The 71,182-nt window shown below is 35.6% G+C and overlaps 1 long non-coding RNA gene across 1 annotated transcript; it reads left to right on the top strand.

The window, feature by feature from the left end:
- The first annotated feature begins 11,160 nt into the window (after nt 1–11,160).
- Nucleotides 11,161–42,690, top strand: LOC139075626 (uncharacterized). The gene is made up of 4 exons (XR_011526232.1): nt 11,161–15,936; nt 16,201–16,288; nt 17,084–17,325; nt 41,852–42,690. It is a non-coding gene; the product is annotated as an uncharacterized lncRNA (long non-coding RNA).
- Nucleotides 42,691–71,182: the final 28,492 nt, after the last annotated feature.

The following is a 71,182-nucleotide window of genomic DNA, read 5'->3' as shown; positions in this document are numbered from 1 at the left end:
CTGAATTAATTGGTATTCAAATCATCTTAATTCTCTGAAATTATTTGTTTTATGGTTAGTTGTTTTATTTCTCTTACATCTTTTGACAAATAACATGCTTTTTTACTTGATAGCTCTCTTACTACAATAAGATCTCTCTCTTTCCTTAAGCATTTGACTATGCATTTATCATAATAGTTGACTCTTCATTGAGTTATCCAGGCCTCTTTATGCTGCACATTTTCAACCTTTCTATTTCCCTCTCCTCCTCCTGAGAAAATTTACCTTACATGTAAAAGGAATGCTCCCTTTTGTTTTGCAGAATGGCAATCCAAATTTCACCCTAACAGAAATTTTCTTGCCCCTTACCACATGATTTATGTAATAAAGAAAATAGGAAGTGTTTCAAAGATAAGTGCTAAACGGAAAAGTGAAAAAAATGTAAATAAATGCTAATCCTATTTGTATAAAATTATCAATGCCTTTTCTTCTTTATCCTGTGCACTGCACTCTTTTTCTGACTTTGTGCTATTTATATCCCATTCCTCACCTTCAGTCAATTTAAAGTTGCACAGACTTATTCATCAGACAGACAAATTAAAACATCTCACTCCTGCAAGTCCCTAGCTTCTTTCTGCTCATTATGTTAAAATCTGCTTTCCCCATATCTCTGAGCTTTTCCTTTAGACAACCAAGTCCTAGTCCCACTACTCTAACTTATGGTTGTAGATATAGAGATACAGATAGAGATGTATTTAAAGAAGCCTCAATTCACAGGCTAATGCTGATGAGTCACCTTCCAAAGGCCAACTGGTCACCTAAGAAGATCCCTAAGTGTGGCATTCATTTGATGCATCCCAGTGGTCCAATATCTGGTCCTCCATAAAATGTCCAATTATTCTTTCAATAAACATTTATTAAAGACCTTCTATGTGACAGGAAAAGTATTAGACATTGAAGATAAAAAGACAGCAAGTTGAACAACAATTCTGATCCAACAGAGAACATAGTTTTGGGATCCAATTTCCAGCCAAAATGCCATTCAAATGAGAGCGAGAAAAGACATACAATGACCCTACCAAAAATATTATGAAAAGGATGGCACAGGAAGGGGAATAAAGTTTAAAACCAAGCAAAAAATGAGGTTAAAATATGGTATTAGGTTGAAATTATAACTGTTTATATAAAATAAAAGTAAAAATCTGGATATAAAAAGCCCAGATAAATGGAAGTTGCCAAGGAACAAGGGAAATGTAAACAAGTCCTGGTTCCTTTCATATTCCAGGAATAATTTAGGTACTGAATATAAATATCCAATTGTGGATATTGATATAAATGTATGTACCTAAATGTGATCAAGAATAATAGAAATGGCAAATAAATACATATCAAAATGCTTGCATTTATGACTTGTGGTTTTTGGTTCTGCACGTAAGGAGCTTGGATGTTGCCATTCAACCTAAGACAAGTAGAGGAGTAAAAAGCTGCACAGACTGAAAAGTTAACAACTATTTTTGGATCTGTAAGAGAGATGAAATATAGGGTAAACTGTCGCTCCCAAGATTGGAGAAACAGACAGGCAAACACATGGAGCGATGTTTTCCTGGAGCAGAGACTCACAAGTGGAAACCACTGCAAGAATCAGTACCTGGGTAGGAAAATCTGACTAATTGACACATTCCTGGAGGCTCCGTGTGGAAAACTCTTAACAGTTAAAACCTCCAGAGAGACTCAGGCATGGAGGGGGCCCCCAAACTTTTATGAGTTTTATCTCCAGAGGCCCAACCAGGTTCCCAAAGTAAATATTGAAAAGAAAAATCCCTTTGTGCTTCTGGCAGGGGAAAGAGAAAAGGACCTATTTTGAAATACACCAAAGCGCTCTATTCTTCCTAACAAGACTTGTCCTCAGGTGAAACTAATTAATCACATCCTAACCTGCTGGGGTATTATCAGAGCCTAACCCTCCTGGGAGAAGGGAAAAGCCCACCTCCAGTCACCTCCGGCCTTCCATGGGGAAGAAGGGAAATACCCAACTCCAGCCCACTCTAGCCATCCTGTCTCACCAAAGACGGGAGGTGGGGATTGGTAAACACTTGTGAAGTTCACAGTCTAGGGGATTAGGCTCAGGGAAAGACTGAGACCTGTTCACAGGACTACAGAATGCTCCCCCTACCCCACACCTTACCACCACATTAAAAGCCTATTTATAACAGTTCCATTTACTTGGTACATTACGTCTGGCTATCAAGAAAAAACTACAAGGCATGCTCAAAGGCCAAAAGCATAATTTGAAGAGGCAGAGAGTGCATCAGACTAGACATGTCAGGGATGTTGGAATTACCAGACTGGAAATGTAAAACAATTATGATTCTATGCTAAGCACAATAATGCATGAAGTAGACAGCATGCAAGAACAGATGGGCACTGTAGGAAGAGAGATGGAAACACTAAGACATAACCAAAAGGAAATGCTGGATATCAAACACAATGTAACAGAAATGAAGAAGGCCTTTGATGGACTGATTAGTAAACTGGTGGTGGCTAAGGAAAGAATCTCTAAGCTTGAGCATATCCCAATAGAGACCTCCAAAACTGAAAAGTGAAGAGAACAAAGACTAAACAAAACAGAACAGACTATCTAAGAATTGTGAACTGCTAAAGATATAACATACATGTAATGGGAATACCAGGAGGAGAAGAAAATGAGAAAAGAATAGGGGAAACTATTCAACTTCCAAATGAAGCTCTACCAAGAGCTTTCCTGAGGACTTTACTCAAGGTGAGCTTGCTCCCGATGAGGGATATCTTGAAAAATTGCAAGAAATGGACTGCTATCAAATATTGAAGACCTAGAATTGTACATACATGTCTAAATCAAAGTTGACTACACGGGTAAAATAATTATAAGTAAATGTTATATGTTCCATGTGAAATAGAAATAATAAAATTTAAAAAAAGAGAAGATAAGGGTAAGAGAAGGGGGAAAGTAGAATGAACTTATGAAGGCTGCAGAGATAGTGGTATACTGGAGTGGACTCAGAGAGGTTTGCAAGAAATGATTGTGCAATTCCATTAATATCTTCCTGACTTTGCATTTAGTTGGTAGCTTGACATTGACCTTATTGGGAGTATTTTCATCATGGAAATCAGCAAACTGGGGCCTTCCCCCTCCCAATCCCTGCAGAGACCAGTTAAGTGTTTAGCAGCAAATCACTGTGCATGGGTAATAAATAAGTTACAAACAAACAAATAAATAAATAGTATATTTAAAGTTGATAAACCAAATAACCAAAGACCAAAAAAAAATGACTGATAATATAAAATCATTAATATAAAAGTAACCACTAAATAACCACTAGTTAAAACTACAAACCTTCCTAATACTAAATGAAATATCCAACATAACAAAGACAGAAAATTGTAAGAAATATAACAAAATGTACATAGTTATATAACGTAAATCTGAGCCCAAACATAAGAGTCATACCAGTAATTCAAATAGACTTATCAGATATACTAACAGAGAAAATGTTTTCCAATCTGAATACAAAACAAAGCCAAATTCAATGCTATTGATGCCATAGGCAAATAAATAAATGGATTCAAAAAGACTTAAAAAAATGTGGAGGCAGGGGTTAAGTTCTTATGCTCTGCTTTGGCGGCCTAGGGTTTGCCAGTTCAGACCCCAGGTGAGGAACTACGCACAGCTTATCAAGCCATGCTGTGGCAGATATCCCATATATAAAGTAGAGGAAGATGGGCACAGATGTTAGCTCAGGGCCAATCTTTCTTAGCAAAAAAAAGAGGGGGATTGGCAGTGGATGTTAGCTCAGGGTTAATCTTCTTAAAAAAATATGTGGAGGGATGAGGTGAAGAAAGTGTACCAGGAAAATGGAAACATTAAGGAAACAGTGGTTGTAATCTTTATAGAGAGAAGGTGAAATTGAAGACAAAAAAAAAACATGAAATGAGGCAACAAATGACACAATAATGCTTAAGGTTGCACTTCACAATGGATATATATGACTCAATATTTATCTATTTCTATGCAGCAAATCACATAGCAACACCAAGATAAGGTGAAATCCAAAACAGAACTTGAAGAAATCACCTACCTAATCTGATACCGCTCCAACACCCTCAAGGGCATTCAGTGTTGAAGGAAGCAATTTTCTTCTTTTTTAATCTCATTTTCTCTTATTTCACTCCTCACTTCCTTTATGCACTCTTGTCCACCTTGCCAAATGCCAACATTTACATGAATGTCTGAGTTTCAAGTGATGAGGGCAAGGTTAATAAACTTCTATGCTCTCCAGCAAGATAAAGAAGTAGCTAAGATTTACTATGAAACAAAATGTAAGAATTTCCTAAAATGTAAGATTTCCTGAAATTACAATGGAAAAGAAAAAACAAAATATACCTTGTTATTAGTTTTTAAACAATGAACCACGTTTTGCTGATGGAAAGTTAAATATCTTTGAAAGATTATGATGCTAAGTATATCAAAATGCTTATGGCTTCCATTGACATTGGGTCTACCACCTCCAGATTAGAAGCAAGGGTCATATGAGAGAGGTGAATATAAGGCCCCAGAGGTCATTTATCCTAACCTTTTAATGTCTAATGAGACATTAATGAGGCATTTGAATCTTTAGGCTAAAAACAGCTTGGATTATGTTACCACCAAAGTTGGTAGAGAGAAACCAACTAGACATTTCTTAAGGGAATTAACTCTTTTTAAATGACTACACTCAGTCAAGGTCACATTCAGGACATTTTTTTTCATAAATTCCCTAAATTTTCCCACTCTATAAATTTACTCTGCCCCTCTAGTATAGTCATGCATTACTTAACAATGGGTAAGGCATCATTAGGTGATTTCATCGCTGTGTGCACATCACAGAGTGTACTTGCACAACCTAGATGGTATAGCTTACTACACACCTCGGCTCATAGGCTACAAACCTGTACGAGATGCTGTTGTACTGATATGGTAACACAACGGTAAGTATTTGTGTAACACAATGGTAAGTTTTTGTGTATCTAAACATAGAAAATGTACAGTAAAAATAAGGTATAAGAATAACAAATGGTATGCCTGCATAGGGCACTCACCATGAACGGAGCTTGCAGCATTGGAAGTTGCTGTGGGTGAGTCAGTGAGTGAGCAGTGAGTGAATGTGAAGGCCCAGGACGTCCCCGTGCACTGCTGTAGTCTTTCTGAACACCGTGCACTTAGGCTACAATAAATTTGTCAAAAAATATTTTTCTTTCTTCAATGACAAATTAACCTTAGCTTACTGAATCTTTTTTACTTTATAAACTTTTTAATTTTTTTAACTTTTTGACTCTTCTGTAATAACCCCTACCTTCAAACACAAACACATTGTACCGCTGTACAAAAATATTTTTTTCTTTATATCGTTTTTATAAGCTTTTTCCTATTTTTAATTTTTCTTTTTACTTTTTAAACTTTTTGTTAAGAACTAAGATACAAAAACACACATTAGCCCAAACCTATACAGGTTCTGGATCATTAATATCACTGTCTTCCACCTCCACGTCTTGTCCCACTGGGACGTGTTCAGGGTCAATAACACTCATGGAGCTGTCATCTCCTATGGTAACAATTATTCTGGAATTCCTCCTGAAGGACTTGACTGAGGCTCTTCTTGAGGAGGTGTCACTCTTTTCATGAATATGTCCATTGTGGTTTGCTTCTTTTTTTCATCATAGATTTGCTTATAAGCAGATAGTGCACCAAGAACATTCCTCTCTATTAATGAAACCCTTTGAGGGTTGGGGTCCATGTTTCCAAACTTTTTAAGGAGCTTGTTGAGGTCTGCAAAAGCTTCTGCTAAACCCTTCACTGTGAATTTTCTTGGGAGTTCTTCTTTCTCTTCTCCTGCAGCTTCCTTTTCTCTCGCATCTTCTTCAGTGATAAATTCCTGTTCCAGTTCCAACAACTCCTCATTAATCAGTTTCTCAGGAACCATCTCCAGGAGCCCTTCAATGTCGTCCTCAGCCACACCCAGGTTAAAGTTGTTTGCCATCTCAACTACAGCTTTGTCAATTTTTGCAACCTCTTTATCCTTGGCAAATTCTTTGAAGTCATGGATGAACCTTTTGAGTGTCTTCTTCCAGGTGCCATTCATACACTCCTTGGTGACATCACCCCAAGCCCGAGGAATGCTCTTGATGCGGTCATAGATGTTGTGATGTTATGTTGCATCAGTGTCTTCCTCAATTGCAACAATAGCCTGGGCAAAGGTCCTCCTCAAGTAGTAAGCCTTAAAAGCTGCTATAACTCCTTGATCCATTGGTTGGATCAAAGAGGTGGTGTTTGAAGGGAGAAATACTGCTTTGATATTGGGATGAAGATCACCAATAAAAGGAGGATGTCTGGGAGCATTATCAACAATAAGTAAAATCTTGAAATGTTTGTTATTCTCCATAAGATACTTCTTCATTTCACTGGCACAACAATTCAGGAGGGCATCTTGGAAAAGGAGCTGGGTCATCCATGACTTCTTATTGTTCCTGCAGTACACTAACAGTGTGTGCTTAGTGACGTGCTTGAAGGCCCTGGAGTTCTCACTGTGACAGATCCCAGAGGGTTTCAGTTTGTAGCCTGCAACACTGGCCCTGAACAAGACTGTTATCCTGTCCTTAAAAGCCTTGAAACCTGGCGTTGACTTGGCCTCCTTATGGATGAAAGTCCTTTCAGGCATCCACTTCCAGAATAAGGAGGATTCATCCATATTGAATATTTTCCCTGACAGGTAATTTTCCTCCACAATCAGCTTATCTAGAGTTTCCAAAAATTCCCCAGCTGCCTTCACATCAGCACTCGCAGACTCACTGCTCACTTTCACATTATGTAATAAACAACAATTCTTAAATCATTTAAACCACTCAGAGCTAGCAGTAAATTCAACATTGTAGTCAGGTCTTTTCTTTCAACATTGCAAATAAACTTTTTGCCTTGGCTGTCATCATGGTGTTGAGAGGTATATGCTTCTGTGTCTGTTCTTTAGCCTAGGTCATTAGAAATTTCTCCATGTCTGATATAGGGCCTTCTTGAATTTTTGTTATTCTCATTGCCTTCAAGGAAGTATATCCTTTAACAACTTCCGTCACTTTAGAGTACACTCTAAAATAATGATAAAAAGTATAGTATAGTATAGTAAGTATATAATCCAATAACATAGTAGTTTATTATCATTATCAAATATTATGTACTGTACATAATGGTATTTGCTATACTTTTATACTACTGGCAGCACAATAGCTTTGTTTACACCATCACCACAAACACATGAGTAATGAGTTACACTAAAATGCTATTTGGCTACGACATCACTAGGCAATAGAATTTTTCAACTCCATTATAATCTTATGGGACCACGGTTGTATATGCAGTCCATGGCCGACCAAAACATCATTATGTGGCACAAGACTGTACACTATTTACATTTCTCAAAAATAATCAGGGGAAATTTTGAATTTATGAGTTTTGAAATGAAATTTAGCTCCTATATATTCCTAAGAATCTGATTCTGAGTGAATTGTATGTCCCTTTGCAATTTTAAGTCTTTTAGAAAATATCTAGAGAATGCTACGCAGTCACATTTTACTTCTTTTACAGCATTCACACTTTTGCTTCTACAAGCTATGTGTACAAAGAAACTTCCTTAGGAAAGAATTCTACAGGTCTCTTGGCTACATTTTGGTACATAGTAGGAAAAGATTTCCTAAAGAATGTAGGATAGTCAAAGGACTTTCAAAGGAAAATGAACACCTCTGACATATTTTGCAAATGCCAACTATTGGAAAGCAGAGATAGCGGCTTAGAATTCACACCTGTTTGGTGTTCTATGAAAATTTTAAAAAGAAGAAAAGAGAAAAAAAAAAATTCTACATGTGGACAAAAAAAGAATGAAGTTTAGGTATGAAAAGATTTGTCTTTCTACATTTTCATAATTTAATCTCAGATATTCCAAAAATGTAAGACTTTTTTAAAATAAATGTTATTTGTTTTTATGATATTTTATTGACTTGGGGGTGTTTGTGTGGAAACATTCTCCATGTTTTCTGATTAAAATATTTTACCTTGTCAAATTATTATTCCCAAGCAGCAAATACTACTTGCATATCATTTTTATGAAAAATGCCAATTTTCTATGTTAAAGCTAAAACAGCAAAATTTGATTTTAAATATTTAATTCTTTTTAAAACTTGACAGTTAGAGACATTAAGGGGATACTTGTACTTAACTTAAAAAAAATTATTTTTCTGACTTGGAAAGTAACATATGTATATTTCTTAAATGAGCAGACTATTTTGTGTTTATAATTTTATCATCTCCTGAAAACTGAAAGTAAATTTATTCAAGGCAGTGTTTCTGCAATGCCTGATGTAAGTGGATTCAGGGTTATCCAAGAGTTATCCTAATTTAAACCTGTGATGATGCAGAGTTCTGCAGTTCTACCAAGTGTGTTACCATTCCCCAGCACCTAACTCATAATAAGAATTGAATCTAATCTCACAGCTTGGTAAGAAAAATTTGGCTGCTCTAGAGGAACAGATAAATAAATAAACACTTCAATTAGCCTGAATCCCATTGCATCCTTGCTTCCCCATGGAACTGAATTTGACAAGGTATTGTCCATTCTCCATGCAGCAAGTTTCTTTTTTCCCTCCCCAAAGCCCCAGGACATAGTCATATATCCTAGTTGTAGGTCATTCTGGTTCTTCTGTGTGGGATGCCTCCACAGCACGGCTTGAGGAGTGGTGTGTAGGTCTGCACCCAGGATCCAAACTGGATAACCCTCAGCAGACAAAGCAGAACGTGCAAACTTTAACCACTCGGCCACAGGGCCGGCCCCTACCCCCAGTTTCATTTGTAGTGAAAATAGAATGGAGAGAGAATGACTCTGAGGGTCAGGAGATACTTTTTTTGGTCTCACCACCAACTGAAATTTTCTAGCTTTGCTTAGGCCAATGTTGTTTCTGTGGAAAGAATTCCAAGCAACACAATCGCAGTTGTTCTGTATAGTATTAACCAGTTTCATGTTGAACATTGTAAACTACAACCCAACACAAACTTTGAGCTGTATAAACAAATCCCTCGGTTTTCTGACTGCAATTGAAAGAAAAGCAATGATGGAAGGAATCTAAATAATCTTGATGCCACTTATTTGGCATTTCAAATTAATATCTAGTCACATGAAAATTATTTTAAATCTCTGTCTAAATTTTGTGCCAAGGTTTCCAACGATTTCTGAAGATAGCTCTCAGGATTATGCTCTTAAAATGCTAAATTGTTGTTATAATAGAAATTTCATTAAACCTGGGAAAGTTTTGGTGAGGTGGGCCCTGTCTAGAAATATTGTAGATGGGGAAAATGGTGAGATCTCCCCTGATGACTTATTGAGTGCAGTCTAAGTAAATTAATCATTGTTGCTGCCTCTGACATGATAAAGCTGTTTGGCACAAATGAGGGCATATATAAAACTGATGGGCAATTTCTCTGGAATTACAATTGAGATGAGATGAGCCGCCAAGATTTCTTTTATGAAGCAATCTCACAAGTGTTCTCTCGGGCTGAAATTCTTGTCAGAAAGTGTTAAACTCAGGTTCTGCTACTTGTTTAAAACATGCATATCTAGAGTACACTCGCAGCTGAAATCAGCCAAGAAATGTCAGCTTTCTATCCCTAATTATCCAAAACAGAATCAATTCAAATATTATGGAAAAAGCCTTGGAGTGGGAATTAGGAATGTTGAGTTGCTATATCAGCTAGACCTTTAACACTCACTGTGTGATCTTTGCTAGGAGCCCACACCTATCTGGTCTCCACTCTCTCATCTATAAAAGACAGGAGCTTGTTTAGTCAATGGTTTTCCACCTCACAATTTGTTATAAGTTGAATCGTGTGCCCCCAAAATTCATATACTGAAGTCTTAACCCCCATTACCTCAGAATGTGATCTTATTTGCAAACAGGGTCCTTGCAGATGTAATTAGTTAAGTTAGGATGAGATCATACTGGAATACAATGGAGCCTCTTAATTTAATAGAAATTGTTTCAATTTGGAATGGCACAGAAAAATGGGACAACCAGTTAATCAAGAGGTGAGAAGAGACATGTCAGTAAAATGCCAATTTCACTTTGCTAAATTAAGATCATGCTTTATGAAAAGTATGACTTAACTACTCTTTAATTATAGATAGCACAAATTTAAACAGTGTTTTGGGGATCATACTTATTTAACTACTAAATAATCACGTCATATTATGTCAAAAAATATTTTTGACGGGAAAAAAATCCTAGCATATTTAGACAAAGATAGAACTATGCCATGGTATGCTGAATAATGATCTCCAAAGATATTCAGGGTCTAAGTATCCGGAACTTGTGAGTCTTACCCTACTTGGTAATAGGAACTTTGCAGATGTGATTAAGCTAGGGATCTTAAGAAGATTATCATGGATTATCTGGTTAAGCCCTAAATGTAAGCACAAATGTCCTTATAAAAGGGATGAAGATGGAGATTTGACTATAGAAGAGATGTAGGAGAGGTGATGACTGAACAAGAGACTGATGTGATGTGGGAAGAGGTCATGAGTCCAGGAATGCAGGAGTCTCTGAAGCTAGAAAAAGGAAAGAAACAGATTCTCCTCTCACAGCCTCCAGAAGGAACCAGGCCTGCTGGCACCTTGACTTTAGGTCAGCCCAGTGGAACTGACTTCAGACTTCTGACCTCCAAATCTTTAAGAGAATAAATTTGTGTTGTTTTAAGCCACCAAAGGTTACAACAGTAAGAGGAAAGTAATGCATACAGCATTTCTCACATTTTTCTCCCTGGGTTAGGATTGTTTTCCCATCCTGTATAATTCCCTCTTAGTCTAGGGTGATACAGGCAACCTTTAGCCAGTTGACTCCAATTATTTCCAATCCAATGGGTTGCTTAAGAAAGAATGATTCATTAATAGATAGGGTGGCTTTTCCTCTCTGCTATCCTGTGAAGGAGGCGGTTTTCGACCTATTTAACCCCAAGTACTGAGGGTAAATACATACTGTGTATGTCATGAATTACTGGGAGCACCATGAATAAGAAATACGGGTGTCACTGATATACTCAGAACATAGTATTGAGTCAATACATAGTGACAAGATACTACTATTAAAACCCGTCATTTAGGTGGAGTGGTTTTGTGAGCCCTTTCAAATCATATTGCTTATGTTAGGTGTTGTACAAACAGAAGATTTAAAATTCCCTGAGCCATTGGAAATATATTTATTGAAATAATAGCTTTCATTCTCTTTTCAACCTAAAAGTAAAAATTCCATGCATTTTAAGAAATCTCGTTAAATGTTGAATCAATGAAAAACACAGGTTATCCACCCGGTGATTGTCATTAATCAGAGTCAAAGTAGTGAAAGAAATATATTTCAAAAAATTGTGAAGCTTTTTGGTTTAACTCTCTCATTCTTGTTGAAATGGCCATTACAGCAAATAATTCTCCTGAGACAGGGTAAAAGGAGATCAATTTTCTTTGAGGAATTCAAGGTCATGCTATAATACTGGGGAATATTTTTAAACATGGAGAGAACACTTTTATTCTGTTATTATAATGATATGGACACGTTATACTAGTAAAGTAACAAAATAAAAAGAACAAAACAAATGGACAAAAGTCCATGATAAAGAGAACATTTAAGAAACAGGCAGAGGAAAAAAGACACATTACGTAAAAGGAAAAACACATAATGACGGCACACTTCTTGTTGGGAACAAAGCAAGCGAGGAGTCAATTAAAGAATACTTGCAAAGTGATAAAAACTGTGCCAACACAAATTCAAGAAACCTTCTCCAAAGGGTCCATCAATCTTTTGAGAATCTTCTGAAGGCAAAATAAAATTTGTCTCCCACAGACCTGTACTACAAGAAATGTTAAAAGAAGCTCTTTGAATAGAAAGCAAATGATAGCAGATGGAAACTGGTTCTATACAAGGAATGAAGAGTTAGGAAGTTAGGAAATGGTAAATACATGAAAAACAGGAGGTAATTTTCTCTTTCTTCAATTTCCTTAAAAGATAACTATTTAAAGCAAAAATAACAATATAAGATGTGTTTTATAACATGTAGATGTAGAAGGTATGATGATAATAGTACAAAAGATGGAAGAGGGTAGTGAAAGAATGCTGCGAAAATATTCTTCTTTAGAACAATATTGTTTAGAGGATACTGTCATAATTCAGAGATATTTATTGTAAGCATTTCAAAAATCACTAAACCACTATAAGTACACATTAAATTTATACAATGCTAACATGAGAAAGCTGGAATGATTTCCTAAATATTATTCCAAGTCGATCTCAGAAAAAAGAATATTACTAAGGATAAAGAGACTTTTATAACATTGAAACACCTATTAAGCAGAAACAAATAACAATTCTAAATGTATATGCCCTCAATAATAGTTGGTCAAAATTGCTCAAAGTATATGAGCAAAACCAACAGAACAGAAGAAGAAATAAATAAATCTGCAATTATTATTGGAGATTACACCACTCTTCTCTCAATAATTTTAAAAGTAATGAGACACAAATTTAGTAGGAAAATGCAAGCGCTGAACAGCAGTATTAACCAAGTTGACCTAATTGATATTTCTAGATCACAACACTGAACTATAGCAGAATATATATTCCTTTCAGTTGAACATGTAACATTCACCAGGATATTCACCAGTATATCATATACCAGTTCATGAAACAAATCTCAATAAAGTTAGACAAAAATAGAGTTAAATTATAATTTCTAACAAAAAGGTACCTAGAAATTCACCAGATATTTGGAGATAGGAAAAGCGCTTGTAAGAAAGTCCATGTCTCAAAGAAGAAATCACTAGGAATATTAGAAAATATGTTGAACTCAATTATGTGAAAACATAAAATACTAAAATTTGTGAGATGAAACTATAACAGTGCTTAGAGGGAGATTTATAACTGAAGATACTTGTATTAGGAACCATAAAGTTCTAAATCAATGACCATATGAAATCATGGGCCATATGTAGCTAGAGAAGGAGGAACAAATAAAACTTTAGTTAGTAAAAGGTATGACACAGTAGAGTTAAAAGTGGAAATCATTAAAATAGAAAGCAGACAAAAGAGAAAACCAATGAAACTAAAACATGTTTTCTATCAAAGATGGATAATACTAATAAACATCTGTCTAGACCAAGAAAAATAAAATAGAGAAGATCCACATGACCGTATCAAGATTAAAGGGGGAACGTCACTGTAAATTATAAAGATAACAAGAGATTAATTAGAAAATGTTAAAAAGAATTTCACAATAAATTGAAATATTAAAAAATAATCAAAAGAAACAAGGAAAAAATATACAAATAATAAAGAACATTACGAAACAAGGAAACTAACAGCAAGATGATCTACTTAAACAAAAACATATTAGAAATTTCATTAAATAAATATGGTCTAATTCATTGAGATTTAACAACCTATATGAAATAGAAACATTTTTTGAAAGACTTTGGTAATAAATTTATCCAAGAATAAACGCAAATCTCAGTGGCTTATAAGTATATTAAAGATATCAAATTCACAATTAAAAACCTTGGCATCAAGTTAACCTCAAATTCAGACGGCTTTACTAGAAAATGCTATCAAACATTCAAGAAACATATAACACCAATTCTACAAAAAAATCTTTCAGAAGAAAGAGGAGGAGAGAACATTTTCTAACATTTTATTAGGCCAGCATTATCCTGATACCGGAAACAGACAGAGACATCACAAGAAAAGAAAATTATAAACTAACTTCCCCATGAATATAGATTCAAATATCCTCAGCAAAATTCTAGCAAACTGAGTCCAGCCAAGAGGAATTTATCTATGCAGTAAAAGGTCAGTGGACATTAGAAAACTAAATCGATTTAATTTACCACATTAACAGATCAAAGGAGAAAAGCTACATGATAATTTCAATTGATGCAGAGAAAGCATTTTTAAAAATGATAAACCCATTTATCATAAAAATTCTCAGAAAACTAGGAATAAGAGAAAACATCTACCAAGAAAAAACTGCCAACTTCCATGTAATGCTGAAACCCTGAAAGCTTTCCCTCTGTGATGGAGAACCAGGCGATTGGATTGGACATCCATTCGAAAAAAACACAAAACAACTTTGATCTTTATCTCATGTCAGAATCCCCTCGTCCAAAAAAAACCCTCTAAATCATATTTACAAACACTAAGTTAAAACTGCAAAACTTCTATTAGAAAATATAAGATATTATTTTTGCAAAATTGGGTTAGGCAAAGGTTCTCAAATAGTAGGCAAATCATAGAACCAAAAAAACTTTAAATCGAATATCAAAATTTAAATTTCTGCTCTTTAAAAGCCACTATTAAGAAAAGTAAAAGACAAACATTTATAATATTTATTTTAGTCTTAAAAACTGGTATCCAAGAATATACATATTTTATTTTCTACAGCTGCAAAACAAGAAGGCAAACAATCCAATTAAAAATGTTCAAAAAGACAACCAAGGGATATTATGGTAGTTTTTTTACAGCCATACAATTGTCCTACTGACTCCGGTATTGATTACTCCACCGTATGCCTTTGTCAAAAGTCATTGAACTTATAGCAGGCCAGGTACATTTTACTCTATTTAAATTGATCAAAATATTTTAATAGGTGTTTCCAAAAAGAGATATGTAAGTTAATAAGCACGTGAACAGATGTTCAGCATCATTATGATTAGGAAACTACAAGTAAAAACCACTACATACCCACTATAATGGCTAAAATTAAAAAGACTAAAATTAGCCAGCATTGTCAAAAATGTCATGAAGCAACTGGAATTTTCATCGGCTGCTGTTCAAAATATGAAATGGTATAAGCAGTTTAGAAAACAGGAAGTTTCACATAGAATTGCATTTACACTTACCATGTGACTCAGTAATTCAACATATAGGTATTTACTCAAGAGAAATAAAAACCTATATTCATGGAAACTCATATTTAAATAATCATAGCACCCTTATTCATAATGGCCACAAAGTGGAAATGACCCAATATCCATGGACTTATCAAATGGATAAACAAATTGTGGTATATCTATACAACGGTATACAGCTCAGCAATCAAAAGCAACAAGCTACTTATATATATATATATATATATATATATATATATACACACAACGTTTTTATTTGCTAAAATATTATGCTAATGGAAGCCAGATGCAAAGGAGTCTGGCTGACATTACTGTAAAATGTCATTTGTGTGTTAGACTAGAAATGGAAAAACTAATTTACAGTGATACAAAGCTGATCAGTGATAGCTAGGAGGCCAGTGGAGGGTGAGCAGGGTAGGAAGTGGGGCTTGGGGGATGCTGACTGCAAAAGGGCACGGAAGACTCTGGGATGATGAAAATATTCTACATCCTGATTGTGGTAGCAGTTACAGGGTGTCAACTTTTGTCAAAACTCATCAAACTGTACACTTAAATACATTACGCTCTATGTGAATCACACATCTTAATAATACTGGCTAAAATAGCATTTTGGCTTTTTATGCATGCTTTGTATGTTTCATTAGAAATATCTACCTAAATATGCAAAAGATGCAAAAAGCCAAATGCTATTTTAATCAATATTAGCGAAGTATGTAATATACATTTCTATCACAGAAAAAAATATATAGTTTTTTATATTTAATGAAATTGAACATTTACTTCTAAGATTGTTAATTTAATTTTCAGTATTTCCATAATGGAAACTTTGAAAAACTTTACTGTCTTGTATACTAATTTTTTCCTTCTCTCTGCTTCTCTGGCAAAGGGAACTATGAATGATGTTTAACCAAAGCAATTTCTGCAGTGGCTCCAGCAAATAGCCACCTGCACTAAAGTGTGGGTGAGTATGAGCCTTTAAAATCTTTCACTGGATGAAGTATCACAATTATGTTCTATCATAAAGAAGTTCATATTCACTGGATAAAATGGAGTATGGAGAGTTTTTCATGTGTCAAAACTATTGCCTTAGAGGAAAATCAGACACAAAGACCTCTAAAGTCCCCAGGAAACCCTGTGTTTTGGACAGTCTTGTTTTGAGCAATACACATTGAGCCCTTTTAATCTGTTTGCAGTGACATGTTCTTTCTCCACCTTCACCCTATAGAATTGAAGCCCAGTTGAAACCGGATGACAGTCAGCACCTCCTGACAATTGAAAAGCCCTAAGATCAAAGGGGATGGCAACGGAACAGGGTAATGGCAGCCAGGCATTCACTTGTCGAAGAGGGTTTGAAATCCGTTTTTAGATTTCAGCTTGCTGTAGGCATCGGTGCTTGGACAAGCACTGAGACATATTTGTTCAATTGCTTGTTTTGTTTTTAGAAAATATTCTAACATTTTAATAAATACATCATAGATTTAGTGACTAGAGAGCAAAAAAGGAAAATCAGGACTGTGCTTGTCTTGGGGCATTGATTTATGGGTGATTTTATTAGTATTACGAATATAAATTTGGATGCTTACACCTATAGGAGAAAAAAAGCAATCAAACAAATAAGCACAGTCAGCTCAAAGGGCAAAAATTAGGCTAGTCTTGGTTCTTGGAAAATGTGTATACTTTAAACCCATTTAAATCCGTTCACCTCCTATGCTGATTGGAAAATATATGAAATTTTAAAGATAGGCAAAATCTTGTATCAGCGCTACATGCTACTGATGAGAACATCCAAATGCACAAACTTGGGGAAATTTTGGCTACACACAGTGCAGATTCAATTAGATTAAAGAACAGTTTATAGAAAATATTTGTCAAGGAGTGACTTAGACTTCTGAAAAAAGAGAAAGTTGAAGGATATTTTGGACCAGATAAACATTGAAGATTGGAGGAATAAGTGCTAGAGACAGAGAAGTATTGAGATAATGACAGAAAACTTGCCTTCATTTGGCAGAATGAAAGAGAAGTAGTCGTGGGTCACAGGAACGCAGAAAATTGTAAATATCATAGATAGATGAGGATACCATTTCACTTTTTTTCTTTTTTTTTTTAAGGAAGATTAGCCCTGAGCTAACTCCTGCCAATCCTCCTCTTTTTGTTGAGGAAGACTGGCCCTGAGCTAACATCCATGCCCATACTCCTCCACTTTATATGTGGGACGCCTACCAAAGCATGGCTTGCCACACAATGCCATGTCTGCACCCTGGATCCGAACCGGCGAACCCCAGGCTGCCAAAGTGAAAAGTGTGCACTTAACCGCTGCCCCACCAGGCCACCCGGAGGATACCATTTCAAAGTGAGTAGGTGCTGGTAGACTTTGAACCAATACGAAGTCCCTCAGAACAGTAAGTCCCTTGCCAGTGTTGTTGGCGTGGAAGGTTTGGAGTTGTGTTTCCCTGGGGTCAGTTAGTGTCAGTCTTCACAGGCACAATGCTTATCACTTTAAAGGAGACCAAAGAAGTGCCAGACCATAGAACTGCTCCTGCGTGCACAGGCACAGCATCTTTGATATTGACCCCTGACCTGTAACTCATTTTTATGTACAAGACAAGCCCAACGTCTTTAATAGCAAAACAAAGCAGGGCAAGCAATTAAGGGAGCATGATGTCACAATTCCTATCATATTTTACCTAATCACTCCAAGAGAGGGCTCTACTTTTTTCATAATACTGAACTCCCTCCCAGGTAACTAGACTTATCAGGTAGAAAAGTAAAAAAAAAAAAGGAGCAACTAATATCCAGTGTGTTTACACTGACTCAGCAAGATACCCGGAAACACAAAAGTATGCACTAACTTAAAGTCCAGGAAGAAGAATGCTGTATGTTCTCTCAGTCTTTACTTTACCTTCCAGAACTACACTCTCTACGAAACCTTAAATCCTTTCCAAGGTGAAGCTGTCTAAAAGCATCTCTACTGTTGAATGACTAGCAAACACAGACCACCAAGGAAAATATTGACAAATCTGGTCATTAAAACCTGAAATAAAAAGACATCAGAGGAAAAGATTAAAAGACAAATCAGAAAAGGATTTCTATATAGAATTTGAAAAATCTTCTAAATCATAACCAAGATGGCCTTAACCCCCCCCCACCCCTCAGCTTTACTAAACTCTAGACTGCTTTCTTCCTGACTAGGGGCCCCTAACCTCCTTTTTCTTAGAACCTCACCCATAACGACCTCCAGTATTTTTCCACTGCTCATTTCAGGGCTTCAAAACTCTTCCCTATTTCATTTCAGTAGAGTTGAGATCAATTTCTCTCCTCTATTGGAATAGTCTTGAACAAAGACTTTCATATCTGTGGTTTAACTTGCCCAGTGAAAATTTCTCTTTTAAAAACCAATAAGAAAAAGATAAATGTGCAATAGAAAATAATCAAATGACTTCTTCCAGAGAAAGTGTGATTGCTAATAAGCATATGAAATGATGCTTAGTTCAGTAGGGAAATGCAAATTAAAATGACAGTGGCATACAATTTAATAACTATCAGATTAGCAAAATTTAAAAAGTCTGAGGATATAAGTAACGTACACAGCTGATTTTAGGGTAAAAAAGTACAATTACTTTAAGAGTAATTTTACAATATTATATCGGGGTGAAGAAGCCCATATTCTAAAACCCAGCAATTCCACTAGTAGGTATGAACACTAGAGAAATTCTCTCACATATGAAATGTGGACAAGAAGAAATGTGCAAGGATATGTACTGAAGTATTGTTGATAATAACCAAAAAAAGTAAAAAATCTAAACGCTCATTAATAGAACAATGGATTTCATATATTCATAGGTTTGAATATTATACTGTAGTTAAAATCAGCTACATTTATTAATATGGAGAGTTTGCAAAACATGACAAGAATTGAAAAAAATTAAGAAGGATAATTTTATGATAATAAATACATGGATTTTAAAAACCTACCAAGCAATACTAAATAATATTCACATATGGTATAAAACTTTGAAAAACACTTATGAAAATTACAAGCAATGGGTTTATTATGGTAGTTATTTAATATTGGTGAAGGAGAGTGGGAAATAAGAGGTTTCAGTGATCTTTTGTAAATAAATGAAGACGACCTAAATGACCTTGCTGTGGAAAGGAAGTCAGCCGCCATAACTTGCATTTGGCAGAGACTCAAAGGAAGACAGAGGACTGAGAAAGATTTATGTAGGAAAAAAAGAGGTTTCAGGTATGCCCCGAGTGGAAGCTGTTGGCTGGATAACTAAAATTGGAGCATCCTATGTAATTGCTTAGGGGAGGATATTAGGCTTCTTCCAGTTGGTCCTAATTTGGATATGGGGTCAAAAGTTAGGGAAGCTGTCAGTTATTCATCAAGCCCTGCTATTTGGGGCTGCTTGTTACAGAGGTCATTGTTTGGCTTCCTAGTCTGGTTGCTGCAGATAGTGGTTTGGCTTCGTGGGCTGCTTGCTGAAGGTTGTGAGTCAGAGTTCTATTTTTACAGAAGGTCTGGCCATTGTTCATTTGTCTATTCAGTCCATCAATCTGTAAAGTTTTATTTATTAAGGAAGGCTCACACTGTTCATGTAAAACAAAAGGTAATTCAATGGACAAGTACTTAAAGTGGTAAGTATAATTTTATATTAATAAAAAATAAAATTTAAAATTAAAATACTATAGTTATGTATATTTCGGTATTTTTGGCATGTGCTAAAGGTTAACACTTATATGCTTACACATATAAGCACAATTCCTAATCTAAAACTATAGATGTGTTTCAAAATAATGATTCTTAAAACATACAGCGCAAGATATTTTGATACTCATAATGCACACTATTATATGATTAAAAATAAAATTTTATTGATATATTTTCATAACTGAGCATTGTAATTGGGGCTGGATAATGCAAGTAATGTATTATATTTCTCAAATATTATCTTTTTTCTTTTATCTTCAATATTTTAATTTACGGGACAGAAATCTGTGATATTGAATATTGTGAATAGCTCTTAGACAAATGATCATTTTGCCCCTCAACTAGTATAGTACGAGTGTTGGTATATAATAGAAACTTTCGTAAAAAGGGAAACATAGAAAATTCTGGTGTAATAAGTGCTACTTTTAGGAGCCAAAGCTATCTATTTGTAAAACAGTTGTCTCCTTGAAAAACATCATATTATTATCAAGCTCAGAAACAAGCATAACTTCATATCTGGTAGAGTATTACAGCCCCTTTTGATTTCTTACTTTGATTTCATTTTGATGTTGCAAACTTTCCTTAGAGAAGAAATAGCAGGGGTTGTTCTTGAGGAAATCATTTTATTTTCTCTAAGAGCTGACTGCTTTGAGGAGGGGGCATACAGGTTTACCAGTGGTCTGGCTTTTTTCTTAGAATCTTTCTCAGTTGTTTGGTATGATTGAAAAGATAACTGCGGATGATTGCTATTAGTCTTTTGTGAATTTTTTGTGCTTTCCATTTTTAGGGGGCTGGTGTCCTAGTCATCCAAACAGTATTAACAGGGCTTGAAAATTATCTCCTTCCCACTCACTCAGCTTCAAAATCAGGTCAGGTTGTTCTGTAAATGAAAACCCAACTGAAGCTGTTTCTCTTATCCTCTTTTTTGGCTAAATCAGGATTCTAGACTTCAAAGCTAAAAATGTAGTCTTTTTCAGGAGCAATACAATCAGTGCAGACAAAAGTAAAACGTACAGATCAGCCTCTTCAAACTTTGAAACTAAGACGAAAAGACCCATTTTAAATTCCATGGACAGCGGAATGTCATACTAATCATGGAAAGTTGACCCATAGGAACAATTTTCTCTGACGTATTTGTTTTAAGAGCTGTGAGCTTAGTCATGCAGTCATTAAACTGGGATAACATGAATTGTTTTCCTTTAAAAAAGGCTATAGGCAGTTTCTACAGGTCCATTCAATAGTTGCAGCACCTCTCTATGAATATGTTCCCTTTACACATTATAGTTGACCAGTAAAAATGTTCTAAAGTCTATTTTAAAGGACGGTTTATATCCCTGTGTATCATTGCTGAGTGACTGTCTTATAAATCTAAAGACTGAACACGTATCTACTTTATCCCCTGTGTAGAAACAAGAAAAAAGAAAGAGATCTTTTAAATTAATATGTAGAGCATCTTCTTCTAAATCTCAGGGAAATATGAGGAATAATACTTTTAAAAAATACCTGTGTCCTCAAGAATATCAAGTTCTGTATAGAAGACAAATTGATAAACTCATAGTTCAAAGCTATATACTATAACATTGTAAGTGCTATCCTAGAGTTTATGGCACCACAGATAAGAAAATAACCAACTCTCTAGGAGGATTGATTAAGGCATCATGGTGAAAGCAACTTTTAATGTAACTTTGGAATTATGGAAAAAAGCACAATAGACAAAGGAAAAAAAAAAAGAATCTTTAGGTAGAGGGAAGAGAATGGTTCAAAAAGCACGAAAGGACACAGTGTATTTGAAGAAGTTCAGCTTGGCTGGGGCATAGACCTAACACTGGTGATGCATTGTGTTGGCCCTTTCATGACATGATAAAGAATCTGAACATGGGCTTGTAGGCAATGAGCAGCCTATAAACATGACCATATTTCAAATTTATTTTGGTTTATCTTTTGAAAAGATAATTGGCAGTGGTGCCATGAAGTATGAGTGGAGAATGAGCTATGAGAAGGAGAAATAGGTGACAAGAAGATGTTAATGAGGCTACTTCAGTGATGAATAATCTAATTCAAAAGCCTATTACATAGGGAGGAAGTAAAGAATCCAGCTTCCATTTCTGAGGCAGCAATTAAAGACTGATTAGTCTGAATGGGAGAGAAAAAGTTGGAGATTAAGATTCTAGTCTAGATAAGGACAGTGGTACAAATACAGTCATGTACCACATAACAGTGTTTCGGCCAGACCACATATACAAGGATGGTCCCATAAGATTAATACCATATAGCCTAGGTGCGTAGTAGGCTATACCATCTAGAATTGTGTAAGTACACTCTACGAATGTTTGCATAATGACAAAATCGCCTAATGACGCAGATGTATCTCCGTCATTAAGCAACCCATGACTGCAATCAGAATGAGAGATACTATAGGAGAAGCAGATTGAGGAGGCTGGGACAGAGACTGAAAGAAGAAATAAGTTATGTCTTTGTACCCATGATATTTTGAAATTCCTCAGGGATGCTCATTAGAGTTAGACATACAGGTCTAGGTCTTGACCCATAAACCCATAAATTGAGTAGTTGATATTCTGTCAGTTGAGGGATCCACTCAGAACAGTATCAGAATGAGAAGAGAAAAGGTCAAGAATAAAACTCTAAGGAGCTACAGCATTTGAAGGCATGTGGAGGAAGAAGATTCAAAGAGAAATAATGAGAAAAAATCATACAATTAGCAGTGTCACTGGTGATGATAGTGTTCTAAAAGCCAAAAGAGATCACTTCCAAAAGTTCAGTTGCCTCTGTCAAATGACAGCACATGTATCAGTGTTGCCATATAAATACTTTCACTGACGTTTTGTAAATTTTTCATTGTTTTTTATCAAACAACCTGTGAGAATTATGTACAAAATAAAAATACCCTTACTATCATAATACCTTTTTCTTTTATCTTGCACAAATAAAAAATGAAAGTTGCATTTAACATTTTTGTTTCTTTTCGTCTTTAATTTCGCTTTGTGTCAGTTATAGATTGCACTTGACTGAGAGTAACAGAATACCAAAATATCATGGCTTAAAGACTCAAGGATTTAATTTCTCATGTTAAAAGAAACGAATATAGCTCGTTCTGGTCTGCTCCATTAGATTTACGATATCTTCGATCTGGCTCTTTCATCTAATAACCTATTTCACCATCTTATCATGTGGCTTCCATTCTCAAGGTCAAGATGGCTGCTGAAGTTCTGGTTATCACATCTGAAATGCCAGTCTAATGCAAAAGAAAGAAGAGAAGAGTAAAAATGATGCTCCTCTCAGTTAAGTTAGATCCTTAGAAAGAATCATCCCAGAATTCCTTCCCAAGGCTTGTGTTTACTTGACCACATCTTGCTTCTGTGTAGATTGAAAATGTAGCCTTTATTTCTAGCAGCAATGGGTCAAGATAAAACTTGGAGTCTGGTAAAGAAAATGGATACTTGGTAAGTTACTAGATATCTTTGCTGTGAGCTCCTACTTTTGGAAGAGTTTGGCTAGTCTGAAAATACATAAAAAGTATTTACATATAGTCCCTTCCTTTCATCAAGTAACTAATAGTCAAACAGAAAATCATATGTAAAAACAAAATATGGAAGCAGTATTTTTGTGGTTAAGAACGTGTGTAGAAATCGCTATGGGATGTAGTGGAAAAAGAGATCCCTGGCAGAACGCATACTTTTCAGATGCTAAGACTGAGGTGTGACACAAGAGGATGGGAGACTTTTATGGGCAGAGGAAATGATCTGTGACAAAGCACCAAAAATAGCAATGTGAGAATAACACTGGGCCTCAGAAATGAAACAGCAACTTAAAATCCACATGGAAAGCTCAGAAAGATTAACTTATAAAGAGAAGTTTAGTCACTTGAGTACCTAGAGGCTTCTAGGTCCTGAGTATCAGCTACTGAGGAATTTTGCATGAAAGGTATTCCCCAAAACTACAAGACAAATTTTTTGTTCAAGTCCTGAGTGGCACCTATATTTGGCTTGTTAATTTGCTAAAAGTCCTCATGCTTCCCTAAGGAATGAATTGCTATAGGCATTGTACCAAAGAGGAAGAGAAAGTCTGCTGTTTTATAAATCAAGTGTTCAATTTAGATAAGTTTATTGTTTGAAGAGAATTATTAAGTTAATTAAACAAGGCGGCCATTAGATTGAAGTGTCTCTAAAGCCGTGGAGGTCTACATAAGCAAACCAAAATCTAAGACTGGAAATGCTTCAAAGTTACAAAACCAAAATGCTAAGGACAATCAATCACAAGTAGCCAACTAGGCTTTAAACTAAGGTCAATCAAATAATTTTCCTATTTTTCTTCTGCACTTTCTCTATACATTGTCGGTCTTTCCCCCGGCTCCTGTCCTCAGAATGTTCCTAACTACTTCTGGTTTGGTGCTGCCAATTGATTCAAATTGACTTTTGCTCAAATAAACTCTTAAAATTTTTAATATGCCTCAGTTTATCTTTTAACAGGGTGACATACAAAATGCATTTTAGGTGTATATGAAATTTTATCCCAAATCAAGATATCAGGGTTGTATATAGAGAAATTTAGAACACTTGCTTAAAATGATTGATGTTTAATCAGATTTTTTTTCATAAAATGTGCAATGTGTTTTTCTGAATTATTTTATTTACAGACCCTTGTACTCTAATAATTGTCATTATTTTAAGTATTTAATTATTGATTTTCGAATGTTATTTCATGAATTACATATTTCTATCAGATAATAATACTAGCAATTAGATTTACTAAATTGCTTAACCTCACAACAACCCTCTGTAATAGATACTATTATGATTAAAATTTTACAGACACGAAAATGTAAACATTATATGGTCTGACCTTTCCTTTCAGGGAAAAGGGAGAGATAACCTTTTAAATATGATAATTGCTAACTATTCATAAACCCTGCCACTTACCACACAGACCCCAGTGGGATATTCTATAGGAAGACGAAAGTTATTTCTTTCCATGAATTGGTTTTATTTATAAAGCCAATTTCAACCATTCTTTCAAAATCAAAAGAAACAACGAATTACATAATGATGAGGTCAGCGTACTCTTTTCAATCTTGATTCTGGCAATTAAAATGGTGTTTCTCCAACTGGTTTGTGGAGCTCTAACTTCTCTCACCTATCTGCCTTTTTCTCTGAATGTTTTGCTTCTATTGAGCACCCCTCTTTGTTGAGGCACTGGGGTCCCGAAGCCCTGTGCTTATAAAGTGGCACACATTTGATATCATGGGCTATTTTTGTCAATAGAACATGAGTAGCCTTCAAGAAGCTGATGCAAACTCTAGAGAATGAAGATGAACATGATATGCACAACCGAACCAGGCAACTCCTTCAGGCATTGCAAGTGAAGAAGAGAAGGGAAAAACAAAGCCAGAAGATTAAAAACGACGACACTTTTTTTAGCAAAGCATTTGGGAACAGCTCTCAGTCCCAAGGAGGTTCTGGGAGCTGCTGATCCTACTTTCTTCCCTTCCTTTCTGATTCCCCTACAAATCCAGAAGGCTTCAATGCTTCAAAAGGAAATTTTTTCACTTATTGACCCCAGGTGTAACATGGCAGCAGAGTAACGAATAGCCTTTTACCCTCCCACTGTTGGGACCAGTAAAACTTCAAAATAAAAACTGCTTTAAATAGAACATATCAATTTCTAAGATCCAATTTTTCAAGTACCTTGGAATGTAGCTGAAACAGTTTACCTTACGTCAGGGTACGCTAGAGTAGATTTTTCTTACGCTCCATCAATTAAGAACCTGTAAGGCAGTTAGGTTTAGAAAACGATTTAGACTTGGAGCATGAATTTTGGAGTCAGGTGCACAAATACATTTTTGCTCAACCTGTACTGTGTGCTCTTAAATCCTTTCTATTTCTGGTGCTTGACGAAATGCAAACAACACTGCATGATGGTTATGAGGATTAAAATAGCTCATGGATAGGGAACTTTGTTCACACAGTTCTCTATAAATAATACCTATTGTCACTATTTGTAGTGTTATATTAGTGTAGTAACCCTAGATAGATCTTGGAAACTATTTCTTAGGATACTTCAAATAAACAACTATTCTATCTACCCTGCGCCAGATATTGTCTTACCTGCTGGAGTTTCAGAGATGGAAAAGATCCAGCCCCTTTAATTGAAGAGTATTCACTCTAATGGGGTAAACAAACAAATAATCAGTTGTTTTACCATAATTTCTAAGTGCTAAGATCAAAGTATTCAAGTGGACCATGAAATTGTGAAATACCTGGATTGCTTTTTTCCCAAAAAATTCCAGGACATTCAATGGCCACTCCTTCTCTGCCTCGCTTATTGGTTTCTCCTTATTCCCTGAGGTCCTTAGTCATTTTCTTTTCTCATTCCATGTTCTCTTTTTTAGGATCTAGGGTACAATAAATTTCACAGATTTTAAAAAGCATTTATATGCTGATGACTCCCAAAATTAAGATCAAGCTCAAACCTCTCCCCTAAATGCCAAACCAATATAACCTGCTGTTTATTTCACCTACTTATACAGCTTATAGGTGTTCAAACTTAACCATATTTAAGACTAAGTTGCTGTTTTACCTTTTAAAATATGCTCCTTCCACAGTCATTTGCCCTTCAGTAAATGGCAGGTCCATTCTTCCAAGGCCTTCCAGTCCCCATTTAAGAGTTACCAAAACACTATCAGTGGGGAAAATGGCATAATTTATACAAGCAATTCATATATTTATTTCAAATTTTCATTTTTTGCTATTATAAATGGTCTGTAACTTAAGGTGGTCTTACAGTAACAGGATAACAAAACTTCTCTTCCACTTAATCTAATTATTTTAATAGATTAGTCAAATTATTAAGGGACATCTCTTATTATTAAAAAGTCACACATAAATTATAATAGAAGAATTCAGAAGTTGACTTGCTGCTCCTACTCCATGACTCTAGAATCAGAGTATGTGGGAGGGGATATTAAACAACAAGAGGGGGAAGGTGCACCATCAAATTTCTAGAAATCTCTGTGTCTAGTGAAAATTGGGTAGTTGAAAGAACCATGTAAAATTTTTCTTTCCACAACAAATTCCGTGGACAATATCCATACTTTCGACTTTGTTTGGAAGAAGTCTCTGAAAGCAGCTGCTGGAAAGCACCTAAGATAGATTAGTTGTTTCAGAAATAAAAACTGACTTCTCTCAGAAATGAGATAATAGGGGAGCATCTGGAAAACAAGCGCAACTCTAACGGAACAGGGCATTTTCCAAGAGGAGCAAACCCTGGGGAGGCATGTTTAATAGAATTATAAAAACAAAAGCAGGGAAACCAAATCTACCTACTGTGATTTCCCATGGCCTCAGTGGAAGCAAAATTTACCTCTATTGTTCGGTAATTTAAAAAAATGTAGTATACAAGCAATTAATATCTAGTTTTCAAGCTATAAATGTGAGAAGTCCTGAAAAAGGCTCAAATAAAGTAAAAGGGAAGCTGCTAACCCTTTATTTGAGCCAAAACATGGTGCAAAGAAAGCTGTCTTTTAAAAAAATGAGTAGCTTGTAAGGAAAAGAAAAGACAATATGCAAAAATACTGTGAAAAAATGAACGTAAGAAAAAAATGAAGGAAAGTGGAGAGGAAAGGAAGGGAGAAAGAAGAAAAGGAAGTGAGAAGAGAAGACGGAAAAATGTAAAAGACATTCTAGAAGAAGGCGTACCACTGTAAACAAGAACTTTTTCTAGAACAAATTCTTTCATACTTTTCAAGAAACATACTGCATCAAGACAACAGAATAAGACAAAAAGAGCAATTCCGATTTTAGGAAACAAATTAGGATTTTAATAAAACAACTAAAACAATTCATAACTAATGTATAAATTGGAAAAAATACTGAACAGAATAGATACAACTGAACACCAAGTTAGTGATGGTGTAGACTGAGGAAATCTCAAAAAGTGCAAAGAAATAACACAGACAATATAAATTAGAGAAAAAAATATAGACAATATATTGCTAATCGCACAGAAAATAGAAAGAATAGCAACAGAAAAAACACACACAAGTCAGAAAAGTATCAAAATAATAATAGAAGAACAATTTCCTTAAAGGATTAAAAACAATGAAGTTTTAGATTAAAATGGAGCATTTGTTTGCTATTCCTAGGCATGTAACTCAACCACAAAGATAAAGGCAGTTTCATGCAGTAATCAAGACTGAAAATTTCAATTGTTTACAAATGGAAAAAAGCATCTTCAACTCCTTAGCATTATTCATGTTTACAAGATAAAGGAATGGTTATATAAGTAAAATGTAAACAAATTGTAGAAAAATAATATGCAGACATTCTTAGACATACGAAGAGTTGGGGAATTTATCATATAGGAGTCCACCTAGAAGAAATTTGTGTTGAAAAAAGACAGCTTTCCAAGAGAAGAAATCAAAATGAAAATTCAAGATACAAAAAGTCACTGAGTAAAATAAGTGATAAGAATTTTAATTATTAAAATGTAAAATTAAAATTGTGAGAATTCAAATGCATATTATGTACATCAAGTTCAAAATTGTAGTTGAGTACTTGCCAAATCAAACATAAGAATAATATAAAAGTAGAAAAATACATATGTAAACCAGCTTGAAAACAAAGGAGGAAATATTTTGTGGACCAGAAAGGAGTAGACAGTACAGCTTTCATTCCATCAAAAGAGTAAGAAAACGAACACAGACTGAGTCCATTCAGCAAGCCACCAAAGGAAAATGTTTAAAAGTAAGTTAAAAAAACGAGTAAGACGGCAGAAAATTGTCCAAGTATATTGACAATCAAAATAAATGTTAATTAGTTAAACACATACGTTAATAGAGTCTAAATATGGATATTTTAAAATCATCTGTATTCTATTCGAAGCTGTATATCCAAAACAAAAAAAGAGAATGTTTGAAAATATATAGTGAAAAACACATGCAAATTCTAGCAAACATTCCGTGTTTATTAATATTAATATCAGGCTGACTTGAGAGTTGGTATTCAAAAGTGTCATTTCAGTCAGTGGTAATATAATTATTTATTTAATATGTAAAGAAAATTGGATCTCCATCTGGAAATAGTGATATGCATTATACTTATATTCAAGATCCTAATAATTTTAAACTTTTAAAATGATCAGAAGCAATATAGGAAAAATATGTTTTAGATCTTCAAGTATGGAGGAAAATTTACTTAAAACTCAAGTGACAAAACCTGTAAGTAAACTATGATTTAAATTACTGCATTAATATTAAACAGTATTGTGCAAGTTTAAAACATCATACAAGCTGGTAAATGGCAAGCAACAGGTGGAAAAGAAATAATAATTTTACATATATAATACTTAAGGATTAAAATTCAAAACATATAAAGAACACATACAAAAATCAGAGAAAGTTGGGGGGGCCTGGTGACGTAGAGGTTGGATTCATGCACTCCCCTTTGGCAGCCCATGGTTCATGGATTTGGATTCCAGGAGTAGACTTATACATCATTCATCAGGCCATGCTGTGGAGTCATCCCACATACGAAACAGAGGAAGTTTGGCACAGATGTTAGCTCAGGGCCAATCTTTCTCACCAAAAAAACCCACAAAAAAATAAACCAACAAAAATCAGAGAAAGTCAAACAATCCAGGAGGAAAATGGGAAAAGTTTGTGAACAGGAAATTCACTGAAGAAAGAAAGTAAATTGAAAGTACACTTATTAAAATATATATGATATAATTAGAAATCAGAAAAATGCACAATGAAAATACAGATATGCTACGTTATTTTCACTCATAAAACTGGAAGGCTTTTTCTTTTAAAAAAAATTTTTTTAGATTTTTTTCTTTTAAAGATTGGCACCTGAGCTAACAACTGTTGCCAATCTTCTTCTTTTTTTTTCTTCCTGCTTTTTCTCCCGAAGTCCTCCTAGTACATAGCTGTATATTGTAGTTGTGGGTCCTTCGATTTGTGGCACGTGGGACACTGCCTCAGCATGGCCTGATGAGTGGTACCATGTCTGCGCCCAGGATCCGAACCAGTGAAACCCTGGGCCACCGCAGCCGGTGTGCGCGAACTTAACCACTGGGCCACGCGGCCGGCCCATGGAACACTTTTTCTTAATGCTTGAAAATCAATTGTTAAAGTTAGATAACCTCATACTTAGTGAGATATAAATTGACAGAGATATTTTGGAAGGTGCAATATGAACTTTAAAAAATAAGGTACAACATAGATATCTATCTAGCAACCAGATTAAATAAACTAAAAAATAAAATATAACATATTTTGCACATTGAATATAACATAGTTTAAAAAACAATACTAGATCCACATACGTCAACTCAGAAAATATATTCTATAACGAAAAGCATAATTTTATAACTCTGTCAAATACACATGTGTAGAGTATGTTTTCATAGCTTTCTGAATTACAGAAACTTTAATACAGTGGGACCCTTGAGGATTTAGTGAATTGATGTTTCTTGGGGATTTTACCTTTATGGATAATATTTTGAAATTTAAGGAAAAAATTACAAATTACTTATGAAGAGCAAATGTACTTATTTGGAATGCAGAACTAACAGTTATGCTATAGGAAAAAATAATACATCTACAATTAATTAGAACAAGCCACCAGTGCTCACAAATAAATATTGGAATTAGAAGTTTATGGCAGAAAAAGTGGGAGTAAATGTAACAATTCCTCTTACAAATCAGACGCAAAAAAGAAAACGTTTAGATTTCAAGCCTGGTGTTCAGGAAAAAGGCATTCAAAAATATTGTCTAAAACTGTCACAGTATTACAATTTAAAACTGTAACTAGTAAAATGAAGGGGATAAAAAAGCACATGGACTGTTGAAACTTCTGGGACAAATTCCTAGAACAGAAAAGAAAAAAGTAAACACAAGCCACTGCTCAATCACAAAATTTTAATTAATTGATTAATTAAATTCTAGAAAATGACAATTTCAGGAATACACAGATGCTTCAATATTAAGTAAGCTAGTCTATCAATTCAAAATAATATTAGATAAAAAATAGAAAAGTATTAAATAATCATATAGATACCAAAAAGGAATAATAAAATCAAATTTATTCCTGATTTTTAAAATTCCTAGTAAAATAAAAATAGATATATATTTCCAAATATGGTAGCATGTTTTTATAACTATATCTACACCTACACCTATTCCCACATGTACATCTCTATCTCTATTTATTTCTACTCTTCCTTCTCTATAGTCTACTCCCTATATTGCAGCATCTATTGAAGGCATTTTTAAAACTTACATTAGATACTATCACTTTTCTGCTTTAAGCCCACTGATGATTTCCAAATGTATTCACAATAACATCTCATCTCATTGCCAGTCAATAAGGCCCATGTGATCCATTCTCTGTCAAACTTCTCTGACTTCGTCTTCTATCACTTTTTCATAATTCGTGATACTTGAAGCATACTGGGAATGTTTTCATCTCCCACACAGGCCAACCCATCTTTAGCTTCTGTTGAAAATGTGCATTTGCGAAAGTTGTATTTTAACGTCCCTGGGTCTTTCTCAACACTCAGGTCTCTACTCAAATACTACCCTGAAAACTTTAGATGAAATATAGACACATCCCAATTGCTCTGGACCATTTCCTTGTTTTATCTCCTTTGAAGCAACATTCACTATCACTATATTATGTGATCTATTTGCTTTCTTACCTTCTTGCATTAGATTTTAAGCTCTTTGAGGACAGACCTTAACTGCCCCCTCCTCATAACCACATATCCAGCATCCAGAATGGTGACTTGCACAAAACGGGCCCATGGTAAATACCTGGCAACTGAATAAAAATATGGGTCAATTTTATAATAATTTTAAAATTGGAACTACCTTTCTTAAAATTACACAACACAAGTCATAAATGAAGAGATTGATACATTAATCTATAATTTATATGATTAAAAAATACCATGTGAAGATCAGAATACACATGACAAACTAAGAAAAATTATTTATAATATATATGAAAGACCAAGAGCTAAATTTCTCAGTTTTCAAAAGTCCTCACCCACACATAATACAAAAAAGACTTTTTAAAAAACTTAAAAGGAGGGACTGGCCTGGTGGCACAGCAGTTAAGTTCACACATTCTGCTTCGGCGACCCAGGGTTCACTGGTTCGGATCCTGGGTGCACACATGGCACCGCTTGGCAAGCCATGCTGTGGTAGGCGTCCCACATATAAAGTAGAGGAAGATGGGCATGAATGTTAGCTCAGGGCCAGTCTTCCTCAGAGAAAGGAGGAGGATTGGAGCAGATGTTAGCTCACGGCTTATCTTCCTCAAAAGACAAAATAAATAAATAAACTTAAAAGGAAAAGAGAAAGAAAACACAAATATAAAAGCTATAGAAAACTAAATTAAAATGGAAAGAATATTCGTCAACCTCAATCAAAATTTTAAGCTACATATTTAAATGACTATTCTTGTTTTTTTGTTAGATTGGAAAAATTGCAGTTTGGCAATAGTAAAAACTGTCAAGTGCTTGGAAAATAGTTATTTCCATATACTGCTGATAATACTGAAAAGTGGTGCAAGTTTCTGAAGAAATTTTAGTAATAACTATTTACTTCTCAAAAGAATATACGCTGTCTCGGCAATTCTATTTCTGGGAAGGCACTGGAACTTCATGCCTGTAAAGCTTACCGGGATATCCAGCAGACACAGGATACACATAGTCCTCCCTTATCCACGTTTCCACTTTCTTCATTCTCACTTACCCTTGGTCAACTGTGGTATGAAAATATTAAATGGAACATTTCAGAAATAAACAAGTTGTAAGTTTTTTTTTTTTGAGGAAGATTAGCCCTGAGCTAACTGCTGCCAGTCCTCCTCTTTTAGATGAGGAAGACTGGCCTTGAGCTAACATCCATGCCCATCTTCCTCTACTTTATATGTGGGATGCCTACCACAGCATGGCATGCCAAGCGGTGCCATGTCTGCACCCAGGATGCGAACCAGAGAACCCTGGGCCACCGAAATGGAACATGCACCCTTAACTGCTGCGCCACCAGGTGGGCCCCATAAGTGGTAACTTTTAAACTGTGTGTCATACTGAATAGTGTCATGAAATCTTGCACTGTCCCACTCCATCCCACTAGGATGTGAATCATCCCTTTGTCCAACGTATCCATGCTGAATATGTTCCCTGCCTGGTAGCCCATTGGGAAAAAATGTTGTATATCCACAGTTTCAGGCATCCACTGGGGGTCTTGGAACATATCCCCTACTGATAAAGAGGGGCTGTTGTATACATTCAAATATGTATTGCAGAATTGTTTATTATTGCAAAAAAACTATAATGACCTAAATGTCAATCAATAATGTTAAAAGATAAACTGGGGCATATTAAAAATTTTAAGAATTTATTTGAACAAAAATTGATTTGAATCAGGCAGCATCCAATCTAGCAGACAGAAAGGAGCTCTGAGGAGCTGGGCAAGATAAAAGACTTTTATAGCCAGAAGGGAGTGGGAACAAGGAAGTTACATTAGCATACAAGCTGGTTGGTTATTGCAAGCTTACTTCCCTCTAGGGGATGACAGGGGCTTAACAGGCAGATTGCCTAACTAGGGCCAATCAATCGGACAATTCCTGATTGAATGGTTTAAGATTCCATTTCCAGGAAAGCCAAAACTGTAATCGTCTCAGTTTGTTCATGTGGGGCTTAGCAGAAGTGACTCCACTTTAGGCCTGTTGTCTTGTTTTTTAACAATAGTGAATTAGTTACATAAGTTATTTGGAATTAGTTATGCAAATTATTGGTATTTTCATATGTGGAATACCACACAATCATTTCTAAAGATTGTTGGATAAATATGTCCTAATATAATAGTATATATAGCATGATCCTGTTCATATTTAAAAGTTTGTACACATGTGCATGCCCTTGTGTGTGTGTGTGCATAAACAGTTCTAGGTGATAACTTAAGAAAATATAGACAGCAGTTCTGTCAGGAGTGTGAGAGAGGAAGAATCAGAGAAGAGGAAGAGAATTATAGTCTCTCTAAATCTTTCTATTTAGCTTGTTTTTTTTTTTTTTACTTTGAATATCCATTCTTAATAACTGAACTTATCTATTAAACCTTGTGTACATGGTATATTATAAATCATGGAAGTGCAATTGCTGAGCACATAAACCAATTCATTTATGTTTTAAATACATATTAATAAATTGTTATCAAAAAGTTTGTTCCTAATTATCCTCCCAACAGAACTATAAAAAAGTTTTTACTTTCACTATATACCTATCAAATATTGAGATTATCAGTTAACTAAATATATACATGTACACATCATACATTATATTTATACATGTGTGTACATATATTCAATTTGAAGTAATATTGTAATTTTATGTGCTTACTAGACTTTGAAAAACCACAAAAGTATTGGACAACTGCTTTTAAGAAATTCTAATTTATTACTAATGTATAACTTAGCATTTTCCTTAGGTTAAAATGAATAGAATATTAAATTAAATGTGGTTGCCTTTAATAACCAGAAGAGAAATATGTATCATATCCTATTGTGCTTTCAAATTATGTTTTCATATATTGTATACCTTTCACATCATGTAACTATGCATGTTTTCCACATATCTATGAATTGTCTGTCCAGACTTGCATTTAACCCTCTCAGGAATAAAATATATAGTTTATCAGAAGTAAGTTGTCATTTAGCATATAAAGTCAGTGCTAAAACTCTAAATCTAGTATATAATAAAGGCATCTTTTGCAATGGTCTTCAGACTGCATATTATTTTCAATTTATTAAGAAAGATGTTCAATAGCCAAGAATGGATTTATTCCATAAATATATTATTTGAATTGCAGATTTTGAGTGATATTTTTAAATCCTGCTCTTCGATAATATTTGATAATTGAATATTATTTGTTCAGTAATATCTCTCTTTTGTTTTTCTTTTTTTTTAAAAAAAAAGATTGGCACCTGAGCTAACAACTGTTGCCAATCTCCTTTTTTTTTTTTTTCTGCTTTATCTTCCCAAACCCCCCTGTACATAGCTGTATATCTTAGTCGCAGGTCCTTCCAGTTGTGGCATGTGGGACTCCGCCTCAACGTAGCCTGTCAAGCGGTGCCTTGTCCGCGCCCAGGATCCGAACCCTGGGCCGCGGCAGCGGAGCGCGTGAACTTAACCACTCGGCCATGGAGCCGGCCCCTGTTTTTCCTTTGTTTTTCTTTTCCTCAGGAAGCTCCAAATGTGCTTTCATATTTTAATAATAATGACAATGATGACAGTAAAAAAACCATGACATCTATGAAATAAGTCCCCGGAGCCACAAATTAGATTTTTCATTCACTGGAAGGAGGGAGCAACCTGGAATACTGTGTTTTGCATTATACTTTAAAGGTCAAATAATGGATGACAGGAAAAGGATCCCAGTATCTACGCTGTCTGTGGAAACCCTCTTCTATCCATTTTGTGAAGTTCCAAACAGACGTAAACTGGCTAGATTCAGCTATAGGGAACGATGGCAGAGACAGGAGTACAGCAGCAATGACAGAAAACACGAAAACAATTTCTAATCTCAGGGAGAGCAGCTACCCCGACGGAAGTAGAATTTCTGGAAGAAATCAGTTTTAGGAATTCTTCCTGAATGGCATTTGGCCAGAGTGACAATTCCTCCTATGTTCCTAAATATTGAGCCAGGAGAAAACAAAGCCCCTCTTCATTATGAAATTAATATGTTTTCTTGTTTGAAAAGCATCATAGGAGTATAGGTGATGACACGAGCAGCTAGGTGCTCAAAATCATATCACATTAGGCCTCTTTCCCTCCCCCTCCTTTTCAGACATACCTCAAGCCATGGGGCAATTGACACCTTTGAAATCCTCTTAAAGATCTATAAGCAGTGTTACACCTTGGTAACACCAGTGTCACGCGTTATGTGTTACACCTTGATTTCTCTCTACCAAAGTCAGTCAAAAGAAAATCAGCTCACAACCGGAACTGAAGATAATGAAATCCAGAACATAAGTTCCATAAAATCTCATTTACTCTACTGAGAAGTTCTTGGTTTCTAGTCAAACTCCACATCTAGGACAAATAAGTAAGTGGAAGGAAAAAAAAATGGGACTAACACTCAGAATTTGGTGGTGTAGATGCTTATTACAAATCTCAGTGCCTGGAGATTCCGTGTTCACACAGCACATGTCTCTCCCCTCATCTCTTAGCAAATGCATTCTCCAAGCATCCTTTCAGCACCCAGCCAAGCCTTTACAGTCCGCCCAGTACTGAGGTGCCGTTACTTGCTAAAGGATACCTTATAGTTAATTTTTTTTAATTCCATAAACAAAATTTTAATGAGGATTGATTAGCTAAGAGATTTCTGATGTTTCTTTTTGTTTTCTATCATTGATTGTTATGTACTCTCCATTCCCTTCTTTAAGGAAAAAATAAAAATTGATACAAAGAAGCAAATGGAAAAAAGATTCAGAAAATGGAGATAGATATATGGGAAAAGCATTCCAAATTCCCAGGTCCACTTGTGAAACTGGCACTGCTGATAATCCTGAAATAAATTCTCTGGACACAGAAATAATAGATTTCTTGTAAATGAAAGAGTTTTTCTAAGAAAGCTACACATCTAGGAAAGCTGCCAGTGTGGCATTGAGCTCACAAGATGATACTGGACAAGGGCTTGATCTGCGTTCTGAGAGACAAAAGCCAATCCCTCAAGAGGCGAGGCTGTGAAGACAGAAAACTCTGTTTAAGCAAAGAGCTAGCTGATCAGAAGATGGTGGAGTATCACCCTAAAGAACCGCCTTAAAGGGGAACTGATTTGGAAACAAGTTCTATAAGGCAAACAGGGTTTGGGGAGGGGGCTCAGAAGTATCAGGTGCTGGATGACTGCAGACGCTTGGGCACCTCTCTACAGACGAAAGTTTCAAATCTGCTGAATGTGACATTCCTGAGGAATCTAAGAAAACATCAGTTATTTTCTCATCAGGGAGAGAAGGAACAGTTTGGGCAGAGGATTTAAATCTTCTGCTGACAAGTCATTCCCTCTACTGGTTTCTGACTGCTACTGATTAGCTTGCCTATGTGCATTTCTAAGAGTTCCTCCAAAGCATACTGTGAAAATAAGATGGTGGGTGTGGGGGGCTTAGACCTGGAGTCTCACATGCTAACTCAGCCTCAAGAGCAGGACAAGAAAAGGTCTAAAGGGTACCAGAACTCAACATCCTAGGCTGAAGATACCATGGCATTGGGTTGCATCTCCTAGGAAACCAATTCTACCCTCCCACACACCCCCAAAGTGGGTGTAAGTTGCTGCTGAGGACTTCTTCAGAGTTTCCAGACTTATAAAGTAATTACCTCATTCAGATGCCTCACATAGAAACATTGTCTTCACTTGGGAACAAAAGTATTGTTTCCCTTCTAACCTCTTTAAATGAATTTAGTTTAACTATTAATTCCGTGCTTAGATTCCTAAAAAACCCAGCAAGCAACTGCATTTTGGTATGGAATGTACAAATTCACCACTTGCTCTCTTGTTTTGTTAGGGGCATTCTGTTTTCTTAGTTTATTTTTCCTCTCTGTCACTCTCCTACCCACCAATTCTGCCTTTCTGTTGGCCACATATCTCAGTTCCTGTTTTACGTGTGTCCTTTTTGATTAATGTCTATGTTTAGTTCCATTACCTGAATCTGAAGTTTTCTCTCAAAATCTTACCAAGGTAAGACTTGTATTGTTTGCCCTCCATCTCCATCAATTCTTGAGAGAGGCGTGTTGAAATACCAACTATGATGGAAGAGTTGTCTATTTCTCCCTTTAGTCCACCAATTTCTGCTTTAGGTATTTTGAGTTCTGTAATCAAGCATATATACAAATATTATTACACGGTTTTCCTGATGAAATGCCTTTGTTATCATTATAAAATTTCCCTCTTTATTCAATAGCGATTTTTGTCCAGAAGCTGGTTTTATTAGTTATTGCTATAGCCATCCTGACTTTCTTAGGCTTAGGTTTCTCAGGTTTGGATGCTATATTTTTTCCATTCATTTACTTTCAATTTATTTCATTCTTTTTATTTTCTATTTATCTCTTATAGGCAGAAAATAGTTGTTTCTTGCTTTTCTATCAACTTTGATAATCTCTGCCTCTTAACTGAGATGTTTAGTCCATTAGCATCAATATCAATTATTTATGTGGTTGGATTTTTTTGTTGTTGGGGAAGATTAGCCCTGAGCTAACATCTGCTGCCAATCCTCCTCTTTTTGCTGAGGAAGACTGGCCCTGAGCTAACATCCTTGCCCGTCTTCCTCTACTTTATATGCGGGATGCCTACCACAGCATGGCTAGCCAAGCGGTACCATGTCCGCACCCAGGATGCCAACTGGCGAACCCCGGGCTGCCGAAGTGGAATGTGAGAACTTAACCACCGGGCCGGCCTCTATGTGGTTGGATTTAAATCTACTACTTTACTATGGTTGTGTATCATTTAATGATGGAGATATGTCTGAGATATGCATCATTAGGTGATTTCATCATTGTGTGAACATCATAGAGTATACTTACACAAACCTAGATGGTATAGCCTTCTAACATCTAGACTATATGGTACTAATTTTATGGGACAGCCACCGTATATGCAATCTGTCATTGACTGAAATGTCCTTATGGTACTGCACAAAATTGAGATTCTCTGACTGATGCACATAGAAAGCCAATTATTATAGCATCAGCTTTTGATAAAAGAAAAGGAGCTATTGCACAGATTGACCTGCAAAGAGACAAGAGGCAAAAACTCTCTAATCTGTCTCCCTGATCCAGGTCTTGGGACAAAACTTATGGGATAAAGGGCGGGATGATCTGAGGTGTGGAGATAGATGATTAGTGGTAAGGAAGAGTGAGGTAATTGATGACCTGTGCAAATGTAGTCAAGCTTCATGGCTCTTCATAGGACATGTCCACAAAATGGTGGTGTTAACATGATCTGAGGGTGGAGTTTTCAGCCTCCTGACTCAAAAGGGTCACTTATTGGGCATTTGCACAGGCTCAGTTGATGGGTTGGTGGTCTCAACCAGTCTAAACTGGACAAGGGGTCAACTCACAGTTCCTGAAAAACAACTCTTAATTACTCTGTTAGTAAGACGGTGTAGGGGAGGAAAACATTTCCTCTACCCACTGTCCTTCTGGCAGGACAACAAATTAAATTTACTTGAGACAGAATAACAGGAGAAAATTAAACAAAGTTTTATAACATGTATACATGGGAGAGGCACAGGCAAACTGAGCAACTTGCCAAAATGGCAGAAGCTCTCCCCTTAAATACCACCCTCAGCTAAAGACAAAGAAGGATGTTGCAGGTGGGCGGAGTCGTTCATGGGAGGTTACCAAAAAAGCACAGTAAACAAAAGTAAGGTTATCATGCAGATTTGAATCCTTGCTTTCTGCATTGATTAAGAGTTTCTAGAGATAAGCTCATTCCCCTTTGTTCCTGGTACAGAGAGGGAGACACCTTTACAGATGATTTCCTTTACAAATGTAAATGTCTCTTAACAAAGAGTAAGCAAATTCTACTTTTCAGAGTTTCTTTCCTGTCTGCAGTTTTTAAAAGTAACCAGTCCCAAGTAATCCTCATGCCAAAGAGACATGTCTTGGCGTGGCCAATTCCAGTTCCCCACAACAGGATCAGTTGAACTGATCCTAGTGGGCCCCTCATCACACTTACACAGTGCTTCACTATATTTGTTTTATTTTCCTTGTTTTTCAGTTCCTCTGTTTCCCCTTTTCTTATGATATTTGCATGTTTTTAAATTCCATTTTAATTAGTCTGTAAACTTTTTAGCCAAATCTTTTTGCATAATATTTTTTCAATTGCTTTAGGAATTAAAAATACATCCTTAACTTTTCAGTCTAATTAGAGTTAATATTCAATCACTACAAACTTACAGGTCCATTAACCATTCTCTGTAGTCCTTTATGCTATAAGTTTCATATACAGAACATCAGTGTACACAATGAACCTCACAAAAACATGTTGTGAGGGAGGAAAAATAATTTTCCCTCTATCCTTCTAGGTTCGTGGCTGAGAACTGCCTTGTAATAAAAAAATGATTAACAAGAGAAAAACAAACAATTTTAATAAAGCATGTATATCTCCTGTATACATGGGAGATACCCAGGAAAACTGAGTAACTCCTCAAAATGGTCCAAGCTACCATCTTAAATAACATCTCCAGCTAAAGACAAAAGCAGATATTGGAGGTGGGGGAACCAGGGATAGGAGGCTATCACGAAATGCACAGTAAACAAGGATAAGGTTGTTATGCAGATTTGTCATTGCCTTCTCCATTGATAAGGGTTTCTAGAATTTTTAGAGTTTTAGTCACCTTTCTCTTCCTGATACAGAGAGAGAGAGACATCCTTACAAGTGGCGATTTCTCTTATAAATACAAATATCTCTTACAAAAGGGTAACTTCTACTCAATTTTCAGAGCTTTTCCTATGCCTGCTATTTCTTAAAAATAATCAGCCTAAAATAATCCTTTTGCCAAAGAAACGTATTTTGGGGTGGCAAGTCCTGCTCCCCTTCAGTGTCATAATTTGTGCTTTAAGCAATCATATATACTTTAAACAAATTAAGAGAAACATTAGTTTATATTTACCATGATATTTAATTTTCTGGTGCTCTTCATTCATGCTTGAAAATCTGTGTTTCTCTGTAGCATCATTTCTCTTTCAACTGGAAAAAGAACTCTGTTTCTTGGCGTGTAGGTCTGCTGATAGTATATTCTCATACATTAACTTGATCTGAAATTTTTTCTATTTTGCCTAATAATTGGATGATATTTTAATGGATACTGAAATTTGAATTGACGTTTTTTCTAATGCTTTAAAAGTCTTCCAGTGCTTCAAAAATCCATGGCTTTCTGCCTCCATGGTTTCTGATGAGGTGTCCATGGTCATGTGATTTTTGATACCCCTGTACTTTTTGATGAACCCCTGGATATCACTCACCCATAATGACTCTTTTACCTCTTTTTTCCCCTCTTTAATTGTTAATTTAGAACATTCTCATTTGAATGCCACTGCCCTCAGTCTTACTGACAGCTGAATATGCCATCCATCACAAGACTTCAATGATAAACTAAAAAACCTCTGGGAATGCTGGACTCATCAAATGAGACCATAACGAATTATACCCAACGGCATTTCCACTTTCACTTACATGGACAAATGATCTTAAACTAATCAACCTATTGCTTTGTTAGTGTCTCTCTCTGCCCCCTCAAAAAAACCCAATTATTAAAATCTATTGATCAGACCATGGGCAATTTTAAATTTGAAATCAACAACTTTCATAGAACAGTGGGCAAATACTTTCCACCTAGAAAAGCCTAATAGAAGTCCATGTATGTAACCCAGCTAATGTAAGGCCTTGGTTTCAATCTTGCATTGTGAACCACTCTTTTTTCCCTATAGCTCCTTGTGCCCCTACTAGATACTATTTCCCTTGAGGCCATGGCACCTGTCCTGTTTGCCTCATAATAACACCTCATGCCCATTAGGAGTAACATTCCAAGACTTGTCCATACACTAAGATTTTATAAATCACTGTCTGAAAATTCCAACTTAGATGCAAGTTCCACAATGAGGTCACCCTTGGTTATTCAGGCAATCTACCTCTCGGAATTACTGACTTGCTGTTTATGCAAAGAATCAGGACAGTGTTTCCATTGGTAGCATGTGTACAAACAGAAAAGATTGTAAGAAACTTACTACTAACTCTGGGAGAAGTTGTTGATGATACCACCTCTGCCCTACCTAGAAAAATGGTCAGTCTCAATTTATTGGCACAAATAGTGATGGACAATCAGATTGCTCTAGATTTTTCTCTTTTTCTTTTGGCTATTCATCTAGCATCTGTGCCATTGCAGTATTTCTTATTGTATTTGGATAAATGGAACAGACAAGACAGGACAGGCTATGCATCATCTCAAGGCAAAAGCTACTTGGTTCTCTAGGGTTTACCTGCATGGCCTATGGAATTTGTTCTCTTCACCTGGGTTGGGCATTTGGGGCTCCTGATTCTGAGGCATCTTATAAGATTATTAATTTTGTTTATTTTTTTTTTTCATAGTGTTCATGATGCTGTTCTAGTGAATTCTATCCAGAGTCTTAAATATTTCTGCACAGCTGCTTTCTCCTCAGAAGATCACTATGATGATGCAATAAAGGGTCAAGAAGATCTTGCAATAGAGTTGACTATGGATATGGCTGAACCATCTCTGAGCTGTGAAGGTTTGTGTCACTGGACTTTCCTGAACTGGTCAATCTCTCACAAGCCAGAGAATGACCAAATGAGGGATTGAGAGACTGAATATACAAATGGAAAATTTCCAGATCATATATGAAAACAGAACCCTGACCCACAATTCCTGCAGCAACTAGTCCAGGAAGTCAAACCATTCCTCTGCAGCAATTGGCTCATACTGGTTAGGAGTTGGTCAACAACTGACAGCTTCCCTAATCTTTGGCCCTGTCTCTACTTCTGGACCAAGCAGAAAAGCTGAATATGCTGCTCTGACCAATCATACTAGATGCCTTGCTTCCACATAGAATACTTCCAGCTTCCCCATGCCAACAATCTTTACAGCACACCTGAATCCTCCTTTATTTTTCACGCTAAAGATTTCCCACTGCCATGCCTACCTTTCCTCTGCCAGACACAATTGATGGTGGCTGACTTCCTTGTTGTAGCAAGCTCTGAACAAATAGCCTCAGCGTACCCTCATTCGAGGGCTCTTCATTTATTCATGTAATACCTTTATACAAAATTTCAAAATTTAAACTGGGTTAAAATTGTTTCTGACATTGTAAACCTGTGTCTGGAAAAAAATACAAAAAACAAGAATTAAACCTTTGAATGGACTTCTTAGAGAAACTTCTTGTACAAAATTCCTAGTATTTTATCTGTTGGAATTGCATATTTTTCTATAAATATTCCATATTCATATAAAAATCGTGTGCTGGACTCTTCTTACCAGTATCTTGAGGCTATTGTGTAAAAAAACTAACATGAAATTTATTTTCCATGTTAATTTATTTCTCAATTATTAGTCTGTTTTTCTTAAAGCATATATATATAATACATATTTTTTATTACACACTTCAATGTACTAAATGGTCACTTGGTAAAAAAATCACTGTTTTTTTTCACAGATTGCTTTTTCAAATTTGATTTAGTTTTCCTCTCCCTTGCAAGGGTTTACAAAAATTACAAGTAGAAACAAAATTTAAAACTTTACAAAGAAAAAGTTTAGAGGCATAATCTGATATTACTTTCTTGGTTTTGTTTATTCACTTAGTTTTTATTTATTATCCACCATTTTCTAAGAACTCTACTCCTTTCCAAAATAGAAAGGCAAAAAGATGTGGTCCTGAACTTGATACCCTCAAACTCTAGTGGGGGACATATGTATATAATAAAAATCTAGCAGTGTGAAAATTACTCTATATAAAAAGGGAGTACAAACAATTCTAAAGGAGCACGCTGAGGGGAGATATACTCTCTCTCCACATCAAAGATGGCTTCAGAAAATGATTGGTATTTGAGTTCCATCCTTAACAATTTAATAGGAGATTCTAGGTAGAGAAAGGACAGAGAATATGATAGGTGCACAGATTAGGTTGTGTACATTTATGGGGGTAGAAAAAACCCTAGTCCTTTCAGTGAAAAGTGAGTATGTCAGTGCGCTGTATTTAATAACATGATGGGGAGTGTGGAAAACCTGGTCTAGGAAAACATGTTGAGTCCACATTATGAAGGAACTCGCATACTGAGCTAATCCTTTATCTTAAAGGGAATATGGTGTCATCAATGTTTTTGAAGCAGGGGTACAACACAATCATATTTCTATGTTATAATGGTACTGCTAAAATTGGGTAGTGATTAGTGGTGCAGAATCTGAGAGACTTCAGTTTATATCTGCGGTAGGCAGAAGAATGGTCCCCCAAAGATGTATATGTTCTGATCCCTGGAAACTGTGAATATGTTAGGTTACATGGCAAGAGGTAATAAAGGTTGCTAATTGGCTGACCTTAAAATAAGAAGATTATTCTGTATTACCCAGATGGGCCCAATGTAATTACAAAGATCTTTTAAATGTGGAAGAGGGAAGCAGAAGAGTTAGTATCAGAATGAATGCAACGTAAAAAGACTTGACCGGCCATTGCTGGCTTTGAAGATGGAAGGGGCCCACAAACCAAGAGATGAGGGCAGTCTCTACAGGCTGGAAAAGGCAGTAAAATGAAATCTATCTCAGAAGCTCCAGAAAAGCCCAGCCAGTATCTTGATTTTAGCTGGCCCACTGAGACCCATTTTGGACTTCTAACCTCCATCAGATAATACATGTGATATTACTTTAGGTTACTAAGTTTGTGGTAACTTGTTACATGAGCAATAGGAAACTAAAACAGTATATGATCCCATGTACGAGACACATGACCTTTGGTAAAGTCACTCAACTTTCTATTTCCCCAACTGTAACACAAGATAAGAATACTATCCCATCTTCCAGGAAAATTGAAGTAATGTACATAAAGCACTTTACCTATTGTTGGTGTTCACTAAATAGTAGTAAGCAGTAGAAGTACTAATTATTGTGGCATTATCTTCATCTTTGCCATCATTGGAAGTACTGTGAATTAAACAAGTTACACTGGGCAAAAGAAAAATTCTGAATTTTTTCAATAGATCATATGCAACATGAGTAGGTTGTTAACAAAGGTGGTGGTGGGGTTGGTGAGGAGAGGATGAGCTGAGAAGAACTGGAGGAAAGAATCAAAGACTTTTTGGCTGGTTGGAAACGGATGTCAAATGTACAAGGAAGAGCTTTATCTTCTGTCTTGGATGATTGAATATATTTTATGGATAGCAATATGGTTTACTAAGTCATGCCGTGCTCTGACACATGAATGCCTGTATAACTCAGGCTGAGAGCCATATGAGAGGGTGTTTCAAATGCACAGCCTTTTCCCACTTTCTTAAAGTATTAAAGACATTAAGTATCTCTGTGCCAAGCTGCAAGAAAAATTGATCCAATGCCTTGTTGTCCATTCCATCTGCTCTGCAAGATATTCAGTAGCATCTTAAAATCTGCCTAAGAGCCCCCTTAACACCTTTTACTCTGTGGTAGCCTGACTCCCCACATCTTTAATAAAATGCTCTACCGCAGGGTGGTCATGCTGCCTCTGCTAGTTGTAGGTGCCTGAATGTTCTAGCCTAATACTTATCTTCCCCAAATAGCCCTGCTTTTAACCTAGACTTCCAACAGCAGAGTTTCTTGGTTGCTATGGAGTCTGGACATATACCACTTTTTAAACCCTTGAACATAATCCTCTACTTCCCACCAACATTTACTCAAGCAGATATTTCCCTTTATCTCATTTCCTTGTTAATAGGCAAACACTTATTGAGAACATACTTATCTGGTATCCTGCTGAAATTAGTCCTTAGACTTCTGCTAATTTTAATCTTTATAAACGATCTAGAGGAAAGAAATGACTGTGAACTAGCTGAAATTACTAATCAACCAAAAGTACAGGGGAGGAGAGGAGTAGAGGAAGCTACAACCAAACGCAGGTGGGCTTCAACATGCCGTGTAGCTAAGTGGGTGTGTGGTAAATGGAGCATAATAGGAACCTTGTGAAGAGCTCCACGCATTGGGCCTAAATGATTAAGAAATAAGAATGCCATGCAGTCGAAATGCTTGGAGTTTGGGGCATAATTATGGATCAGATAAGGCCCATTAATGTGGCGCACTTAAAAACAGATTTTCATTTCAGTTTATTTTAACTTTTATTTAAAAAATACTGTTGAGAGAGGAAATAGAAGTGAGCTATCACTTTAGAACTGAGATATCAGGATTTGCTATCAGAGACTCGTCTAATAAACTGGGGTGTGTGTGTGTGTGTGTGTGTGTGTGTATTTGTGCATGTTTGGAGTTAACTGTACAATTTAAAAAGTTTTCATACATATATACACTCATGTAACTAACATCTCAACCAATATATATATACAATATTTCCATCAACTAGAAAGTGTTCTTGAGTCCCCCTAAAAGCAATCTCCTTTCACCAGAGGCAACCACAGGTCTTATTTCTATCTCCACAGATTTGTATGGAATGTTCCAGAATTTCATATGTATATGAAATCATACAGTATGCACTCTGTGTTTGGCCACTTCCACTCAGCATTAGGTTTCTAAGATTCACACACACTGTTGGGTTTATTTATACTTCCTATCACAATTTCTTTATTGATTCTCCAACTGATGGGCAACCAATTAGATTGTTTCCGGTTTGGGGCTATTGTTTTAAGAAAAAAGCTTTTATGAACTTTCTTGCATAAATCTTTTTTTTTGGACATATGTTTTAATTTATCTTAGAATTGGGTTATAGAGTAGGTATATATTTAACACTATAAAAAATAGCCCAAAAGGTTGGCAAAGTAGTTGTACTAATTTACATTCCTACCAGCAAAGACTGAGAATCCCAATTAATCCACGTCCTTGCCAACACTTTGTGTTGCAAGTGTTTACATTTTGACTATTCTGCTTGATGTGAAATGATTTCTCATTTTTAAATTTAATGTCTTTGTCTATGAAGACTAAACATGTTAAGTACCTTTTCACCTTCTTTTGGGCCACAAGTCTTCTGCTCGTTATAATTGGGTTGTTGGTGCTTTCATTATTTATTAAATGGGAGGGATATATATACACACATATATATGTGCGGTACTTTGTCAGATATAAATATTACAAATATTTTTCTAGTGTGTAACTTGCATTTTCACATTCTTAACAATATCTTTAGATAGAAGAGGTTTAATGCCCAGTAGATGTTTTTCTTCTTCTAAACAGTACTTTTTGCATTCTAAGAAATCTGCCTACCCCAGGTCACAAAGATATTCTCTTATGCTTTCTTTTAAAAGTTTTTGTGTTAATCTGTGTTTATATCTATGACACATCTGGAATTAAATTTTGTTTGTGATATGATGATGGACTAAGGTTCATTTTTCCCCCTTGTGTTTATCTAATTTTTCCATCCATACCTGTTGAAAAGATTATCCTTCTTTCAACAGGTTTGGCACCTAGGTAGAAAAGAATCAATCAACAGGATACATTTTGGTCTATTTCTGGGGCCTCTGTTCTGTTCCATTCATCACTTTGTCTATCCTTACACCAATAGCCCACTGTATAAGTTTACCTTTATACTGTAAGCCCTCCAACACTAATATTATTTTCAAATTCTTATATACAATTTTCTGTTTACTCTTATTTCTTTGTTTTCTCTTTTCCTTTTTATATAAATTCTGGAAACAACTTGTCAATTTCTATTTTAAAAAAGACTTTGGATTTTTATTGAGATTGTGTTCAATCTATGGATCTATTTATAAAGACTGGCATCTTAATATTTAGTCCTCCAGTCCACAAACACAGCATATCTCCTCTTTTACTTGTCTTCTTTAATTTCTGCTAGTAATGATTAGTGTAGTTTTCAATTTGTGCAGTTTTCCATGTAGAAATTTCACACCTTAACAAATTTATTTCTAAGCATTTTGTGTTTTCTGATACTAGTGTAAATAGAATGTTCTAATTTTACTTCTTAAAATTTTATTACTGGCATATTAGTTTCCTATGGCTATCATATCAAAGTACCATAAACTGGGTGACTTAAAACAAAAATCTATTCTCTCACAGTTCTGGGAGCTAAAAGAGTGAAATCAAGGTGTCAACAGGGCCAGGCTCCCTCTGAACGCTCTAAGGAAAAATCTATCCTTGTCTACTCGAGCTTCTGGGGGCTGCCAGGGTTCCTTGGCTTGAGGCAGCATGACTCCAGTCTCTGCCTCCATCTTCACATGAGCTTCTTCTCTGTCTGTCTCTCTGAGTCCTCTCATTTTCCTATAAAAAACGTAATCATTGGATTTAGAGCCAACAGGAGTCCAGTAGGACCATTTCCTAATTAACTGCAAAAGCTCTGCTTCCAAATAAGGTCACGTTCTGAGGTCCCAGGTGTCGTGAATTTTGGGGGGACATCATTCAATACACTACATTTGGTATGTGTAAATACAATTTATTTTGTTTAATGAGCTAGTGTCTGATGACCTTGCTAAATTCAAGTTGTTTTCTTTTTACAAAGTCATGTCTGGTCATCTGTGAATAAAGACAGCATTTCATCTTTCATTCCAAAGTGTTTCATTTCTTTTTCTTGCCTTGTTGCTCTCAAGAAGACTTCCAGTACAATGTTGAATAGAAGTAGTGAGAATGACCTTCCTCCCCTTTCTCCAATTTTAGGGGCAGAGCATTACAGATGCTCTTTATTATATCGGGTAAGATTCATTCTTTCTTTGCTGGATTTTTTAACGATGAATGGCTGTTGGATTTTTGCCAGATGCTTTCATTTGATACATTTATGAAGATGATCAAATGTGTTTTTTCTTTACTTTGTTAAGTAGGTGAAATACATTGACTGATTTTTGGTTATTAAAGCACCTTGCATTTCTAAGATAAACCTCACCTGCTCTATTATGTTGTATTGTTTATACTTTGATGGATTCAATTTAATAATACTTTATTGAAGATGTTTGTGCTCTTTCCATGAGAAATGTTGGTCAATAATTTTATTTTATTGTCCGCTTTTGGCTACCGGGTTATGCTGGCTTTATGAAACAAGTTGGGATGTGTGTCTTCCTCTTCTATTTTCTCAAAGAGTTTGTGGATGATTGGAATTATTTATTCCTTAATAATAAAAAAATTCACCAATAAGACTATATGAACCTGGAGTTTCCTCTAAAAGAAAGTTTTTGATGATGAGTTCAATTTCTTTAATAGATTTATTCAGATTTTTATTTATTCTTTGTCAGTTTTAATAAGTGCATTTTATAATAAATTGTCCACTTCAACTGGTTGAATTTATCAGCTAAAAGTAGTTCATAATATTTACTTATTACAGTTTTAACCTTTGTAGTATCTTATAGGGATGTCTTTTATTTTATTCATGATATTGGTAATTAATATTGCTAGCATTTTATCAATTTTATTAATCTTTACAAAGAACCAACTTTTGACTTAAGCTTTTGTTTTTCTGTTTCCAGTTTTATTGTTTTCAGCTATTATTTTATTATTTCCTTCTTTCTACCTTTAATTTATTTGATTTGCTCATCTTTTTGTAGCTTAAGATGAAAACTTAGGTCATTAATTTTAGAACGTTCCTATTTTCTAATATTGACATTAAAGCCAAACGCTTCCCTGTAACAACTGCTTTAGTTCATACCCAAATTTTGTATTTTCATTATAATTTAGTTCAAAATGTTCCCTCTTTTTCTTTGAATCATGAGTTAATTAGAAGTTTCTTGTTTCATTTTCTAGTATTTGAAATTTTCCAGATATCTTTCTGTTATTGATTTCTAATTTAATTCTATTGCTGTTGAAGAACATACCTGTAATAATTTGATGTTTTGCCATATATTGAGCTTTATTTCATTTTCCAATACACGGTATACCTTGGTTCATGTGCCCTGTGCTGATAGCAGAGTGGAACTATTTCGTTATCCTTACTGGTTTGTTTGGGTTAACTGTTCTGGAGATGCTGAGATTGAGCTGTTGTGGCAGGCATACAGACGTGCTTCTCAGATCCCTCTTCAAGAAAGGACACAATGTTCAGTTGTGAGAAATGTGGTTCACTGACAGCATACAGATGTTAGCTCTTTTAGGTCTGCTTTAGAACTTTAAAAATCATACTCATCAAGGCAGCCCCAGACAATGGCTGAGCGGGAATGTAATACAATTGCCTACTCTAGTCATTTCTTCTAATGTGAGATTCCTCTAATGGACAATCTTTGCTCTGGAGTTCCTGTTTGCCTGGAAAAACAGATCTGCATCACAGTTGGTATCTCCTCTTGCCAGACACTGTTTCTATTCATTTTATAGGTGATGCTCCCCATAAAGCTTCTGCACTTCTATCTAACTCCATCTCAGTGTCTGATTCCTGGAAAAGCAACATATACAGTTGTTAAAATCTCCCAGTATCTTTGTGTAATTTTCTTTTTCTTTTTGTCAGTTTTCCTTAATGCATTTTGAATGAGTCTTATTAAGTGCATACATGTATGTGCTTATTGTGTCCTAATGAATTGAAAATTGTCCCTCTTTATCTCTGGAAAGACGCATTTTGATCCACTTTGCTTGCTGTTAACATAGACATAGCAGTTGTCTTTTGTGTGATGTGCATGTGCTGTATTTTTTCCTTTCCTTTTATTTTTCAATCTATCTTTGGTTTCATATTAATGTATGTATTTTTTAGACAGGATACAGTTGCCTTTCTCTTATCTAGTCTGATGATCTCTGCCTTTTAATTGGAATGTCTAGCACATTTACATTTTAATTACTTATCGATATATGTGCGTGTTGTTCTATCATTTTGCGATTTATTTCTGGTTCTCACTCTGATTTTTGTTCCTCTCTGCCTCTTTCCTTGTCTTCTTTTGGGATAATTGTATATTAGTTAGTATTCTTTTAGTATTTCATGATAATTCATCAATTTATTTATAGCTATACTCATTCATTACATTATTTCTTAATGGCTGGTCTAGATACTACAATATTATTTCTTAACTCATCACAGGCTTCTTAGAGTTAATATTGTGTCACATTATATAAAATGTAAAAATCTTAAGTCAATATAATTCCATTTATTCTCCTCCAGTTTTTTGTGCTCTTTTGATACACACTTTGCAGCAGAAAGCTAGGTGTCTTTTAAAAATATTTAGAAGATAGTCTTTTATGTTTAGCCACATACTTACCATTCTGAGTCCTTTTTTGTCAGTCCTCAAGATTCTATTTTCCATTCAATGTCATTTTTCTTCTCCCTGAAAATCTTCATATATCATTTCTTACAGTACAGGTCTGCTAGTGCAGTTTTTCTTTTACCTTTCATTTATCTGAAAATGTCTTTATTTGGGCTTCAATTTTGAAAGATATTTTCACTGGATATAAATTCTTCTTTGACAGGTTTTATTCCTCTCATCTCTTTTAAAGATACCATTCCATTGTCTTCCGGCCTCCATTGTTACTGATGAGAAGACAGCCCTCATTTTTACCCTGTTCCTTTATATGTGATGTGTCTTTTTACTCTGGTTGTTTTCAAGATTGATCGATTTATCTATCTATGTATCTATTGACTATCATCTTCTAATCCATAATCTATCTAATGTCTCTACCTCCCTCTCTCTCAGCAATTTGTCTCTGATATGTTGAGCTGTTGTGTTATTCTTATTTATATAGCTTAGGGTTTGCTGGTACCTTGGAATTTTGTTTCTTTTTTTCTTTTTTACCAAATTTGAGAAAGTTTTAGACATTATTTTGTTTCTTCAAATATTTCTTTGGGCTCACTTTTTCTCCTCTTTTTTATGGATTCCAATAATAAGTATTTTTGCTAATTGATATTGTCCCATGAGTTATAGAGGCTCTGGTTACTTTTTCTCTCTTTTGTTGGCAGATTGCATATTTTTTCATCTGCCTTTAAGTTTAGTGACCCTTTGTTTTGTCCATTCTATTAATTTTAATTTTATTTAATTACCATACTTTTCAGTTCTGCCATTTCTATCTGGCTCTCTTCTATAATGTCTTTATCTCTCTCTTTTGACATTCTTTGAGCCCTTTAACATTGAGTCTTTCATTTTTCTTTAACTCCAGGAAATTTATCTTGCATATTTCTTCCTGTGAATTTTTTTTTCTTTTTTTAGTCTTTTCGCTTTCTGGGAATACTGTTATCTTTTTTAGATTTTCAATATTCTTTTATTTCCTTGTTTCCTTCTGGAACAGTTCCTCCATCTAATCTTAGTACTACTGATTCAGGTGTATCTGTGCCTCTATTCCCTTTATCTACTCTGTTTATCACTCCCACTATTAAATTTTCAATCCAATATTTCTACCTGATCCTATTTTTGTTCCAAATTTTCAATATTTTTCTATCTCCTTTAATATAATTATTATGCTTGTTTATTATGCTTATTTTTAATTCTTGATCTATATATTCTGATATTTCCATTTCCAATATACACCCTTCCTTGAAACCATTAGAGAAATTTAGCATCTGGGAAGAGAAAGTCTTCTTAGACTGAATTTTACCAACTCTAGCTGTTTGTGGCAGAGTGAGGGAGACTCAGTCCTAATTATTTACCTAAACTCTGCATGCCAGCAAGATTTTTTAAAAAAATGTTGGCAATTGAGCAAATTTCTGTGGTAAAGTGGAAGAGGGAAAATGTCTTATGGCATGTGGAACCTAAACAGCTTTTCTTCAATTTGTGTGCTCAGTAGATACTGAGCCACTTTCTGCACTGGACTGAAGAATTCATACCCCAGTTCAGAAAAGCTTTCTCTCCCTAGAAGAGCTTCTATTGGTGGTCATGTTGTTTTCCAGAGTCTATGTTTCCTTCTATAATTTCCCTAGGGTTAAGTTTTTGGGAAAAAATAGCCATCCCCTCTAATTCTTATTCCTGGCAAGTATCAGATCTCCATCCTTACATATCTTTACACTAAAACCAGCACATTCCCTGTGTAAGGAGGAAGAAATTTTCCTCTACCCTTCTAGGTTCTTCTGGCTAGTCTAAGAATTAAATTGACAGGAGATAGATTAAAGTGAGAAAATCAAACAAAGTTTAATAACATGTACATGTCGGAGAGATCCAGAAAAACTGAGTAACTTCCCCAAAATGGCTGAAGCCATCACCTTAAAAAGCATCTTCAGCTAAAGACAAAAGAGGATGTTGGGGTAGTGCTTTGAGATTGCAAAGGGGAGGAAGGCAATTCACGTGGAGATGGAAAAGCAAATGTTTGGTAAACAGATGTTTGCCATGCCTTGTAAAGACAATAGGATAGGGAGAGGACTCTGATCTCTAGGCCCTGCCTAGTCTCCTCCACACCGCTGGGACCAGGACAGGCCATCCCAAAATATCCCACAATAGGATATTGATCATTTTGAATTAAAGTTGCTTGAGAAGAAAAAGGGGATTCTGAACCTCCTGTCTCTGTTCCCCTTGAAAGCAGGAAATAAATCTCCCCTGTGAAAGATACTTTCCCCACATCCTGATCACCAGGGCTGGGAATTCTCGGCTAAGGAACCTGAATAAACAAACCTTGCAAATTTACTACCTCAAGACTAAACTTTGCTTAAATTCCTCACTGTTTATGTACCCCAAACCTAAGTTTCTTTGTCTTGCCAATTCTTCACGAATTTACTGTTTCTTTGTGTAAAAGATATATATGCTGCCTGCTTTGTTCACTCTCCAAGCATCATTTTCATGATTCTCCCGTGTGCACGTAATTAAATTGGGTTTTTCTCCTGTTGTCTTGTGTCGATTTTATTATTAGTCCAGCCACAAGAACACAAGAAGGGAAGAAAGAGTGTTTTCCTCAGCCCCAACAACACCTAGCCCAGATTCTTTGTAGACCTCTCTGGCAATAGCTCTGTTCCTGTTATAGGCCATTTGCCTAAATTCTTTTAGGCAGTGAAGGGGGTGGTAACAAAACAACTTTCTGAGTCTTCTGTTTCTTAAAAATAATCAGCCTAAAATAATCCTCATGTTAAAGAGACGTATTTTGGGGTGGTAAATTTTGTTGCCCTTCATCTGGACTATACTAAATGTGTAAGTGCTTTCAAGTGAGTAAATAGAGTCATATCTCCTTTTCATCTTGCTTCTCAGGGATTTGGCTTCTTGAGATTTTTCTGTTTTCTGACTGCTCTACTCTTCCTAAGTCAGTCCAAGCCTCCCTCAAGCTTAATCCATAGTTTCTAAGCCAGGTTGCATAAATTTTACACATCTTATGTCTGCCTCAGTGGTTTTATAGCACAAGATTTACTATGTTTATTCCCTTGGGCTTATAAAGGGGAATGAATTACTTTCGCTAGAGAAAATGTGATTTTAATCAATTAGGTCAATTGATAGCTTACACTGAATCCTTTGACAGAGCAAAATTGATATTTATTGTTAATTGTCGAAAATTGCATTTAGGACCGGGGATAAAATATAGGTTCGGCGTGTTTGTGGATGAGTGTATGTGGAGAGGGCAGTTGCTCAAGACAATATGACTCGTGTTTCTGATGTTCCTTGTAATTAATTTATGGAAAGATAGTTGCCTCTAATATATTAACAACTTAGAGTGTCAGAAACCATTTTTATTTCTTAATTGTGCAATATCCATAAAAAGACCATAAACGCTATAAAAATAATAATTTTAAAAACACCCACATATTCCTCAGACAGGTAAAGACATAGAGAATTATATTCTTTAGACGTTCCCTGTATTTTTCTTCCCAATCTCATCCCCTTACTTACCCACACTGTGTTAAGCAGCATCCTAGCTTCAATGTCAGTTATTTCCTTCCTTTACTTTATAGTTTTCCACCTATATATGCACCCTTAAACAATATTTTGTTTAATTTTACTTGCTTATAAAATTTAAATTAGTTAAATCATATCTTAAGTATTCTTGTATCAGTTATATCCTCAGTTTAAGATAATATTCTTTAATTCCTCTTCATGCAATAATTGCAGGATTGTTTTTCATTTTTACTGAAGCAGACTATTTTACTATATGAATATATTATTTACTTATCTATTCTGGTATTTATGGTCATTTAATTACCGACCTTTTGCTAATATGGACAGTACTACTGCAAATATTCCTGTATGTACTTCTATACAAACACGAGAACTTTTCTAGGGAGAACTCCCAGGTCATAAGCTATCGGCATGCTCTACTTTACCAGGAAGTTCCAACACAGAAACAATTATTTCATGATTTTCTGTATAGCCCTTTGATTTCCCAAACCATCTCATCTGTCTTTATGCTTATTCTAGAACAGCCCAAATAAATCATTAAAACAGAACTCGCTCCTTATCACTCTTTATCACTTATGCTTTCCCCAAATCAAAGTTCTATCAAGGAGAAGTACTGCATAATTAGACATGATTCTAAAAATCAATGCATGACAAATGTGATCATTTTGGCATTCTTTATAACAAACATGCCTCACTGCTCAATTTATCCAGCTATAGCAATTGATTATGATGACATAGACAGCTGAATTAGATTCCCACATGTGTCTAAATGCTTCAATCGTATTTCTCTTCCACGGACATGTAGACATCTGGTTTCTACAAAGCAGAACAGAATGAATTTTTACATTCGTTCAAGACTATAATTGTGTTTATGAATTTTCACATTGAAGGAAGATCTCTGCCAGCAAAGAGATTTTTCACTTAGATGTCTATCATCTGCAGGAAGAGACTAAGAGGGAGAGGAGGTTATTTTCACAGATTCATTAGGAGATCTATAAATCTGCCTTTTTGTCTGCTTTTTTTATATTACATGCTCAAATATGTTTCTCTGAATATTATTTGCATAGCATATTAATACCGTACTTCCTTAATCACAGAATGTATTCAATTTGAAAGTTCACTATTAGATTAATAACATCTTCAAGAGAAAGTGTGAAAAGTGATGTACACACATTTTAACCACCCCCAAATTTCATATTTTTATCCATAGAACAACATATTACTTTTTTCTTCAGTATTGCAATTGAATCTCCAGGGTAAGCCTTGCTCACATTCAGAGTCTAAAGATTCTATTGTTCTATGTTTGGTCATTAATGGACACCTTATTTGTCAAAATATGTGCATGAAAATGGATTCTTATTACAGAGGTCACCAAAAGACTGCCTGTGAGCCAAATGTGCCATACCATCTATTTTTATAAATTAAGTGTTATTGGGACACAGCCACACCCATTCATTAACAGTCTCTGACTGTTTTTGCATTTTAATGCAAAATTGAGAGTTAAAACATAAGACATACAGCCCACAAAGTCTAAAACATTTACCGTTCTGGCCTCTATAGAAAAGTCTGATGATGCCTGCATTAGTACCTCGGGATCGACTGTGTAATTTCAAAGAGTACTGGAAGAAAACAAAGAACAGAATTGTTTCTAAATTTTCTTCTTCATCTTGTTGGTTTCTTTCAGTTTTTTTAAAATTAAATTATGCATTTCTGGATATTAAACTGTCCTTCTTAAAAGTTAGTGGGATTTTGGCTGATAGATGTTTGGTATCTGATTAACAACTGGTTTCACTATTGTAGTAGTCATTTGAGCTGTTCACCGAGTATTCTGATTCTTTCCCCTCCAGGCACATGGTAGGATTCCATTTCTTCACTTCACTTGAAATAAGATGTAGAAATGCAACTTGGGTTGGCCAAGAAAATATGAATACAAATAAGACATATTTGGTGGGGGGTCAAAAGTGCAGAATTTCTAACTTTATTTTTTTGCACTTTTTGTGCACCCAAATGACCGTGAGGATCAGAGACCCTTTGTCAATATGTGAAGATAATGAGTGAGAAATAAACTTTATTGTTTTAAGCCACTGAGGTTTTAGGATTATTCATTACCAGAAGCATAACATATCAAACCTATGTTGAGTGATACATAAATTGGTTTAAGAGGTGGGATGTTGCCATTACAACAAATAGAAGATGGTGATATAACAACTTTTAGAGAATAGGAGGATGGTAGTTGGTGATAGGCAGTTACAAAAAGCTTAGTTACAATCTCACCTATAATAACTTGAGAGGCAGATATGCATCAATGACTTTAGGTGACGAGATTAGAAAACAGCATGTTAATATCATAAATTAGTGATTATAGGATTTTTTGACCAGATAATAACAGATTCATGTAAATTCAGAAAATAAGTGGTGAGTTTTCAAACAGTATTGAAAGGGAATAAAAGAAAATCTAGAAAAGTAGGGATATACAGAGTTAGAAGAGAACAAGCCTTTGAACACTAGTCAAAATGCAAATAAAATTCAAATAAGTCCAATAAAATTCAGCCTCACAGCAAAAGTAGATAAAAACTTCAAAGGTCACACGTGTCACCCATTGTTAGTTAAAACCTCTGAATAGGTTTAGGTGTTTGCAAGTTAGTATTTTGAGTCTGACAAAATTGTCAAGGAGAAAGAGACTAAGTGTGCAACAGTGCCATGTAATCTTGACAGGTGAGAATGTCACCTCAGGGAAGAAAATTTAGGAGTCAGTGTACTTTTCACAAGGTCCTCTTTTCCCAACCTCAGTAACCATAGACACTTGTGTCAGAAATGTGTCTCCATCCTCCTGGGTCCCCAAATGACTACAATGAATAGAATCCCTTGCTGGTTCACAAGTAGTTTGAGAGTGGTCAATGTGATTGTTTTAAGCTATGGACATTTTGGATTTTCCTTGTTTCTTCAGCATAACGTAGCCTCTCCTGACTCCAACCATTACTAATCTTAGAAATTTTATTATCTAATCTAGGATGTTTGGTGATTCCTGCTGCCTTTAATCACATACAAAAACAAAAAAAGATAGGTGGTTCATTAATAACTTTATTTGAATATTGCTTCATAGTGTAATATTTTAAAGACATTTCAAATAGCAATTGTCAGCACACTTTAGGTAAAGATCACCAGGAACACATGCACAGTTGAGCAAGTTGGGTTTATTACTCTTTACAGTGAACTACATTTCAGAAAAACGATAATATTTATATTACAGAATAAAAATATATGTGTTTTTAGACAATCTGTGATCTGCATGGTGAGACAATGGTTGAGTTGATTTTGTTAGGACATTGGGAATGCCATCACTGATACTCTCTGTGAAAATTACTACATATATAGTCAGGGAAGATACCTGAGTCCTGGGCCACTTGACCTCCATCCCTGTGGTATCACTATTATGATGAAAGCTGAATCAGCCTTCTTTTTTTTCTAGATAAATATGAAAAAGACTAAAATAAAATGTAATCTCTTCTGGGGTACCCAAATTAAATGGCTGATTTAGACTTTGGGCACATAATAGTGTCAAAATCACAAAGTGATTATCAAAAATTTTGAAGGTTTTAAACATTTAAAAAAATTTATGATGTGAATAGTACCATTCTATATTTCTTGGGGTCTGTTTGACAATATTTCTATTTCAACATTAAATAGACACACACATTTACTTTCTTTCCCCTCAGATTTCATTTAAAGGATAAAGATAAACATAAACCTATAAAAATAAAGGCAATCTGAAGAAAGCTTTCAGTGGACAAGACACTTCAATAAATTTCTGGAAGGTAGAAAGTAGATTGAAGAAAGAAAACTGAAATACATCGGAGGTCAGGAGAGGGGTTGCCAGATATAATACAAGATGCCCAGTTAAATTCAAGTTCAGACAAATAAGAAGCTGTTCTAGTAGTTGTATGCCCCAAAGATTGCACAGGGCATATTAAACAATAAGTAGCATAAGTGCGTCCCAGCAATACCGGGTGTTCCGTATTTTTAAATTTTTTTTTCATTTATTTATAGCTATTTTTTGTTAATCCGACAATCCTAGCCACAAGAAAACTACTATTCTTAGACAGATTTGTGAAGATACTTTATAAATTCCAAACAAGATAACATCGAAAAAAATAGCAGTCACAGAACAAGAAAGTAATCTCAGAAACGTAATTGCAATTGGAAATAGAAAGTTGAATAAAGGATAAATGAATATAAAAAAAGAAATTTTTCAAGAACACGATAAAGAAATTGTGAACGTGAAGAAGAAAATGAAGCTCTGGTGCAGGGGCTGACAAACATGGCTCATGTGCTAAACCTGGCTGGTTGCCTTTTTCTGTTTGCCTAGGAACACTGCTCGCGAGGGTTAGCACTGCGAACCACGGAAACCAAGCCAGGGCATTTCCCTACGCCCTTCTTCCTGCTTCACTCCCAGCTCCTGGCTGCCTCACCAACTGGCAGCCACACCAGGGCTCAAGCTTTGAACTGGTTACTCCCTGGGGTGCGGGACTCTGCATTTGGCAATTACCAGACACCAAATGGTGGAATCTCAATTGGGGACTCAGCAAATTTCCTCATCTCCAGGCAGCTGCCCAAGTTGAGAGAACTGGGCTCTCCTGAGGATGAAAAGGGCACACATGGATCAGGTTTCATTGAGGCAGTGAAGAAAACTGCCTCATCCACTATATTCCTTTCTCTCTGGATGATGGCTTTTTGTTCTTCATCCCAAAAATATCTCCAGCATCTGGCAGCTGGGCGCAAAGTATGCCTGCCACTGTGTGAGGTCCATCACAGGCAAATGGGAGTGGTCGGAACAGAAGCTGCTCTTTTATTATGTAGGCACCACACACAATATCTTCACGGTGGCCACTTCACTAATAAAGCCTAAAATACTTAATATCTGCACTTTGCATAAAATGTTTGCCAACCTCAGTCCAGTGATCAGTCAAGAGTTGAAAATGTGATTGAAAATAGTTTCATGAAGAAGACTGAGAAAGCAGAAAGGGATGGAATCATCAAAGAAATAATAAAAGACAATCGCTCAAAACTGAAAAAGGGAACATCTCTTCAGTTTGAAAGATCCCTCCAAGTGTACGGAAAAATGAAATGGGGCAAAACATCTATGCTGTTGAGAGTAAAGCCTACATATTTCCTAGGGTAAGGGAAAGTGGGAGGGGAAAAACAAGAATCAACTGCCCTCAGACTTTTCATCGGCAGTATCCGATGCTGAAGGCTACAAGCCTGAATGCCTTCCAGTTGCCGAAGGAAATTGCTGCTGTCCTAAAATTTCAACTCATCCTCATATTCATTAAAAATCACACCCAAGTACAATGACAAAATTAAAATATTTTCAGACATGCAAGGACACCTTTTTTATTTTAATAAGTTACTTAGGGATGCAAACCAAGGAAGAAGGCATCATAGAAAAGCAGCAAAAAATATGTCTGAGACAGCAAGGAGAAAGTCATCCAAGGATGATAACTCGGCCACAGACTAGGCTCCATAAGCCTGGAATTGGCAGATGATAGAGGATTCCGGAAGAGAGTTCTCTGTGTGGGAAAAAGAATATCATATAGAAAAAATAGTACAATTGAGAGCATGGAAAAAATTGGGAATATGCTAGAATCTATTAAGTGAGTGTAAAAAAATGAGAATTTATTTGAACTTGAGACTCGGCTCATTGTACATTGAGTAAAAGTATTTGGGCTGTAGATAAATCAATGTAATCCTAGCACACTGCTTCCATGGCCAGGAAAAATATTTATAGTGTCAATATAATTTGACATTGTTTATTTCTTTTGTAACTTTCATAATCAAGCATTAGTAAATCACAGAAGAATGAATTATAGCTATAAAACAAAATAGAGTTCTTTACGTTATAAGCTTTTCTGTGGAGAGATTAATAAAATGAGCTGAATGTAGATGAGACTACTAGAAACCAAAGAGCTAAGATAGAATTAGAAGACACAGGAGTTTCACTCAAATTCCTCAAAGAAAGAAGAGGTTAGTTCATTCCTAACTTCTGAGTGGTTCAGAGAACGGCTATGAAAAGGTTTTGGGGCATGGGTTAGGGCTACATCATCAATGTCCATAACTTTGTTAATACCTCAGGGACAATAACCTGCTTTCAGTGCAGCAACTTGAAAAGGAGAATCTTCCTACTGAAGCTACTCAAAACGAGCTTTTCAAAAAGAACATAGCATGAAACAGCCACAAGAGTGTTGACTGATTGATTACTATGTTTGAAGCATATAGTGATTTCTTTGTTTTTTAAATTTTACTTTGCCCTCACAATGACCTTACAAAGTAAGTATTATGATTTTAATTTTATATGTGATGAAACCATGGCTCTGAGAGCAGTACCTTGCCCAAGATTACATAGTTTGCAAGAAACAGTCAAGATGCAAACCTAGGTTTGTGTGGTTCCTGAGAGACGGAATATGAAAATGGAAAATGGCTAGACCATAAACGACAGTAGAACTTGGACCCACAAGCTCTACAGCAACCAGCCCTGGGAAACCAAACCACAACCTCTACAGCAATCATCCCACAATGATCAGGTCTTGGTCAATGACTAACTGCTTTCTTATTCCCCTCACCCCACTCTGTGTCCAACCTAGGACCGACCAGACAAAGCCAAATATGCACCTAGAACATCCCACTTCTAGCTAGCCCACCTCCTGCTTCCCCGTCCCAACACCCTCCAATCGGAGCATACCTGAAGTCTTTCTTTTTTTTTTCAGATAGAAAGTCTTCCCACTTCCCTTCCTTTCTTTGAGTTTCTCTGAATAAATATCGTCTATTCATTCTCATTGTGTGGGTTTATTTCCACATACCAAAGGCTATCATTTCAGCCACTATACAGTAAGGTTTAGACTTTCAAAGCAACAACTAATTGTTAGTTTTCTTAAAACTTGCTTTTGGAAGGCAAGATTTTCTAGGCAAAAATAAAAAATGAAAGCATTTAAAGGAGTTCCTCCACCTTAGATAACTTGAGGTGATAAATTGTGGTAAAATAAAACTGCAAATGGTTATTCTAGGCCTTAATTGACTTGTGTTCTGCATTCATAGTTGGAGGAAAAGGTCCAGAGCCAAATGACCTTTCCTACTGTATTCCTTGTTTCCATTCTACAGCTGGTATTGCTACAGATCAAAAGAACCAGCAGAATCCAGATGTAGCTGCAGATGATAAGTTAAAGCAAAGCGTTTTCTGACTGTCTAATGGTTTATCCTCTGCAAACAGGATAAGACACAGAAGGTACTAAAAGCAAGAACCTATGTATTTCCAATAAAGGCAAGGTGTATGGGCAAATAAAAAAGTAAAGGGAAAATGTTTAACATAATATCAGTGCATGAGGTATGACTCAGACAAGCTAGATGTTTTATCTCCATCTTTTCCTAGTACTTTGACTTCAGAGTAGGCTATGGCCCCTGAGTATTTGATCTACTTCCAGAGGCCAGTATTTATTTCTCAACTGATGTTCCTGGGAAAATCCGTTTCTCCAGAGTTTATGAGGTGTTCTCCAAAAAGCACGGGGCGGTCTTTTATCAAACAAAATGTGAGCAACTGGGTTACACAACATTGTACACGTTTCTTTCTTATACAACTTCCACGAACTTTTAACATATAGGAGGATATGACCTGAAAACGTTACTAAACGTTTTCACAGTTCATCTCATGGGACTAGTGTGCAAAGAAACAATTGAGCTGACAAGCTCCTCATTGGGAGCCATCTTAAAGCCTTAAATGTGTTTCTATATTTCATTGCAATGAAGACATACAGCATGCCAAGTCTGAGAAGGGCCAAGGAGTCAGATTGTTGAAATTTTGAGCTAGGGCAAGACAAAAGAAGGAAGGTTCTTGCGTGACAGTTAGAACAATGATGAAAAGCTAGGACATGGAAACAGTCTGCTAAGAATGTTACCTAGTTCATAATTTTCATTATCATTGGCATAATGATTCATTACCATTTCCTGGGAAATTCAAGTGATAGACTTAAGACCATTCTGGCTTCACTCTTTCCTCTGTGTTTATTGTAAATAAGTTGAGTTTTTGATGATATGAAAAATTGGGGTTAGAAAATTTTTAAAAGTCTCAATATGTGATATTAGAGGAAGGCTGTCAAAGGAAGTGGAGGCTGATAAGCAAGTCCTACATTTCAATCCCTTAGCACTCTTACCCCCAATAAAGAGACAGGTTAAATCCTCTTCCAAATGAATACTCACCGCATTATACTCTCCTCTCCAGGATGTCTCTCACTTCTATAGAACTATGCTGAAAATTACAGCAACATCCCAGTTGCTCTGAGGGCTGCCTCCCCAGGGTAATTTTGAAACCACTTGAAGCATGGAGACCCGCTAGTAACTCTAGGGGGTTCATTTCCCTACTGCTGTGTTTGCAGCTAGGTCCCTCCCTCAACTGAACAGTGACTCAGTCTTCTGTTGAAAGATTGTCTTGATTTATAGACGTTTAATGAAATGATTATATTTTAAATCAGCAAAACATTTAAAATGTCATATTCTAATTTTTCCCCCAAAGTTCTTCCTTCACATTTGTACTGCATCGGGATAAATATCACTTCTGAAAATGGAGGGCTCTTCATTCTACCACTCTCTTTAAATCAGCATAGATTTCATAATCTAGGTTTTTATCTTCCAGCTCTAGGTATAGGATTAGAACTAATGAGAAATATTTGGATTACATTTTTGAGGTATTGTATTACAAAAATTCTCATTCTCCTCACATATTGTAAGCTATTTTTGTGGCTGTCTGGCCTTTAAATACCTTCTCCACTGGAAGGTAATCCATTATAACTATTAGCTTGTTGCTCTGTCAGGGTATAGAGACTAATAAACCTTGAAGGATTTAGAAAGCTACAGATTCTGAAGTTCTTTCATCACGTTTGGCAAGTTAAATTACTCATTCTTATTAATGTCAGAGAGTAGTTTGTCCCAATAGTGAAAGGTCCCCTCAAACATCTCTGTAAATAATTATATGATTCTAAAATCTTGCAGTTGAAATTCCTGCTTTTAATCATTTTACTCACTTCTAAGGACACATCAAGGCAATAAAATAATTTTGCAGGGGGTACTTTTAATATCTACTCCAGCATAATCGTTGCTCATGGTAGGAAAAATGTCAGTAACTATATTCAAAACCATTTTTAAAGCAGTAACTAGATTTACTTAACTATCTCTTTTTTATTCTTTTTTCTCGTCAATTCTGTTTTTTAAAGATGAGAGTTATCAAAAATGTTTCATAAATGCTTTGTGTAAAATATGCATATGTACTTAAATTTTAACAAACAATGAAGTTAATCTTTACTAAAGAGTCAGCTACAAACCATATCCAGCTTCCCCACTCTTAGTCTGTGTGTATTATATTTTCTTTTTCATATTTCATAAACTTAATAAACAGACATTTGAAAAAAGAATAAATTACACTTCTTTATGTTACAACCATATGATATTAGCAACCATATGATATTCATCCACAACTATAATTTTGCTTTTGTTTCTTTAGTTAAGGGCCTAAAATCCAAAAAACATAAGAAGATACATACAAGCACATAGCACATTGCAGGAATGTAAGAATTTAGCAAATAATATGCATTTGCAAACTACAAATATAAACATTTCTCTATAATTCCATTTGCATTATTCAAGCTAAACTTAGGTATTTTTACCATTTCAGTCTTCATTAGAAATTACTCTGAGGATAGAGAAGAGAAATGAAATGGAAATGGAATGTTATACATACCCTGTTTAGCTCTCTTTAACAACATGTTGGAGAAGAAAATAGGATACACAAGTAAATTTATGTTTGTATTATCCTAATTTCCACTATTATACATAGGCTGATCTTCATTACTAGAGAAAAACAAGACTTTTCTGCACTATAAATCTAGAATCTATTGTTCTACTAAGAACCACAAAAGATGAATCTTGCCTCCACCTTCAAAGATTAACCTAATCGGATTTGTCTTCTCAATAAGTTTATTCTTGATTCTTCCTCTCTTTTACTATTTCTCTTCTTCTAATCCACGCTTGATTTGGCAAATTTCTCCAGGTCTCGACATTCACATATTTATTTTTCCTCCCACACCATGTTCATTCTCATCATATGCTAATGCGTTTAGCTAAAGTTATACCACATTGCTATACCACTTTTCTTCATTGAAAAAGGGTCTCAGCTCCCATGAAAAGTCTCTAAAATAAAAGGCTGTAAAATTAATGAACATACTAAATTAATTTTGGAATGCAGTATAATGATCTTAGGAATTCAAGCCTTATGAGCGGCTTTTGCCCTCAGGTCTACAAAAAGCCTGAAAAATTACCTCAATAGACTATTTGGTTTATAGTTAACAAATAATTTTACATGATACCTTTGCAAAATGAGGAAAACGAACAAAAAATTATGTTACTAAGACCTTTACAAGGGCTGAAAAATGCAACTAAAACCTTGAATATTAAGTTAGTACACTCTGAAAAGTAGAACAGTAGCATAAATGTAGAAAGGATTCCTGAAATTTTTATTTACAAGCTATATAAACTTCCTTGTAGAGAGTTCATTACTACTGGATTAACTTGCATGTTTGAGAATAGAATTTATAGAATAGACAATTTAAAAAAATTTTCTTCATAATTCAGCTCAAAATTTATTGGTTATAACATGCCCTTAAACAATGGATACAATTAAGGTGGGTATAATATTATTTTAGCACTTAATGCATTCATGACTGTAGACCTTACATTCAGATGTACCCGAACAAAATTCTGCAGGATCCCAGACAAGCCTTGACGAAACTATTACAAATCAGTCAATATCACAGCAGCTTTGGTTGATAACAATCCAAAGCAATATCAAATGAAACCTAGGATCTTAAACTCATAGTGTAGTATAGAAAAAACCCTGAAACCACGTGTTGAATAGAAACATGTAATTCACATTTTCCTCCTAAATGAGAACCCTTGTCAGGTGTTCTTGAGTGCCACCATCTATGACCACCCATGCTGCAATTTCAAAATAACGACTTGGTCCTCACTGCCAGGTCTGCAAAGGCTAACCCAGTTTTAAGTGATGATGCAAAAAGTGATCTAGTTTAAATGCCAGCCTCATCTTTTCCCAACATTTGCTTTGACAAGATAGTAGAGAAAATAAGGCATCCTGCTGAAATTCTGAGGCCAAAAAAATGGCCAAAGGTAACCGACAATAAATGTATCATCTCTGTAGTCACCTCAGAAAATGTTGGCAGAACAAATATAAAAGCTTCATGAAATCCTTAAAACAGGACATAACACACAGAAAACCATCTTCTGTCAACAGAGCCAAAGATATCTGAGTAGGTGGAAAAGCTCCTTTTTGCTGCTATGCCCTGGACACATACTGTGAAACACTCAGGGACTGAGATTCAAATACAGTCAAGACCAAACTGAGAACTCATTACGCCGCCTTAATTTGTTTTCCTTTGTCTTTCAAATTTGACCTTGAAAAGGAAAAAATATTTGGTGATAAACCACCAGGTATAAAGATAATAAAGGACTCAAATCTAAGTAGTTGATTTGACCCATAGGGTCCATCTGCCTGTTGCTTATTTATTTCTCCTATTTGGAATTAAATGGCCACTGTATCATGATTGCTGTAGACTGAAACTATATGCAGATTAAGTAGAAAATTAAAATTATACGGATGGGAGAGGTGTGGGTTTGGAATGAGAAAAGACATATTTGCTAAGTTCTAAGATATATTGTTTTCATATTTACTTTTTTATTTGCATATTCACTCCAGTGATATTTATGGAACATCTATTATGCGCCCCACTTAAGTTCTGAAGATAGAGCAGTGAACAAAGCAGAAAAATGTAGCTGTACTCTTGTGGTTGTACGTTATGGTTGGGCGCTATATCCAACTGAACTTGATATCCTGTGTTGGATGTCTAACAGGCATATCAAACTTGAGAGGTCCAAATAATTCTTACTCCCTCTCCTTTTCAAATGTATTTCTTCTCCAGTCTTTCCCATCTCAGTAAGTAGCATCTCCATTCACCCTCTTGCTTATGCCAAAAACGTTAGAGTTATTCTTGTTTTCTCATTCCCACACTCCACACATACAATCTATTCATCATCAAATGCTGCTTGTTCTACCTTCCAAATACATTCCAAATCTGACTGGTTTTCAACACCTGCTACCACCTTGGTCCATCGTTTCTCTCTGTCGTAATAAGTTTTCTGACTTCCCTCCCTCTGCAAGATGAAGTAGGAGAGAGGGGGTAAAGAAAAAGAGAATATCAAATGGAACAAATAGGGAGAGACTATTTCTACTTGCTTATCCAAGGGAGTGAGGAATTAGGTTGAAGCTGATAGGCATAAAATGTAAATTAAAAAAAAAATCTACATATAGTTTTCTAAATATAATTTTGCAATTATATAATATTTCAGTAACTATAAAACAAGTACATTGAAATGCAATTGATACCGAACCTCTTAATCTCAAATTTGTGTGCCTGATGCCCAGTAAACCGAACACTGAGACATTGGTGCTTGGAGATGAAGATTCATTTGAAGCAGCCAAAGCGAGTAGATGGGAGCCTGGGTTTGCTCAAATCTGCCTCCCCAAGAAGAGAAAGCAGGGGGTTTTATACAGCTAACCTGCTTGGCAGGAGGAGCTTCAGGGAAACAAAGGGGTCACTCCTGATAGCCCCTGCGCAATCTGACTTCTGGGCTTCATTGGCTGCTGACGGCATTCTCTTTCTTCTGCAAAACGAGCTCACAAATCCTTGAGATCCCTGAGTCACCTCTCATGTTAAACAGGAAAGACAGCAAATTGGTTTGATATCTGCAGTACCCCTCAAGTACTGGGCTTCACAGTCACTAAATATAAAATTTAAAAAGTTATTTTACTGTCCACGTCCATTGGAACGTTCTTAACACAATGACAATCTGGGAGCAAAGAACAATCCCACTGCTCAGATTTTGATCTTAATATATCATTTTCCTATAAAATGAACCAGAGTTCCTTGAAAAAATGGCAGGACCTGTATAATATCTGCTTGGAAACAACTTTTTATCTTAGTAACAAAAGATCTCAAACATGCTGCTTGGTTCATGGCAAAGGACTCAGTGGTAAGTGAAGAGTCTCATACTGAGTGAAGACAGGAAAATTTGAGCATCAAAAATAAGATAATTTAAATACCTAAAGTACATTTAAATACACGAGTTCATCCTGATGGTAAAAAAGTACTAATTCCTCAATATTTGAACATGCTGGTAAATGGACTCATTATGTTGTGAAATAAATGTAAAAAATTAAATATGTATCCTACTGTTTTCTACAATAATTGTTCTTTTGCATATTCACATAGCAGATCAGAAGAAGTTTATTTTTAAGGGAAAATTGCAGATAATAAAATAATGCAATAGATAGAATTATAATCTTATCATTTTATATACTCTAATGAATTAATCTAAATATTGATCAACAATTACCACTAACATCAGAAAACAAGACAGACATTATGGGTCTCATTTTAGATAAATGAAACTATGAAATATATTGCTAAAATAAGAAAAATTAATAAATCTGAATCATATTAAGCCACTAGTTCTAATCCACAGGAACATAAACAAGATTGTTGGATTTCGAACTTGGGAATTTCCTGGATGAAATCTGAAACTGGCTCCTGGAGACTGGAAACTGGAGGGCAAGAAGAGACCAAAGAAAGAAGCAGACCTTTCTGGATTGGCAGGTGGCAGTTTTAATAAGCAAGGGAAACGAGGCTACTCTTGGTGGCCACAAGTCAAGTAGATCTCCACAACTGCCCACCAGAATCTTAAAAGTTTATTTATAGAGACACCTTAACTGGGCTCAGTCATGTATACTGTCCAGGTGGTCTCAACAACACATTGCTCTCTCAAGGCGGAGTCCTTGAAAATAGCTCTCACTGTGGGAACATTCTAAGGACGGGGGAAGGGGTGAGGAGCCTCTGATTGCCTGAGTTCAGCTCACAGGTCAACCAGTGGTCACATCCTCTCAATGACCTCCAACAAAGAGAAAAGAACATATTAAAGGACACATGAGAAATGCAAGTGGCAAAAGATAAACTTTAGGAAACTGCTGGACAAAGGATCTTGTTTCTGATTCAACAAATAAGTTGCAAGTAATTTAAAAATAAGAGAGAGATGGAGAGAAATCTTGTATGCTAAAAGGGAATTAAGACTCATATCCATTAATTGCAATGTTTAGAACTTAGTTGGTTCCTTATTTAAAAAAAAACATGGTAAAAATAATTGTGGCATTTATGAGAAAATTGGAAAAATCTGAACAGTGACTGGATTTTTTCCAAAATTAAGCATTTATCATTAAATTTTTGGAAGAATACTGATATCATGGGTGTCTTTAAAAAGAGGCTATTATTTTCCAGAGAAACATACTGAAATATTTACAGATGAAATAACACAACCTCTTAGATTTTCTCAGAAATGATATGAGAAGGGAAGGTAGGAAGGAGTAACAGAAACACAAGATGGCCAGGTGTTGATAATTGTTGATGATAGGGAATAATGAAGGAGTTAATATGCTCTTCTTTCTATTTCTACACATGGTTAAATTTTTTCTACAATAAATAATTAAAAATAAAAGCAAAGCAGTGTGATATAAAATATATAAGTAAAGTTCTTGAGATTAGAAAACCCAATCATGTTCCTTTAGTTGTGAGGCCATTTGCTAAGTGTTTTGAATCATTTTAAATCCAACGAAATGTCGTACTTGAGATTGATGCTTTTAGTGTGTATTTTGTTGGTAGAGATGTTGTTTTCCAGCTGTAGAATTTATATATTTTTGGCAAAAATTCCCATGTGTCAGTACTTTTAATCTTATATACATCAAATTATAATAAAAGGACAACCATAAACAAGATGCGGTTCCTCTATTTTCATTAACGGCACAACTGTTATATATATATAACATATATATATAGTGTATATATAGATAGATAGAAAACGAAGTTTATAATCCACTATCTGTCGATGAAAATAATCCATAACCAATCTATAAATGAAAATTTGGGTGAGTTTATTCTGAGCTGAAATCTGAGGAGTATAACCCAGGAGAGTCTTTCCACAAAGGAACAGAGCACTCCAAAGAAGTGGGGGTACATAGAGTGGTTATATACCTTGAAAGAGGGTGTTTCACATATGATTGAAATGTCCCTCCCACGATAGTCACAAGATTGCCCTGTGGGCACTGCACTTGATGGGCACAGCAGGTAGTGGTCTGCTATCTCGGAGGGCGTAGCAGGAGGCAAATCTATTGTCTTGAGCTGGGTGGTTACAGGCAGTGGGCATACCACGAGCCAAGTCTATTGTCTTGAGCTGGGTGGTCACAGGCGGGCGCAGCAAGCAATCAGTTCCTAGCCCAAAGAAAGATGTTTAATCCTTAAAGAAATGCCAATGTTGGGAGGGGAAGAGAAGTTGCACCTTTATCTCAAGGGCCTTTGTTCTTGCCGTGGGGAATTTCTAAAGCAGATATACAATGCATGCTCAACGGCCACGGTCAGGCCCTTTTGGAAAGACAAGGTCAGGCCTAATAGGTTTACACAAAATGGCTTCCTCGTATACTCCAATATATGCTATTACTTGCCATTTTTATTTGTCAATCAAGTGGGGTTCTTCCATTATTTTATTTTGTGATGAATCATTAAAAATGTCTTAAAAATCATTAGTCTCAGCATTACCCTCAAAATAGCCAGTGAAAGATTTGAGCTAGGAAAAAATGGAAGATACTGAACATGCGGTGCTGTCTTGAATTCCATTTGTAATTTTAGTAGAGCAAATAGACCTTGGTTGTTTCTTAATGTGTATAAATTCATTTTACTTTGGTTGAGCTGTATATTAACCAGCTAGAGCTGCCATAACCAACTGACTGAGTGGCTTAAACAACACAAATTTATTTTCCCACAGTATGAAGGCTAGAAGTCTGAAATCTTAACGCTGGCAGGGTTGGTTTCTTCTAAGATCTCTGTCCTTGGCTCACAGACAGCTGCCTCCTCCCTGTGTCCTCACATGGCCTTTGCACATGCAAATCTCTGGTGTTTCTTCCTCTTGTTATAAGGACATCAGTCATTGGATTCGGGCCCCACCCTTATGGCCTCACTTAACCTTAATTACCTCCTTAAAAGCCTTATCTCCAAATATCATCACTTGGGAGTTAGGGCTTCCATATACGAATTTGAGAGTTACAATTCAGCATAACAAGCTGAAAAATTTTTCCTAATAATTCAAGAGGATGACTGGGCAAAAGTTAATTTTTCACGTAAGAAAAATCTTTCTAGAGGAAGATCATGACTTTCAAAAGGCCTACTTGCTGAAAGCTCAGCAGCTAGAACACTGTCCTTTAGCTGAGATTCAAGTCTCTGGCATCCATCTTCAGCCTGCTCTGCACACAACCTCTTAGCCCCCTGATGTCAGCCAGACACTTACGTCTACTTCTGGGGGTTAACCCCCCACATCTGCTGGCACATATTGTTTTAAAATGTGCACATATTTGTGGCCAAAAAGTTACGGATGGCAAATAAACATATGAAAAGATGCTTCACATCTTATGTTATTAAGGAAATGCAAATTAAAACAACAGTGAGATATCACTACTCACCTCTCAGAATAGCTAAAATCCAGAACAATGACAACACCAAATGCTGAGGAGGGTTGGAGCATCAGCAATCCTCATTCATTGCTGGTGAGAATGCAAAATGGTACAGTCACTTTGGAAGACAGTTTGGCAGTTTCTTACAAAACCAAACGTACACTCATCACTCTTACAAAGATCCAGCAATTGTACTCCTTGGTTTTTACCCAAGAGTTGAAAACGTTAATCCGCACAGAAACCTGCACGTGGATGTTTACAGCAGCTTCCTTCATAATTGCCAAAAACTTGGAAGCAACCAAGATGTCCTTCAGTAGGTGAATGGATAAATAGACTGTGGTACATCTAGACAATGGAATATTATTTAGCACTAAAAAGAAATGAGCTATGAAGCTATTAAGAGACATAGAGAA

The sequence above is a fragment of the Equus przewalskii genome, chromosome 14 (assembly GCF_037783145.1).
Source record: "Equus przewalskii isolate Varuska chromosome 14, EquPr2, whole genome shotgun sequence".
Lineage (NCBI taxonomy): Eukaryota > Metazoa > Chordata > Mammalia > Perissodactyla > Equidae > Equus > Equus przewalskii.
Note: the sequence above shows the minus strand (reverse complement) of the source record. Positions and strands in the feature narration are given on the sequence as shown.